Raw genomic sequence first — 72,089 nt, 5'->3', positions numbered from 1 at the left:
TCAGGTCGTCAAAGCAATTTGAGATTCAGAGTGGATGCAAATTTTTATAATTCCATATCTTTTCCAAATATAAAATGTTTTACATACATTATGTGTAGTTAAGAGTATGAAACTTTTATGATTTCTGTTATCATTTATGATTTCATGTTACAAATCTGGCAAGAACGTAATAACACAAACAATTTGTTTTATACGTACTATCTTCTCTACATCACGATAGTTATTACCGTGACAATACCTGTGTGTACGTAAAATAAATGTGATCTTTTGGAACCTGTCACTGTCATGGCTGCACCATTGTTAGAGATTTGCCCAGAATGTCATATATAAGATATACGAATGTCATTGTGTCGACACTACAAAATTGTCTGTTAAGTCAATGTCAGGCTATTAATCCTTCAAAACATTCGCATGAGCATTACTGCACACATAGAAAAGGGAAGGCACTTTTTTTATATTATCTATTTTGTTAGTGTCACATGTATATATGTACACATTGGTTAGCAACAGGTCGTTTTTCCACTACACGTGGTATCATGAATCTCTTTAGTTTCGCTTTCACTCTCTCGCTCTCCTGCACACTCTTTCTTCTAAGAACCTATTGTCGCACTCATTTTATCATTATTGATGTTAGCAGTTATATATATACCTAATATTTACGACACCATATGTGAAAAGCTTTTTCCTCCTGCCTTTTTCTGTGTTTGTAAGTATGCGCATTGAGTACACCATGTCGTATGAGTAACGTGAGTATTCGTGATGAAGCTTTCTTATCAAAATCCATTGAGTGAATGAAATTTTATATAAAATGTCCATTGAAAATGAGCGAGAGCTAACAGCACGTATTGTTACTATGAAGTAAAACAACAACAACAAAGTCACAATGCAAAATAACAACGAAGCTTAATTTAATACAGACTTAATTGTGTGTGTGAAAAAGAGCAGCTGTTCTTTTGGCTCTAAGAGAGCAATACCAAATTAGTATTTGGCTAACATTAAAACTTCTTCCTTTTGATATCTGCGCCACTTCATGTACACGTATATATACAAACACACTTCAGCTTCGGCTCTTTCCTTCACTTCATTCATTCATTGCGTTTACATTCACTGACGCCAACTGAATGAACGGGATGCTCGAATGGATGCGCAGTTTGGCGTCGCTGCGCTGCTCTGTTATGATAACTGCGACATTTGCTCGGCAGCTGCGTTGATGAACTGCTCCTGAGCGCTTTGAGTGCGTTCACAAACATCATTCCGTCGTTGGCCGGACAAAGTATCGCACGCGGTCGCGCGTTTCTTATTTTAGATTAAAAGGATATTCTAATACAAAATATCAGACTAACGGGAATTGTGAGTGATTAAAAGTGCGTGAATATAACTATAGCTGCTCAGTAGCATATGGCCTAAGTGAATTTTACTGGAGAAATGTAAATGTTAAAGGATACAAGCAGTGCTGTGCTTGAGTGCAGATTAATAATAATTCATATTAAAATTTCCGTCTGCGTTTATATGGCGACATTTTGTCCCTTCGTATGTGCGCGCAACTGCAAACTGCGACTAAATTCCCGTCGCTACTTTCACTTCCACGCGTTGAATAAAAAAGTCATTACATTTGAATTTAAAGATCTAAATTACTCGCTACAATTGTTTGCGTCTTATCGCATAAGCCATTACGCAAATTAACACTTGCCGCGCTTGTTAAGACAAATGAAATAAATAATTCGGAATAATTATTTGCATTTTTTGCAACTAAAACGATACTTAAAAAATATGTATTTCATATAAAAATTCCTGTTTACAACGATTTCAGCAAAGCAAAATTATTCGCATTTCTCGCTATCATGAAATAAAAAGTGTACGTTTGCTTGCAATTGTGAAACTAAAATTGCTGCTCGACATCGCAAGCCGTTCAAATTTGTTTTAATGGTAATGTAAAATTAATTTTTAACGTTTTAATGCTTAGCAAGTGGAACATTATTTTTTTCAACTGCAAGAAATCAGAGAAATCTTAAACACATCATAAATATTCAGTAGAAGGTTTAACTTTCATGGAAGAAGTGAAAACTCAACAAATAAAAAGTGTTGTGAATAAAAATTTTAAAATTAACTTATATGATTTACAGCCGGACAAAATTCAAAGTTTGACGGAAAGATATAAAAGTGTCAGTGAAATATATTTTGAAAAATCATTCAAAGTTTTTACTAGTGAAAATCTAAATTTATTTGAATTGCCGTGGTGCAGGACTAACAAAAGGTTAGTAAGAAAGAAAGATATTTTTCTTACTTCTTCAAATATATTTAGTGTTATTAAGCAAATATAAAGACTCGTTTATTGCAAAAGGATTCAAAACAAAATTTCTTTAATATAAATATTAAAAATGTCAAGTTTTCACTGTGATACAAAACCGGATGTCATGAACAAACACGAAAAACCATTACCTTCGGTTGCATCCAAGCTACAATATCCTTCACAGGTGCATTTAATAACAGAAATTACTACCCAAAATCGTTATTTTAATTTGGATCGGTCAGTTTTAATATCAGTTTCATGTTAGTAGTCCAATTTAAATTTTCTCTACGATTGCACCATTTCCTTATATATAATAATCTGTGAAAATTTCGTCTAGATATTTTCTCAAATAAATGAATTTGCCACACAAAGACTGTTTTTGATCGTTTTGCTTGTATGGAAGCTATTTGCTATAATAGTGATCTAAACAATTTACTAAAAGATTATAGCGATGCCTTATATTACAATCTGTGCAAAATTTCCTGAAGATATTTCTTCAACTGAAAAAGTTTTCCATACAAGCAGTTGATTTCGATCGTTCAGTTTGTATGATAGCTATATGATATATAAATTAGTTTAAAGAAGAACAACAAATCAGACCATATGTGTTAGGAGCGAACTAGTTTTCATTATCATTTAATAGCCACCAGCAGCTCTGTTTCGTCAATGTGTTTTCAGTTTTGTCTCTAAACAAATGTATGTGTCGAAACGTTTGTTTTCAGCAGTAAGTATTTTCGAAGTGACTACTTTGTTGTTAGCTCTTCTAAATATGTGATAGAGTATTGAAATTTGTCTTCATTTTAGATGAAACCATTTTTGTCCAAGTAGAGAAAGGATTCGGGTGGTGCAAGTCCGTTTGCAATAGCTAATACAAAATAGTCATCACCTTCGTAAAAAGGAGCTCTTATTAAAGTGTTATTGTCATCATATAGGCAGCAACTTATATGCTATGGTGAATTATATGCTTATGGTGAAATTAATATTCTGTGGCCTATGTAGCGATGTGCATGATCGGAGTATTCTTCTCTCGAATTTTCTGAGTTTTTCCATATATGAAGGATGAGATATTAAACCAAATTGAACATCGATATAAGTGTATTGGTCTCACTAGTGATTGATACATGATAGGTTTTAGTCTGTTATATAGCAGTTTTGATGAAAACATTTTTTTTATACTTATAAAAAGCTCTATTTGTTTTTAGGATTTGTATGTTGACTTGATCATTAAAATATAAAAAATTATCGTGGGAATTACGAAGATATTTGATTCTCTCCTTGCGCTGTATTTGGATATTTGCTACACTGGATTTTATATTAAACTCTTTCAATTTTTTTTTTTAACGTTTGAGCTACATTTATTAACGGAAGAGCGAAAAAGAATACTTTCGCATTTGCCAAAACTTATTTTGAGATAACAGTTTATTGTATAATCCTCAACAGTATTATATTTGAAATTCAGGTAACTATTAATGCTGTCGGAGTGGTAAATGACAATGTCGTCAGCGGAGGCTACAATGTTGTCCATTTTTTGTATTAAGTCGAGGATGAAAAGACTAAACAGAATGGGAACATTTACTGTCCCTTGTTGCAGATGGTTTCCTTCGTGAAATTCGCGACTGCTTTGTGTATTATTTATTTTAACTGAACATTTTTTACAATTAGTTTAGCTGTTTTCCAGTTAGGTGGGAAGCAGGCACTGTTTAACATATTATTGAATAAAGTGCAATATTCTAATATTAGTTCTGGGGAGAAGTTTTTTAGAATAATATTGGGTATTTGGTTAAGCCGAATGGCAGTTTACCTTTTAGTTTATAGAATGTGTCTCTAAGGTCATTTTAACTAGCAAAAAGGTTTTCCGTTTGGTCGATTTGAATAGCGCAGTGATCGCTATCGTAATCAATGCATCTTAAGCAGATAACAGTGTTATTGGCGCTGTGAATATCTATTACGTGATCAGCAATGCAAATATCTAGCTCTATATTAGCTCTTTGTAGTGCTTTTTCCCTTAGGGTTATTTTGTGGGTTACCCCAATCTGCGTGTTTACTGTTGACATCACCAGTTAAAATGTAATAGTGGTTGGGGTTTTGCAGGTTTACGGATTCAAAGATTGTGTTGAGTTCAAGTAGTTCAAATATTATTACCTGACGGGTAATAGGCTGAAATTATATACAAGACGTTATTCGGAGGCATATGTATTTTGATTACACAAGATTCTGAATAGGATAAGGCATCAATGTGTTAGTGGAAGACTTTCGTATATTTTTTTTTTTCACTAATTAGAATTGTGGTTCCTACCCCTCTCGATCTCAACAATCTATCTTTTCTGATTAAATTATGCTCTACAAAATTTATTTTTTGTCTTGTGTTAAGTTTAGTTTCGTTCAACAGAACAATATCGGGATTATTATTCGATAAGAATTTACTTAGCTTTATTCTCCTGCTTATATTAATATAATTTGCTAAATAAAAAAAAGCCGAGAAAATTTATAAGCTCAATGCTTATATACCCACTTATATTTCAGTAAATAATATGTATATAACATACTATTAGAAGCTCTATACACACAATATATGATTTCTACCTTGAATAAGTCACAAACCGGAAAATTTTCGCCACATTTATACTGATTCTGCGCATTCAATAGCTTATCTTCGCTCTAATCACAGATCTCAGAGATAATTCATAACGATAAAACAATACTAATCACACTCTATATTTCGCTTACAGATTGTGATAAATTCGAATTGTCAAATAAGGAAAATAAAAATGAAGCATTTTTGTGACTGTGGTAAACAATATATTTTTCTGCTGATAAGAGCAACAACACCGCACTGATAACACGACAAGTCAATTCTAATAAAAAATCGCACGTATATGTAGGTGGGTAGATAATGACATAAAGGGAGAAAACCCAATATTTATTTTATCACAAATACTTCTAAATCAATATTTGATAAACATATTTAATTGCAACTAGATTATTGCAATTTTGTGGTTTGCTTAGTAAGCACAGGTGCTGGAAGCGGAGATGAGATTACATAGGGTGACTTAGTTGAGTCAGCAAGTGTATTACTAAACGAAAGGTGGGTGGATGGAATACATACTAAAACTAAACTAATTCTGATAGCAACAAACATTAAGAGCGGTATTTTCTCTGAATATAGAACATTGCCAAAGAGAGCTTTAAACTTATTTCATTTCTATATTTAATATTCGCTTTTCGATCGTTAACTAGATTAGAATTGTAAAGGCTGCTTGAATAGTGCTAGATACGAGTCCCTAATTATAAATGAACCCATTTTTAGAAAGCAAACTAATCAAAAATTTATTTACGGAGCCAATGTTTTGTCGACTTCCTCTGCGACAAAATGACAGAGGTCGTGACAGATTGGGATAGTCTGCCTATGAAAACGATGTAGCACTCATGATCAAGGGAAAACTTCTGAGTACCGTGTACGAGTTAATACAAGAGTACCTCAGCATCGTAACTAACTGAACCGCTGGAAGTGGCCTCGCCATTAACCAAATAAATTTAAGATATTTACTAGGATATACAAGATCCTAGAGGCACCACTGCCGCCATTCGGCATAGAGTATACAGTGTACATAGATATACCCGAATGGAGCACCTTGCACGCATTGACTTTATAACGGATCTTTTGGATCATGGAGTCGCCAAACCAAACTATAACGGTATTTTCTCTGCCCACAGATCTCCGAGTGAGTTGTGGATAAGTAGAACTCGTTGGAAGAAAGGGCTTTTACGGATGGATCAAACCTTGTAAGAAAGGTTGATGGAGGGTTATATTGTCATATACTCACTAACAACTTCAGTTTCAGACTTCCTTTGTTTGTATGATAGCTATGAAACTCTGATCTAAAAAAATTATTCGGATATTGTCCGTTGATTTAGGCACTAATCCACGCCAAATTTCGTGTAGATATTTTTACAAATAAAAATATTTTTTATACAAGAACGTAATGAACGATTTATCAGGCTTATTGCCGCTATATACTATAGTCGCCCGGTATTCACGGTTCTGACAAGAGAGCAGCTTTTTGCAGAGCAAAGGACGTGTGCAAAATTACTGATTGACTGAGAGGTTAGTTTGCCTATATATAGACAGTGATATTTCGTCGATCTAGTGAACTTTAACAATATAATAGCAATGGAATAAAGCAGTACAATTTTAGAATGTGTAAATCTATCTTAAACCCATCTATATTAAACCCACGTCTTTCCTAAAATTCCCCCTGAGATCAGCTCATTATCAACATTAAAGCGTAAGTAGCCTTTCCCGGTGTTTTGCATCACACAACTATTCATTCATCTCTTATTTCGATACCTCTATGTAATAGTCTCAGACAAGTAATCTTTCGCAAAACTTTCCGCTTTATAAATTTCCTTAATAGAAACTTTGTATCTCACGCTGGTAACTGGATAGACTGGGATGAGCATGACTACAATCTTGGACCTATTACTATTATATTATATTAATAGTGAAAATTCCGTCTTACCTGAGTTGAAAAAAATTCACTTCTAGTCACTCAATTTATTATTAAATTATCCTATGTTATTATTAAAAACAAAGCTAACAACTCGTGACAAATAAAAATTTTTCAGAGAAACAATTGAATTAAGTTAAAAAGTTATTTACAAATAAATATCGTTTTGCTGCACGCTCAGTGGAAGTGCGTTCAAACTCAAATGTCGAATAACGTCTTCATAATTGCATTTTGCTTTTGCACCAAAGCGCTAACGTATTAGTGAACTTTTTGACAACACTTGAATGCACAATGTCTACCATCTCTACAAGGAAAGCTGAAAATATACACAGAGGCATCACTCATACGCCACGGAGCGCGGAAAATTTCTTTACGCTAATCAATTGCATTACATGCACAATCCGGCTTTGTAACATCCGTGGATGCGAGGTAACCCATGTCATGTTTATAAGCATTGCGACCCATTGTGACAATTTGCTACACAGCGCAGCATCACTTGCAGTATGTGTTTGCTTAATATGCTCTGTGTACCCCACATGGTGACACTTGACAGTCATTCCTTGGCCTTTTTGTTTGTCATTATTGCCTCGTATGATACCTATGGTAAACAACGTTGTTCCTTTTCGCTTTCACTTTTGCAACTGTTACTTGCTGATTGCAACGTTGCTGCGTTGTTGTCGCGGTACCTTATTTTGTCTTACAAACCTTTTGTGGTTTATTTATTTTTGGTACTATTATGTGTGGTTTCAGAAGAATTTCACAATTTTTGTAAAAGAAATGTTTCATAACAATAATTCATCGGCTTTTATAAATAAATATCATACATAGTAATGCTTAACATATCCTTATTTTAACTGTGAAATATATTTCCCCAAGTATCTCCCGCCAGTTATTACTATTCCAACTAACCGCATTCATATGCTGCGGCTGTATTCAGCTAAAGATTGAAAAGCCAATGCAAAAAACCTTAAATATCCAACAATTGTACTAAGTGGACAGAAATCGAACCCGTGCGGAGTTGGCAATTTTCCTTTCTATGCGTTTTATTGACCAATGTTCATTAAGCTGTTTGGCGACAAATTTTATGGCCAATTGAGAATAAGCAAATAAAACATTTAGACGCCCGAATTTATAAGATTTACTTTTCGGGGTGAATTTATTAACCGACAGACCTACACACTTATATTGTTGTGTATACATGCGTAATAGAAATTTGATTTGTACACAAAATTATTATGAATGATTTCATTCCAAAAATGCGCTATACACATTGATGAGTTGGGCACATTTTATTGCGCAATTGTTAGCTAACTGACTAAAATTGTCGCTATTGTGGTAAGTCTAATCTCCACACGAGGAAACGTAATTGCATCCTCAAAAATTTACTGTTAGGTGCGGATTCTGTTATGGCGGCATCATCGGACCTTATTTCATTCGAAATGAGTTAAGAAATGCCATCATTAGCGAGCGTTATAACGCGATTTTGACCAAATTTTTTTTTCCTGGATATGCAAATGGAGCCATGGTGGTCATTTGGCCAACATTTTGTCAAAATAATAAATGGCATAAAATTATCTGCATAGCAAAAAACAGAACCCATTTTGACAAAATTTAAGTGTTTTATTCAGTTTAACATCACGTCATTCTTGTTGGTATACCTTATACACAAAAGTTTTCGGAGTATCATATAGTACTGAGCAAATAACCCTAACCTATTGTCTGCTTTCCCATGCATGGTCTGATTTTGACCCCGTCGTGGTCAAAATAGAAGCACTAATCAGCAGATTTGGAGCACTTGGTATAGTGTAAAGCGGCTCAGTAAAGGTCGTCTCTCGTTTCGTAGAGCCACCGAGATAGTTGAAAAAGATTAATTTGGGATTGGGCAACTTGCAGTCGTCATAAATAAGTGTAGAATATTGAGTAGAATACGCTCTTGCAGCTTTGCCTTTCCAGCTTGCATTTTACCAAAAAATTGTCCCAGAATTTCGATACTAGACTTCACGGATTATCCGATATGTTCGGTGAAAATTAACCTTATTAGCTACGGTTCACATATTTGGGGTTTGGGTCCTTGAAAAGTTATAGTCCGTTTTCAAAAGTTTTAGGGCGTAAAATTAAATAACTTGAGAGAACTACTTGTGTGAAGTTTTATGTTGATAATTTCATTGATGCTTGATTTTTATACTATTAAGTAAAGGAACCTGCTGGAATTTAAAAGTTTGTTACAAATATAAGAAGCAGGCGTGATTGTTAGCGCCCATTTTCACAGTATGTAATAGAAATATTTGGGTACGCAGTTCAGGGATTTTACCTAAAGTTAGGCGATGCCACGCCCATTGTTCAATTTTTACACCAACTCATATATCAACAAGTTCTTCTCTATCTTCTTGGTTGTGAAATTTAATGCTTGTGGTGCATTTATTTAGTAAGTTATCGCACTATTAGTAGTTTTCAACATAAGAGTTACAAGAAAAGTGGGCGTACTTATTATCTAATTTTACCCATATTCTTAGTGTATGAAGAGGTACCAGAAGAACTTTTTCTCAGCAAGATTGGTTGAGTTAGCTTCAGAGGTTTGGAAGATATGCATATTAAGGGTCATTCAAAGGGCGGTGCCAGGCCCCACTGTTGTTTCTTTATACTGCGATCCCTTGTACCAAATTAGAGTTTTATTTCTATATTTAGTGCTTAGTTATGGCACTTTATAAGTGTTCGTTTAATGATGTTTTGTGGATGTGATTATGCCCATCTACAATACCGACCTCCCTTGTGTGCCAGGAAACATTTTTACAAAGTTTCATTAAGATATCGTAATTTTTACTCAAATTATCTCTTTTACGGATTAAAAGACATCCGGATTTCAGATCGTCTCGTCAACCTGATCGTTTATATATATACTTATATATGGTAAGGTATATAACTCCATATCAATCTCGATTAGTTTTAGGTATTATAAACAATCGTTAGGTGAACAAAACTAGTATATTCTGTAGCAACATGGTAATTATAGTAAACTGGAATGGATCAAAGAAGCGAAGAAATTGAGTAGTACTGCGTGACGCCACACAAACTGACAATCCGAATGAGCGACTTACAGCAGCTGCAAGAGACAAAAAGCATGAAGGAGATAGAAGGACTAAAGCAAACTACTGGAAAAAGGTAAAAAAGCTTAGAAATGAAAGTACTGAGTCTAGCGCATACATCAGTAGAAGACAGTGGAACGTACGACCACACACATAGTATGGCAAGGCGCCTTAAAGCATGCTAACTGAAGAATGCGCACAAGTGGGAAATGGCGAAGGAAACAAGCAAGGAATATGGCCCAGTGTGGGCTACGAAAAAAGAAATAAGGCAAAAAAGCACATGAATAAAAATAATGTTAACACTTCCATATTTCATTACCACTAGACACAAACAAACACATAATACATACAACTAGAAAAATCGTTTGTATGATTTAGAGGCGTACTTGGCGTGAACAATTAACCACACTGTCATCTGAGTAAAATATATGTACATGTACATATTCGTGTATGTACTGTAGCCATTTCCATAATTTACTAATTTTCGTCATTCATTGCATTCAGAGACACCGCAAACAAATTGATCAGCATCCAATTCTAGACATCACAGCAGGTTAGGGTGTAAATACCGGCTAGCGCCTTTAAGTGGGCTATATTATGCTGTCATAATCTGCGTTCGATGCGAATCAATCAGCTAGTGAAGTGATGAATTCCCAAAAAAACTGTGACACGCACACAAGAGCAACTGAACTGTATGGAGCGAGAAAGAGGATGAAAATAATAAATAAGAGGGTGCAGTTATGTGAGATAGCTTGTCATTAACTTCCGTCGCCATTTATTTCCGATTTCAAATATCAACAAAGCATACAGCATATATGACAAAATGTCCGAGCCGTCCCAGAACACGCGATAGCTGACAAGCAACAAATATTATAATAATGTGTTTAAGATTTTTCATTGGTCTGCGGCTGTCCGGAAGCTGTACATGCATTTACTTTGTACTGCCGGCCAAAAGACCATGTTTGTTTAAGAAATTCAAGTAGAATGATTATTTTTTATTGAAAAAATATACAAGTGGGCAAGTTTTGTTCAATTTTATCTCTGCTCACATGTACATAAAGATTAAGATTGCAGCTGTGTAGAAAAATATATATATTTCTTCTACTTTTTGATGTAATACAAGGATATTTATACAATCAAATTGAAATGGCTGCCAGCTATATCAAATTTTGAAATAAAAAAATTATTAGGTGAAAAACTATTATATTTTGGTTATTTTTTTTTTATTAAATTTATTTGATACAATATTCCAAATATCTTAATAAACATGCTTAAGAAAGTGACGACCGTCGATAGCAAAAATATTTCATACAGGGTGCTATAATAGCTCTGCTTTTATTATAAATTATTTTCGATTTGATAGATGCTTAAAGAGACAGTTACTTTTATATATAACCGTGAATATTTTGTCAATTCATGTCTCTAAATTTCCAATATACAAGTATGTATATACTGCAATGCCCGATGTTCGCTAAAGTAAGAGCACAATATAGTTAGTAGACAGAGTATCTACAAATCAATTGAGTGTCAAATGTTGTTGATAATAAACTTCATTATCTTTTTTGTGACGCTTGGAGTGAATGCTTAAACTTACTTATTACAACAATTACAATGTACCCACTTAGGTACAAAAAAAGAATATAATTTAACTTCAGCTGCACCAAAGCTATAATATCCTTCATATGAACATTTTTCTATAGCATAGAAGGGCATAACAAACTTCTTATCTTGGTTCTGAACGGTAACCTTGAATGGCAGCTAGGTGCTATAGTTCGATATTAATAATATGTACGGATATTATAGCGGTGCCGTGATGAACAATCTACTCCAAATTTCGTGAAGTTATCTTGTCAAAATAAAAAGTTTTCCATACAAAAACTTGAGTTTGATTGCTCAGTTTGAATGGCAGCTATAAGCAATAGATTACCGATATTGGCAGTCCCGACAAATGAGTAGTATTTTGGGGAAAAATGGACATGTGAAAAATTCCGGTCGATATCTCAAAAACTGACGGGACTAGCTAGCATATACACAGACGGACATGGTTAAATCGACTCAGCAAGTCACGCTGATCATCTATATACTACGTTATGAGGTCTCCGACATTTCCTAATGTGCTGGGTATAATATATTATATCGATTTACTTACTGAAAGTCCTTCAGTGAGAGTGTATTAAAACTGATTGGACTTGAAATTATAAATAAGCAGGCTAAATTTGATTTGTCAGTATGTTCAAGGTATTAAACAAAGCTAAAATGTAAATTAAGTTAAAATGTTCAAATTAACCATAAAAATACCAAATCCTAAGGGTAAAAACCTTAAAAAAGTTTTAAAATGTTGTGTCAACTAAATAATAATAACCTAGAAGAATAATACAAGTAAATCGTTCGTCCACAAATCGCTTATCACTATGATAAAGACATGATATATTGTATAAACCCATGATATATTCTAAGATTTTTATTATTTTGACAATTAAGCTGGTCAATGTGCATATTGAAGAAGAGAATTCATTTGTTTATATGTTCTTGTGTTCATCCAGATCTTGCTAAGCTGCCATCTTCTACCTAATACCACTCGGATAATGATCAGAAAGGTACATTGTGTACTGAAATATACCATATCAAAGTATTTTGTCCTCTAGACTATGGAGACAGATTATGCAGTCAGTTGGGATATATAAACATGATTTTATTCCACAATTCTTGAAAATAATAGCCATATGAAATAACCTTGAACATATTTATCTATTAAAGTTAAGAAGAGAATTTGTGTCTAATTTAACTAAGCTTTATGGAACAAAGTTTCATGTGGGTTTGACACTAACGACGAGACGATGAATATTACAAATGTTAAAATTGTTAATATATATACAGTTACTTATTTCATAATACCATTTGCAATTATTGTTATTAAAAATTCTTATTTAACACTTAGAATTATTTCTCTCCAATAGAAATTACAATTTGCGTATAAATTAATAATATATGAAGCTTGTTTATGAACAGTGCCTGCGTACACACTCTGCATCGCTTTATATATCATATGTAATTATGTGAAAAGTACGAGAGTATATGCGTTGTCTAGCTGTATACAATTAGAATAAATTCCGCCCAAAGTTATAGCATATTTACACCTTAGCGACACAATGGACCTCGCAGACGGTGGATGCGTATGCACAGGTTATTTATGTATGTAAGTGTATATTTGTGACGTCACAACAACCGCGCTGAGTAAGTGTGTGAAAGAGATCCCTAAAGGCCCGACACAAAACCTTTTGAAGAAGAAAATATTTTCACATCGGTTATTTATTACATATTGGTATGTGTATAGGTATATGTTCGATTAGTTTATATGAGTATATTCTTATCATGCGTAGAACACTTTTCCAAAGCTTAATGGACAATTTAATCAATTTGGCGACGTAGGGAGTTGATTTTTTGGTTCAAGGGTTTCAAAGCCTAAAAGTATGCCAACAAATTAACGCTGTGCTCTTTACACTTTGGTTGACTTTTGTGCTTTGATATCTGACATATTGACAACATCACGCATTTAATATATATTAGTACTTAAATTCTTAATATATAGAGTTGTGCTCATGTATGTGTTAGTATATATTTGGTTCTTTAAGTTGTTTTCTCATGTTGTTTGCTTGGCGATTGTCGGCTATGTTGACGTTTAAATTTGTGTTTGTTAAGTGCATGCAAATACATGTGCATGTGTGTATATGTGTGAGTTTGTAAGTTAATATTAGCTACAAGCTGTACACAGGAATTTGGATTATTGCCACACCGGTGACATTGGCATCGTCTCAATTGAAACCTAAGAAAGAACGCTAAGAATATATTGATATAAGCAAATCCAGTCAACCAACAGCATTCCAGAGATTTTTATGTACAGAAATTCGACACTTTAATATAGATATATACAAATCTGTATATTTTTATACGCATAAGCGACTAAAGGATGTGTCGCAAAGGGTAATCAAACTGGCACCGTAGATTTATTATTCGCCAACGTCTCAATTTTTTGGACCGGATGTTCACTTTAAATCGACATGCCAAGGCGCTTTAAAGTATGTGTGGTATGCATATATTCATATGTACATGTCTGCACATTAACAACCCTTTACTAAATAAATATATTTCGATTTTATTTAATTTGCCTGGAAAGTCAATTCAGTCACACTTTAATCGGCTTTGGTGTTTCAATTAAGTTATACACATTACACATATAGAAATTGATAGCTAATATTATAAATGTTTGAAAACATTTTTTTAACTTCCCGCTAAGAAAATGGGAAATTTTCTAAAAATCGGGAAGATATTGGTTTCACCCCATTTTGCAAAAATCGAGTTCTCAACAGATCTCGACGTTCTGAGGGTCGAGGAAGCTTCCCCGAACATTTCTACGATGATGTCCTCATGTCTGTATGTATGTGTGGATGTATGTGTGTGTGTGTGGATGTATGTGACCCTCTTATAACTATTAAACTCCTCAACCGATTTGAATAAACTAAACGGCATTCCAAAGGGTTTCATTGCACTTGAAATTCGTGTAAGTTTGGACCCAATCGGACCAGTAGATTTCGAGAAATCTCAAAAATAAAAATTTTGAAAAATCGTTTTTTTCGAATTTTTTCCAAACGACTTGACCGATCGACACCAAAAACTAATCAGTTCTAAACCTTGAAGAAACACATCGTTTGCCGCAAACCGGGTCGAAATTGGTTGATTTACTTGCTAGATATCGAAAACGAAAAATTTCGAAGAGCTCAAAAGCAGTGAAAAAAGCCAAATTTGAACGTTAGCGTATGAAATTAGAGGGAAGTTGCAGGGATGGCCCTTGAGGCCAACCGTTTTCCACATTTTTTTGTATATATGCTAGGTATTATCGCCAGCCTAGAAAAGCATTTTCCTACAAAATGCTAGAATTTTCCATATTTTTTTTAGAAATTTTACAAGCACACTTTTATATTATTTGTCAAAACTGTTTTATGAAGTCAAAATATTTCTAACACTAACTTTTTAATAAGGACAATTCTATATTAAGGAGTAGATAAAACAATAACCGAATTTTTCGCCAATGTGTTTGATTAAGTAGATATTTATGTATGTGAGCACGATACAATTTATATGCCCAATCTTTTTCTAGTTTGGAAGCCCTCATAAATGAATTTTATTGAAGTTTTTTAGCTTGCAACTTATTTAAACTTTTTGACTTATTACATTTTGGATATATATTTTTTGCCAGTCCAAATAAAAATAGAATACATATGTTATAGAAAAAGGTCTCATCAACTTAAGGAAAAAGTAATCTATAACACACTTTAAACCAAAATGGTAACTTAAAAGGTAAAAAGAAATCTACTATAGCGATTAGTATACGTTTGAGCATATGACGTCTATTTCTATTGTAGGTTGTCAGGTAAACTAATCAACCAGTTGGCAGCTAAGGAAGATCATGATTTCTCTTTGTGTTAATTAGAAAACAATTCTCCATAAAGACTTTCCTGGTATAATTAACGAGCGATTAGGATTTCCAAAGATAATAAATGGGCCGCCAAATAGTTGCATATCCTCTAACCAACCTACCAAAATATGTGATACGAGGCCGTTACGTATCGGAAAGTGGACAAGTCTCGTTCATTCAATGAATTTAAAGTTTGTCTAGGCAGTAAACATCACATAGGAAAAAAAATTGCACAGAAGTCACTTATAAAATGTGTCAATAGTTATGCTGGTAATATTGTATAAAAACTAAGAGATCTTTAAATAAAAAGTTGTACTCGTCGTATATGCAACACTTACGCAATTTCAGGACATGCTCTTCAAGCTCACAAGTGATAAGCAATACTGCGTTGTCATTACCCTCGACATAAAGAACGACTTCAACTCGGCCAAATGGACGCTGATTATAAGGGCCGGAAAGAGCTAAAGGTACCGGATTACCTTTGTCGAATTGTGACAAGCTATTTCGAAAATAAAGTATTGGTTTACGATACCGAATACGGTCCCGAAACATACAAAGTTACTGGCGGTGTCCCACAGGGGTCAGTTCTTGGTCCTGTCTTGTGGAACATAATGTATGACGGAGTTCTAAGAGTAGCGGTGCCGGATACAATAAAAATAGTAGGATACGCGGACGATATTGCGGTCGTAGTCGTAGCGAAAAATCTAAATGAGGCGAGGAACAATTGCAGTGAAGCCATAAGCCATGTTAAAAACTGGCTAGAGTACGCCGGTTTAGGACTAGCAATACACAAAACTGAGGGGTGCTAATGAGTAGTCGAAAGAAAGTTGAAACCATTGAGATCAGCATTGATGGGCACACCATAAAATCGAGCCCTCACCTCAAATATTTGGGAGTGATCCTGGACCACAGACTCTCATTCAAACAGCACCTAATCGCTACCCATAAAAAAGCGGCGCGGTCTGTATCGGCAATCGCTAGGATAATGCCCAATACGCGGGGCCCCAGACAGCAGGTGAGAAAGCTACTGACATTTGTAAGTAACTCAATAATTTTGTATGCGGCACCAATCTGGCTACCAGCAACCAAATATAGTTCTTATATGAGAGGATTGGTCTCAACACACAGACTAGCATCACTAAGAACGTGCTGTGCGTTTAAAACGGTATCAGATGATGGAATAAGTGTTATCTCAGGTAGACTACCCATGGACATTGCAGCTTTGCGTTTTTCATTAGTGCGTGACATTTGACACGCTAAAACATCCAACCAGTATGCTCAAGAACTTGGAAAAATCGACGAGAAGTGCCTGGCTCAATGGCAGAAAAGGTGGAATACGTCAAGTAAGGGAAGGAGGACCCGCTCCTTGATACCCAATATCCAAGAGTGGATTATGCGCGAACACGGCGAGGTGAATTATTACCTCACACAGTTTTTATCTGGCCACGGCTGCTTCAGAGCATATCTATATAAATACAAGCACGTTGAAACACCATACTGCATATACTGCGAAAACTACACTGAAACGGCAGATCACCTCGTGGTAAAATGTGTCCGTTTCCGAAATGAAAGACGAATACTATCTGAGAAACCAGGGAAATCTCTACCAATACGTTCCACTGATGTTGTGCGCCTTATGCTACCCTCCCAAAATGGCTGGGATACAGTAAGCGGCATAATATCGTATATTATGCAAAAGGCCCGCGAAGACGAAGTAGCTGAAAGACCGAGGCCGCAGTACCGAGATACTGCATTACAAAACTAAGACGACCGCATAAGGGAATAGATATAAAGAAGCATTCTTGTGTATAATACCTGCCCTGCGAAGGAAAGCCTAACGGTAGTTCCGCAGGGAAACACCGGTCTGAGAGCAAGGGGGTGATTTAGCACGTATGCGCTGTACACTTTATATTGTACAGCGAATCGGCTAAAAAAATAGAAGGTATATCTGCAAAGAATTATGCATAGCAGATTATTGTGTGATTGGCAAGAGGTCTCTCACACTTATCACTGAAAGGATAAACCTTAAGGAATTTAGCTGTTTTTTTTTCGAGGTCATTCAAATTTAGAGTTAGGAAAATCTGATAACCTTGGTCTTAACGACCAAGTCGCTTATGTTGGAAGTGGTTGAAATTTGAGTTGGGTACTTTATTTGGATATTTTTTGTAGATGATGATTTAAACAATTTCCATCTTAAAAAAGCAAATTACATATTTTGTTGTAAATTTCTCTCTTGATTTATTGTTTGGGACTTATACGGTTGTTGATGCTAGGAATGGCTTGAAAAATCTTTAACCATTCATCAAGTTATGAAATAGAAACAGATTACAAGTACTACGAAGCCGTGAATTTACAAATGATGACCAATTTGAACAAATTAAATGAAGTTTAAATCAGCGATGATCGGAGAGGTGAATTTAGTAAAATAGTGACTTAAGTAGATAGAATTTATTCAATGGATTATGGTCTGTGATTAATAAGACTACCAAGCAAAAACAAGTTTCCTCGCAATTTCTCACACATTGACCGATATATTCGGTATAGAGTCTACAAGAACAACGAAAGTCATTATATATATTATATGGAAAATCTGGTAATTCGTTGAAAGATTGTTCATATATTCGGGATTCTACTGTAATAATTATACGTTCACTTTTTTTTGCTAATATATCTTACATAATAACCGAAAAGTACGGTGCGTATATTAGGTATATGGGAGCCATGAATAATATTGATCCGATTTTACTCATTTTTGGCACCAAAACTTATTACTACCAGAAAAAGATTACCACTGAATTTCAATAAGGTAATTCACATATTGACTGATATGTATGATATAAATTCAACCAGAAATTGTTCTTATATAAAGTATATGTGGGCTATGCTTTAAACCGATTTTAACTTTTTTGGCATCAGGTCATAACTAGATTGAAATTTGGTTGAAATTGGTGATGTTTTGTCACCGGTTCCTAAGAGGCCCTTCTGGATTATAAAGCATATGAATCTTAATCTTTCGGACAAAATCTTATTATATTGATTTGCTATTATAACAAAGCCAAAATAAATTGGCATGCATTGTGATTGATAATATTGAAATATTTCTTTAAGCTTTCTTGTATTCTTAAAGGAAATATCTGTCAGTGAATCAGTGGTAAAGAACCGTATATCCTGCTTCGTGGAAAGGAATTTCAAATAAGTTGGTCTTATAAAACTAATTTTTACTTGCATCGAGAAATATTAACTTAACTAGCTTAAGTAATGATTGTAATATTTATTTTGTTCTTACTTTAGTCGGGTGCACGTGGCCTAAGCAACCCATTTATACTGTAAACGTATTGCGAAAATGTATTGGGTCATTTCATACTTATGCCTTATGGATTGGTTTAGAATCAACCATGAAATACTATGATAATGATGCTCATGGAACAAGACCTCTATTTGAATTTCCTGAAATCAGCTTTATAAACATTTTCATTATTCATCTTTATCAAATTACATAAGTCACTCATGCTCAACTTTATCTTGAATTCTATATGTCAAACGTAATTGAGGCATTCTTGTTTGAGAATACGTTATCTCCGAGTATAATTTGCAAACAAGTCACAATCAAAATTCGTCATAGAAGGCTACACTATTTAAATCAATATTTTAAGTGCATACCAAATATTTACCAGCATCGCAATACAAACGTCAAGTAATTACCAAATCTATCCATTTATTGCTTTACAAGTGGTAGACACTTGCCAACGAGAGCAATTAAATAGATAAGGGTCACAAAGGGAAAACAGCAGTAATTTCACACTGTAGATTGGTCTGCCGATGTAAATCAAGAAAGTCAACAAACAAAACAAAAACAATAATTTGTACTGTGCAACAGCTGAACAACAATTTACACAGTTTGCACGCCACTATTTGGCTCAGGTCAGCTCAGAGGGGCTGTTTGTTCAAGAGAGTATGAGAGAGAGAAGGAAGAGAGAAAATATAACGTGTTTACCAGCTTTAGAAGCAAGCGGTTTGAAAAACTAAAAATTGCAATGTATTTTCTTCTATTTGGAAGACGCGTGTGTTTGCGTAGAAAAATTTTCGTACTTTTCTAGCTGGACTTTCACGCTTTCGCTTCCTCAGAATACAGGGGTCAGTTAGATAGCAACTCTTTATAGTATTATTTTTATACTCACGGAACATTGCACAGAGTCTAATAGTTTTGTTCACCTAACGGGTGTTTGTATCACCCAAAGCTAATCGAGTTAGATATAGGGTTATATAAATATATATAAATGATCAGAATGGCGAGACGTGTTGAAATCCGGGTGACTGTCTGCTCGACCGTCTATCCGTCTGTCCATCTGTTCGTGTAAGCGATCGCCTGAGCAAAGATATCTTCAAAAAACTTGCAATATATGCTCCTTGGCACACAAGAGAGGTTGGTATTGTAGATACAATTGCCTTCGGATCACCAGACACCACTATTAAACGAAAGCTTATAAAGTAAGGTGTGCGTCGCCGTGCCCCTTAAATGGTCTTATGTTCATATCATCCAAACCGCTTGAGCTAACTCAACTAAACATACTTGGGAGAAGTTAGTTTAGCACTACTTCATACGCTGCGAAAAATCAGATAATAACCACGCCCATATGACGGTAATGTTGAAAACTATTAGAAATGCGTTAACTCACTGAATAAATGCGCCACATTAGATTTCTCAACTAAGATGGTGGGAAAGAGTTTTATAGGAGCAAGTGAAAAATTGAACGACGGGCCTGGCACCGGCCGTCTTTTGGTGAAAACCTATATCTAAAGAACTGCTTGACCGATTTCAACCGCGATTTAGCGTGGGTTGAATAACCCCATTCCAGACTAATACTCTTTAGTTTACTTAGCACTAAATGCTAACAGTTATGCACTACGATATTTAAACTTGTTTAAATCTTTGACTGTATCTGTAATCTGTAATCGTAAGTGCTTGTGTTTCTATGTATGAATTCATGTTAGGACATCTGGTGAGCTATGTATGTGCGGTGGCTACAGACAATTGCAGGCACATATATTTTTGTGGTCACTTGTGGACAGATTTACACATAAGATATATACATGTCCTCTTAGGAGACATAAAATTGTTGAACAGCTGTTGACACTTTGCCACTGAGTATCCCCATGAGCTGGACGCCATCACACTATTGTGGTTTCGACCCTCATAATTTGTACTTGTATTGTTTGACCCTTGTTCTTAAGCTTTGTTTTTGGTTCGTACCGAGCTCATTTTGTTATTTATTTCAATGGGTTTTTAGCACTTTAAGGTTCACTTTTACTGCACGCTCTGTTAGTGGATGCTGGGTGTAGGCAAGTTGGCATTCGAATTAAGTTTTAAATGAAATTAAGTTGGTGAGCATTTTAATTTATTTAGTTTCTCCTTTTCACTATACCTTTTAGTTTAATTACAATTTACGATAGATGAAATAGTTAGCTGACCTTTTTGCTATAATTAAAAAGCTTTAAAATAACAACAAAACTATTGTAACTGACTTCAAATTGAAGGTTTTTGCTGCTGCATTTTATTTCAGAGAGAGGAAAAAAAAGTTTGTTAAGGGCATATTTTGCAAACATTAGAACTAAAAGGTTTTTGAAAAAATAGTTATTTAATTAAATATCTTTTTAATTATTTTTAAAGAATGTATCAAAACTGTAGCCTAATTAATAGCGACAGTGAGAAGTGCGACAATAACACAACAACCATTGCATATTCTAGATCGAATTATTATCAAATTCTTTAATTAAATAACATATATTTTTTTAAACACGTGGTTTTCACTAAGATCTATTGGTCTTTTTAACAGCTGTTATATGATTTATAATAAATTTGCTATTTTATAATGCTGTTAAGCAGAGTATCGAAAAAGACAAGCATGATTGGTCTTTATGCATTCAACCGTGAAGTCGGCCGAAATATAACAGTCAATGGGGAACGCTGTAAAGTCATAATTAATGACTTTTTCGAGCCTGAATTGGAGGATGTTGATGTGGACGATCTTTGGTGCACGAAATCGTTTTTAAAACATTTTCCAATATATCTTTCTATAATAATACAATGCTTTAAAATCATGTTTTCTAGTATTTAAAAATATACTTATACTTTAATGATGTGCTTGAATAAATTTGTTATTCAAATCACAGCATGGAAGTTTATGCTTTTAGCTGCATAGTTTTAGGGGCCTTTTTTTGCAGGATGGATAGTTCATGCATGTCTGAAAGAAAGAGTATCCTCAAATATCACTCGTTGTGTAAAGATAAGAAAAATTCTTGACTAATAGCCCAGCAGTTAAAGTTTAGGTATAAGAATCGAGAGATTTACTTCATCAAAAGCTTTGCTAAAGTCTGTGTGTATAACAACCGTATGCTTATGTTCCCTAAAACCCAATAATATATGGTTTACAAATTCAAGCAAGTTTGTTAGAATCGATTTCCCTTTACGAAATCCATGCTGAGATGAGGAAATTAACGGAGAAATCAAAAACGTTATATGGCCAATGATGATAGCTTCAAAAAGTTTAGGTATAACTGATAGTTTTGCGATACCTCTACAGTTTTCAATGTTGGAACTAAATCCACTTTAATGCAAAAGGATTATAAATGACTGTTTCCATATTGCAGGAAATATACCGTGTTTAAGAGAGAAATTAAATATCCTTGTCAAAGCGAAGTAAATATATTTGGCACTATTTTTTAGGGAGCATGAGGATATCATGTCTCGGCCGTAACTAAAATATGGTTTTAACTTATTTAAATTAATAGGACGTTTTTTTCAGAAATAATTGGAGCGTTAATTAAAGTATTCGGACACAGCACGTGCTGATAGGAAAAAGTGTTAAGAGAATTATAACAGTAGTTTGACTTGTAAAAATTCTACAACCATATTGGATATAATATCATTGTCACTTGAAATGATAGATTTGTATTTCATTGCGGACGGAAATTTGGAAATCCTGCGTTTGGAGTTGACGAAATCATAAAACGATTTTGGATTACGTACAATATTCTTGTTTGCCTTATTTAAATAATTATTATAACATTTTTTGTTTTGATTAAGATTACACTCATCTACTGAAATTACTTTGTAATACATTCCACTCATATACCGCCAACTTTGAAATATATCTTCACATTATTACATTATTATATTACAAGTCAAACTTACTATATACCAATAGCATCCGTCCTACATGGCGTATGAGTAACATTGAAAATGAACACATATTTCAAGAAAACAGCAAAGCCAAGTACACATAAAATATTTAAATCCTTATAACTTCATAATCGCCCAATAAATATTTTGCGGTTGATAAAGTTACAATTAGAATGAACGCTTACTGGTGAAGTAAGTAAAACTAGAACAACAACAAAAAAGACTGCTTACACATTTCTCTATGTCTATATTGCAAAATCGATGCTTGCTTTGGTGTGGGTATAAAGTGTGTGTGTGTGTGTGGCTATCGTATAATAACAGCTTCGCTGTAAGTAGCAATGCCTGAAAATATTCACAAGTGACTCGTGAATATCAGCGCTTTTTCACTATTCTAAATTATTTTAACGAGTGTCGAAAATTTAATTTACTTTTCCGCCATTTAGAACCTAAAATAAAATTTTAAAATTTACTTACGAAGAAACACTTTTACTTTTCGAGTTTTTACAGTTACATATTCTTGGCGAACTTTTTCATGGTGGATTTAAAGAGAAGAGAGATTGAGAAAGAAGACAGGCCCAGACTAAGAACATTTTTTTATATGAGTATTTATTAAATGGACAATTAAATTCATTATTACGCCTGCTATGATCCCATTCAATAAACAATTACTATAAATTACATATTATTGAATAAATTATATCGTTGGTTAAACCAATGGGAAATAAAAAACAATGCAAAAGGAATTCGGCAAAAAAAGATTAGTATTTAATATATTTATGTACATATACATTTATATCGTGGGTGTACATAGATACTTGTTATGTAAATGTTATTGGGGAAGAATTATACATATACGAGTATGTATACAATATTTGACGGGTGTTTTTTTTTAGACGTGTGGTTTTCAGGGTCTAAATATTCTCTCGAAGTTTGCCTTTTTGACAACTCTTACTTGATTTATACTCATTTTGGCACTTTCTAATTCCGGTCGCCATGGGTCGAATTCGCACCACGTTTACTATAGTGGATAATGCGGATGGCCACCGATCTCAATTTAGAAAAGAAAGTTCAGACGCCATTGTATCCTCGAAAAGTCACTGTTTGGTGTACTCTATGGGCAGAGCGAATTATTGGTCCCTTTTTTTTTTAAATGAAGCCGGCTATTACGTTACAGTCAATGGGGACTGTTGTAGAGCCGTGGTTATTGATCATGTCTTAAAAAAACACCCTTTAGATGAAGTCAAAATAATCTCAATGACAGACTATTGCAGTGGCGACCGAGCTAATGTCAACGAGATCAAATGTGAAACAGACAAATAAATACACGTTTACAAACACAAGCACACACACACCCTCACAGACATTGGCTCTTGATGAAATTTTTGTCAGAAGAACAAGCCAACGACCGGTAATTGTAAGCGAAATTAACACTGACATACATCCTTTAGTATATACAGTAGCCAGCCTTGCGTATACGGATATTTGCGGTTTCTTCTGAGGATGCTACAATCGTCAGTTGCCAGCTGCCTGTTGACTGTTGAGCGGTGATTGTCGATTTCTGGTTGTCTGTTTACACTGATTTTGTTATTTTCCACACTTGTTATTCCTCTTGTCGCTCATATCCACATTTGTTGTTTTTGTTGCTTAAGCGTGGAATCACTTCCATAACGTAACAGAGAGCAACGAGTCAAATAAATCCATATACTTACAATAAATCTTTCTTCAAGTATATAAATTAGTATGTAAGTGTATATTTGTCGATAAAGAGGCGTGTTTATGTACTTAATAATTTAACTGTCCTTTGAAAACCTTTGAGAGTAAAATGCCACTTTGTCGGCATAAAAGTAACGACGCAGAAGATTCGTGCGTTGGTTATCGTAAGAATTTACAATCAATCTTACATTTTTCATTCAAAAGAGTATTTAAAACTATTTTTCAGGACAGGCTGGGGACTTGTTTAAAAAATTATAATCCAATCAAATTTAAGGAAGTCAATATGTCAAATATATTCTTCAGATGGCTTACCGCCATTAAAAAAAAATTAGTTAAATAACTAGATGAAAAGGTTTTCTTTGTTTTTTTTTTTTCTTAGTAAGTTGTCTTCAACCCAGAAAAAAATGCAACATTTTCAACCCTTTTCAAAACGTAAAGGTGATAGTTGCCCAGTGGATATATATTTATCGCTTTTAATAGTAATAGTTTTAAATCAAGGTTTTCTATTAATTGTAATGAATCGGTCAATTTTGTTAAGTTCAATAATGGAAATTGTGAGTGAGCAAAAATTTAAAATGTTTAGAAGGAGCAATGGAGCATTTTTATAATGTTGCCAGATAATGAGGCGACGTTTTCATTAGGATAAGAAAACGATACTCCGGTGATTCAGCTGTGCCAATAAAGGTTGCAACCGACACATTTAGTTCAAGGCTTATCAAGCCTCAAAAACAGACTTTGTTTATTAATTATATTTTCGTTTAAATTTTATTTATTTATACGAATCGTTTGTGACTCTGTTGAGTAATCAATGAGTTTTCAATGTTGATATTGTTGTGATGACAGCATTTGGTCCGCTTAACGGGTTTAGCTTTATTTTCTATAAAACACAAACATTTTTACTTTGAATGTGGGAGGGAATATACAGCGAAAGGAAAAATGCAAATAAAGAAGAGCAGGTTCGCAGGTCATATATTATCGCTTGTTTAGGGTCAACAAAAAGCGGTATTACTGAAGATAAACTAGTTTATATATGCAGATATAAAGAATAGGTTTTAAAAAGGTTATTGTGGTTATACACAAATTTATCTGCTATGGCAAGAGAGTGCTCGATATGAATACACGACTATATCATTTTAACTACAGTGTTCAGTTGAAGCTGGTATTTTAACATAAAACAAGGCAAATGTATAAAAAGGACTATCTTAATAATGAGTTTGCTGTTAGAGTTTTCTATAAAAATAAAACTTTACTAATGTCTTTAATTTGTTATTCATACTATGTAATGAAAAATAATAAAAATTTTTTTTTGGTTCCGTTCAAATCATTTATGCCGATATTATTTTTACTTTTTTTGTTATTTTAGCAGCGTCTGGGCATATGGGCAACATTTTATAATTCAAATAAATATTTTAAAATTTGTCACAATATTTGTAGACATAAATCTTGATGGAATTTAAATGGATTATACTTTGAATAATATGCCTAAGAAATATTTGTCTCTATATTCATTAAATAATGTATATATATTATATATACAGTTTGATATAAAAAAGCTTGTATTATCACATATATCTACACTTTGAATGCTTCCTTCTTTTAACCTTATTTTCGGGAAGAAAATTTTATTAAATCTGAAAACCAATGTAAGCTCATTAAGTGTTCTTTAAATATGAGAAAACTTTTCATAAAAGTTTGTCACATTCGACCGAATAAACGCAGTTCGGAAATATTATTCGCATTTATTCTACTCAATTCTGGCCACATAATTTATCTTCAACGGTGACCACCAAACTAGAATAACCTTCCACACAACTAGAACGCCACAGATTTGCAACATTAATTTCATTTTAGTTTCCATTTTTTATTTCTCGTCTTTGCTTTCGATTTTAATTCGTCCATCTGCGCTTAAAAATGCGTCAGCCAATTATATCTTGCAGTTGCATTTCGACTATCAGTAAATATTTTAATGGTTTTATAAATTTTGCTGAGAATTAAATATATAACTAACATGTATATGAAAACATAACAAGATGAGCCAATTTTGCGACTAAGGCATTTCTTTACACACTTCAAATGTGCAACAAGTGAAAAACTATGTAACTGGCGGCTAAAAAAGCAAGTATTCGAAATTATTTTTAAATTGGAAGACTAGAACAAGCAGTCGGAGGTAAATGCGAAACTCTAGGATGACAAATTAAAATGATTATACCAAAGAAAACAAAGGAAAAAACGAGACTCAATGACTCTACAAAATGTCTTAGTTAACTGAGTTGTGCTATGAATTAAACTAAGCCTGCATTGCAATCCCCTTATAATTTACATTATTTTTGATAAAGGATACTCGTACATACAATTAAGAATAGCCAAAGTCGCCTAAAGTACAACTGTCATTCGCTGTAAATAGCATTAAGCGATAAGAACGGTGGGTGTTTTTAATTAAAATCAACCACGGAAGTGCAATCGACAACCAAGTACGAAAGGAGTGAAGCGACAAACAGAAATGCTTAAGTGTCAATAAGTGAATATCTTGCAGCAAAAGCATGCACTTATTGGTTACAACCAACTAAAATATCAGAATAATACAAAGTGAGATAATGCACAGAGGCACTTTTAGACAAACTTAATTTAATTTAATTAAAAAGGTGTCGACAAGTGGCAACAAACGCAGCTTAGCCCTTACATTTAAAAATGCACCCTCCATTATATAAAATATATGTGTGCTTGTAAAACCTGTACAATCAAAGTGAGCCTCTGTGGCGTATACGTAATGCGTTTATAATAAGAGCGCACAGCAGCACTAACACCTCACGTTTGTTTTACATTGTTGTTGTTGTGTTTGTATTGTACAACAACTGCCTATCTGTATGCAATATTCTACAGCAACGATATGCTTGGATTACGAGTCACTACGTTGTAACCGCTAAATATGTAGGCAGGCACGCAAATAAATTCTTGCTTGCATACAAATACTAATGCACACGAGTGAACTGCATACAACCCCTACTGATGAATATGCAGCATTATATTGATACATACATATACATATGCACACTGTGATCTTCACAATACAGGTGCACTATGATTTTCTTAATTGTGTTTTAACACATATGTGTTTACAAAAATTCTCGTAGAGATGAAGACACAAATTTTTCAGTTTCTGTAAGTACTTCGTAACTACATTACTTAACATTACTACACATTACTTAATTGTTGCTGGCGTAATTGCACATATAATTTTGAATGCTTTGAATCTCACGATAATTTTTTAGGCGCACTTCTAGACGGTGAAAAGATTCTGACGTTAAATCTGATATGATCATTATCCCTAAAACTATGAAATTTTATTATTTCTCTGTAACGTTGACCAAAAGCCTTAAGCAGCGTAAGAGTGTCTACGCATTTGCAGAAGTCCCTTCCGAAAACAGAGAATTAATTAGACCATAATTCCACAATAATAATGCAGCGGCGAAATAATGCGCTGACTAAAATATTCCTTTAAAAAATTTATTACATTACGTTTTGTTGGAACCAAAGGTGTCCCCATCAACACACCCCAGCTCAGCACGAAAAATTAATTGGCTCAATAGCGTTCCCCATTGACTGTAACATTATGGCCGACTTCGATTTTCAAGAAATATGGACCAAAATATCGACCAAAAACCATTATATTGGTAAAAAATTTACGCGATTTGCAAACGTTCTTTTGGAGTCAGTTGTCATTATGAAATGGCAAACCAGTGCCTCATTGAAACGTCTAAAAACAACACCCGTTACATTAATTCATGTTTCGAATTTATGCAGAATCTTCAGTGCTATAAGTATTTGGAAAGCTTCTAAATTTCAACTTTACATTAAAGAACAGTTTTTTGAAAGTTAGAAATTGTGAAAGAAAATTTTCCTGCTAAGTTTTTTATTAGTTTTAAACAAGTTAATCCAAGCAAATTCCAGTGTTTGGAAAACATTTTAAAGATATAATGTCATGTAAATAAATTTGATTTCTGCAAAAAGAATAAATTCTTAGATATGTAGAAAACTTAAGACACAAAAATACCTTTATAATCAATGTATGAATCTTTTTTAATACTTCTAATACAAGTTATTGTGTTTTCTCAGGTTTTGGTTAACCTTGTGTTGCTTATTTGCGTAGTTTTTGATAATCATGTCGCTTAAGTTATCATGCTTTCGGTCTGTCATGCCTTCTCAAGGCTTGTCATTCACTCTAAAATAGTAAATTTTAATAGAGGGATAAAACCATGACATTGGGCATAATTAGTTTGCTAACAAATTCAATGCACCACAGTTAATTCTTAGTATACATTTATATATTATTATAATCTGTATGTACTAACTGCATATGCTTTAGCTTTTAAGTAAATATGTATGCATATGTAATAACAACGTGTTTTCTTTCAATTTATTTTCAGTGCTTTTAAGGTAATTGACATGCTTCAATGGGGTAATGAATGTTAAATGATCCAATGTATTGGAATATCAGCGCCTAAAAATAGATAACGGAAAATGCGCATATGCAAATAGCCAAAGCAAACAAATAACTCACAAAAGCAAAAAAGTGCTAAACGCTGGTAAACCACACATAGCTTTAAGAGAATGTTGTGTATATAATCGTGTAGTGGTTTTGAAAACAGTTTGAAATAAATAGTGGTATAAGTGTGATGCGTTAGGAGAACTGTGTCAAAATACGATGGTGAAGAATTTGTAAAAAAATTGTGTATAAAAAATAATTCAACATATAATTACGGCTTTACCAGATATTGTGACGTGCGTGTGCAGCAGAAAAATCTCTTATCTACACTATATTTGATATTAGCTGAACCTTCAACTGAGTTTCTATGCTTTTTTGAGTGTACGCTTAAATCCGATTAGTACGATTCGCTGACAGAAGTGTGATGCCGCAGTTTATCCATCCATTTGCCATTTTACGGATTAGTGCAGCATAACAAATTGGACACGGCTTCTATTTCGGCCAAAGCTCACAAAAAAGCAAAAGGAGTAAAAAATAATATACGAGTTCACATAAAAGCTAACTAACTTACAAGCAAATAAAAAGGTGGAACTCCATTGGCAAGTTTCCGAATGCCATGATTCATCATCATGTGGACATATATGATGGCCGCAACCCGTGGAGAACGGGCGAATATGATGATGTCCGCCTCGAGACGTCGCAATGAAAGTGAATCACCAAAATATGGTTACAAGTAAGTCACACTAATGGTAATAATATGTGTATAAAGGGCAGTGAAGTATGCTTACCATATTAACTGTGAACATTTATATTTCCTGCAATGAAGCATACCACAAAGCATCTAATTAAGTAATAAAAAATAATACTCTAACTGAGAGTGTAAATATCCATATTTTTTCTTTCACTTTATGTGTTCATTTTACATCTATTCTCTATCTAAAATGTATATATAATTTGCTGGAAATAAATGCGTTTACTAGTTATATATTATTTAAGTTAGGCAACAAAATTTTTGCGACAAAAAAAACCCCAAAAGAAATTAAGTCACGGGTACACCTATAAACAATTATATAAAAAGGTATACTTTTCGGATACTGGTTGCACGTGCTTATAGTATACCTTAAGACATTTGATATTAAAATTTAAAAATTAAACTACAATACATTACTATTTCAAAAAAATTCTCAATATCATCACATTTTCACACTCTCTTACATTTCATTCCAAAAAAAGCGTCGGCCGCTCAATGCCATATCGTTCGACTGCTCGCCAGCCACTGCACTCATCAGCGAGCTCAACATTACCATCTGGCGCATATACGTCTTATCCACATACAACAACAACAACACCATACTACGAATCACACCATCTCAGCAGTAGCCAGGCCGCTGCCGCTAATTTGCCAAGCGCCAGTACCAGCGCCGCTTCCACAGCCAGTCCGCCGCCATTCCACATACACGCGGCTTCAGCGGCATTGCACAGACTGCCGCCACACAACAGCAGCCAACATCACGTCGCTCATGCGACGGCGACGATCGATGAAGATGGCATCAGTCTCTTTTCGCCACTCTCACCTTGTATGCCGTTCACCGCTGCCGTGGACAAGGACACTCACATATTCGTGTATAAGGGGGCGAAAGCGAAAACTGCTCGTAAACGTCTAATCGCCAATCATGTTGGCGAAATAATAGCGGACGTACCGCGCCGCATTTCAATGGAGATAAGCGATGAGGAGGACGCTATTGGTTTGGTGGATGAGGTGGAACGACGTCGACGTTGCTTACGCGCGGCTAGGAGAAAATCCTGTGCTGAGCCGGAGATCGCTGGCGTTTCGGTTGATGCCGGTGGTGGAAAGGGAAGTGGGAGTGGTCGCAATGACGCAAGTGCGTTCAGTAGTGGCGTGGAGGATGACAGCGGAGAAGAGGATTATCTAGAGTTGGAGAGTGGCAAACGGATGTCACAGGTAAGATTTTTTAATGTCACTTTGCTTTTAAATGCCTAAGAAGAAAACGCGTATTGGTGTAGTAGTTGTCGGGGCAGCTATACATTCAGTTCGAGTAAAGATTTGCCATATATAACATATCTGTTGAAAATTTCAACATCATAGACTCATTTATAAAAGTATGTACATGTGTGTTCATACAGGTTGGTTGATAAGTTGGTTGGCCTCACCAAGAAATAGCACTACTAGCTCAAGTTGGCTCCTCTGTCTTCAGAACACATGCAAAATTGTAAGTCATTCTGTAAATTAATTCTTTGTTTACAAGCCATTTGAAGTTGTCGTGCCAGAGTAATGTTTTAATGTGGAAAAAATTTAATATCGCACAGCGATTAGATTCTTTGTTTTGAAAGATTTAAAAGCAAAGAAAATTCATGAACAAAAGTTAAAAATATCGTTAGTGAAGATCCAAGTGTGACTAAGCGTGAAATTGCTGTTGCCATGGACATCTCAGACAAAGGAGTACTTCATATTTTGCAAAATTACATATGAAAAATCTGTTTGGAACTTTAGTGCCGCACACGTTAACAATACAACAAAAACTTAATGGAGCGTTTTAAGTAGAATAAAACCGACTGGACTGAAACTGTTTGTTCAGCTCCAAAGCAGCAATCAGCAAAGAAAGTTATGGCATCAGTTTTTTGGGATGCAAAAAGAACTTTGTTGATTGATTATCTTCAGAAAGGTAAAACAATGAACTCTGAATATTATTCCAGCCTTTTGGATAAGCCGGATGAAAAAGTTTGTGAGAAAAGAGCTCTTTAAAAACCTGAAACAATTTTTTCGTCGAAAATGTTTTTCACCGAATGAAGAAGCTATTACCACAGTTATTTGCGGAAAGTCATTACAGGGATGGCATAAAATTATTGGAGGACATTTAGTACCAAAAACAATATTTTTTCATTTCGAGCGTAGAAACTTTTCAACCAACCTGTATATAAAGTTTTGCCATTTTTCTTTAAAAAGTAATAAGTAGCAATGCTTCAATAACATATATATTATATATTTTATATATGCTATTGAAGCATTGCTATTCATTCACAAAGAAAAAGTGGCACATCCGGCCGCATTTTTTTAGTTTTTGATTTGCCAAGATCCTTAAAGCTTATAATAGCTTTTAAAACATTATTATATGTGTGCGTATAACATACTGTGGCATTATTGCAGAATCCCGACAATGACTGACGTTGCCTTATTGGAAAGTAATTGTGAGAAAAGAAGTATTTTAAATTTGATTGTTTCTTTTGTGTATTTTTTGGGTAGTCTCTTTATGTTGTTATTATCTGGTTCCGGAGTAAATATTTCATCACCTCTGTTCTGGAATACTGTATCCTTTGACCATAACCCTTTAACATTTATATTTGAAAGGCCACTATATGCCATATGTAAGCGACTGAAATTTTGAACATGACTTTGGTTTTGCCTTCGGTGATGTCAAACTGACTGATCAAATTCAAATCCTTATATAGAAAACTCTTCTATTTAACAAGATATCCTCACGAAATTTGGCATGGAATATTTTTCAAATTAATAGTACAATCTCAAAACAAATTGTTTAGATCGAACTATTATAGATTATCGTTGCTAACCAAACTGACCCATTAAAATCAAATTTTTGTATGGACATTTTTATTTATGAGGGATATTATAGCTTCGGTACAAGTGAGGTTAACGTTATTTTTTTGCTTTGAACATTTTTTGAATGGGGTTTCAAAGAGAGGCACAGGTAATTTTTCCTTCCGATATAAAAGAGGTAATAACATTTAAAATAGTACAAACAACAATAAAAAAGTAATTATTGTATCGCAAACCCACAATCCAACTAAAATACAAACAAAAATCTAATGAATTCAATCAGTTAAGTTTGGTCAATAGTGACTACCACTTTTCAACATGACTACGAATAAAAATAATAATAAAACTAAAAGTCACTGCTGCACCAACAACTCGTGGTTCTGGAAATGAGTCGTAATTTTAAATTAACTAAGAAAAAACTGCAAATGCTACAATTAATGAAAAAATGAATGAACTGAAAAGACATTTACTAACTTAGACCTTTTTCAATTTAAGAAGTATATATGTACGTCTGTATTTTGACTTTCCATACACATTGCCACGTTGAATTCTCATATTTCTGTAAATTTTCCACGAACTGCCGCCGTAAATGTATGGATTGGAAGAAAGAACTGAATTGTTAAGAAAGAAAGTATATGGTGAATATATATATGAAAAAATTTAAATATATAATTACGAAGTTATTTCAAATATATACAAGTATATTCCTAATTTTGCAAACATGTGGTGACACTAGAAACTTGAGTATATGAGACATGCTTGCGTGCAAGTAGGTGCTACTTAGCTAACCAAAGCCTTCAGGCAAAAGTTGCCAAGGAAAATAAATTGCTGTTGTTGATAAACTCAAAAGTTTAGTTTGCCTATATTCTGAAAAGATGTAGAGAATATAGAATTCGTTTATCAAACATTAAACAAAAAAGAGATAAATTTCTTCTTAAACAGCACAAGGTAAAGTCAAGCGGCTGGGTGCCAAAATAGTGTTTCTAGCCTTGACTGCGTCCAAAAACTTGACTCTGCACAACACTCAAAGATATTTAAAGTTTAATTTGGTAGGCTTACGCTCCTACACAATACACATTGACACAACTTTTATTATTGTCATCCACCAAAAATTAAATTTCAATCAACCAAGTGGCTGCAACCGTATAAAAACCACCAGCGGCCAACTATTATAATATCACCAAAGCAATTGGCTGGAAATTTCATTCAGAATATTGCACAATACTCATAGATTCAGCAAAAGTAGCAGAAGCACGATATGGGCGCACCATTCTAAGGCAGCTAAATACCTAAAACGCAAGAGAAAACATAAGCTGCAAGTGCAGCCGTCCATTTTCTCAAAAACAGTGATCTTTTTCAAACGGAATTTGATATTTAATATACCGCTTTGTTGTTTTTAGCACTGTTTGCAATTTCTTTCTAGTCTTCTATTCTACCACAGAGGCTCTTTTCACTCATCTTCAAAATCATAAAGCTTAGTGAGTGGAAGATTCCCCCACTTGCCCCTCTTAATATGCAAGTTTTTCTTAAGTGCTCCTTTAATGCAATTGCTACAAGTTTTCATTTCCTTTTTGATGTAATTATTTTCAGCACTCGAATTCTTTGTTCAGTTTTGGGCGATAAGTAGTAAATACAATTGTGGTTTTTTTGCCACGAAAGATGTAGATATTAACAGTGGTATTTATTTAATTGGAAATAAATAGCAAGATAATCAACAATTCAGATTTACAAACTTCGAATTGATAAAATATAATATATGGCACCAGACCACACGTAAACAAGTAATTGATCATTAATCCAACAGACCCTCGAGAAAATGTTTTTAAGCGCAGTATAAATTTAAAACCCTAACTAAGCTTATGATTGCTTTTTATTTAATTTTCTTTGAGATAAATATTTATCCATACGAAAATCACTTCGATATAAAAACGATAACGAGAACAGAACAGACAACCATCAAAAACAAAATAATAATAATTGTGTTGCAAGTCAATATCGTAAAAATCGTAAAACTCAATATATATTCATTATCACGTGATTTTCAAAATAAAAACTATAATGATAACGGTCTTTGAAATTTAGTCAACGTAGCTAGTTTTTCTATACAAAACTGCGTCTAATCAACTAAAAACTAACAGAATTTTATTTCTATTTTATTATGAAGGTTTTCTTTAAGACGTGTGGCAATTACGGCTTCAAATAACGCATTTCATAGCACATGGTCTAAATTATTATTTTTTTTCTTCTAACTGTTCTAATGTTAGTGAGAAGTGTCTTAAGTTTTAAGTTTACTTGACTGCGACAACAGTTTGGTTTTTGGTGTTATCGCTTTTATTAGCTTCATCTGTATTTTGTATTTTTGCAACTTTTTCTTGTGCAGGCGATAACTTGAGTACAAATTGAGATATCTTGATGAAATTGCTACATATATTCATTGGCACCCAAGAGAAGTCGGTATTGCAGATGGGTATAATCGGATCCTTGTGTTTTTTAGTTTTCAGGAATGTTGCAAATTCTTCAAATACTTAGATTTAATGTTGATTACTTTGAAGTGCCATTTCTCATGCTCGAAAATTTTTATAGACCATTCTTTGGTGTTCTTTCCTACTCTATCTCTACCACCTTTGCTGCTTCCAGAGCTGTCAGCTTTAATATCTCGTTCAGCCATATTCTTCTGTCAGTATACATACTAATACTCGTATAGTTATTTGTCTGGAAATCTACTCCAGGATCACTGTTGTATTTTGAAAGAATATGTATATTCCCTTCAAATAATTTTAATTTTAATTACTAGTTTAAGTTCATTAAATGTTATAATATTTTTTTACTTCAATTACACTATGTTTTTGCGACCTTAAGAATGATTTCTGATTTATTAAATTTTATAAATTCATATGACTATGGACTGTGTGTGTCCTAATGGACTTTATTCAACTCGTTTATACAGATATAGAGGGCAACAAAAAAGGTAATAAAATACATACTTCATCAATGCTAAGTTAAAGGATGTCAAATTGGGAGTGATTATATTATATTTATCACTGAAATATCAACTTAAATTAAAAAGGAGAGATAGGCATTTTAGTTTATTTAAGTTCATATTTTGATTTCCTGCTTCTGAATATTTGACCTGATAATGATAATGATGATTTGCAATACTAGATTTTTTTAGAGATAACTTTCAATTTGATTTATACATACTGTATATTCATATACCTAAAAACGCAAGTATGTCCAATGGAAAACCACAAAATGCACTTGCATAAAAAAGTATTCAATTGCAATTCGCTACGAATGTCGTTGTAGATCATTTTATCTCCAGGCGCACGTTGCTGTGCCAATTTATTACCACTTTTCCTGATTTACTTTTATTCGCTTAGTGGCAGTGTTTTATTTCATCATAATCAAATGCTTTTGTAGTGGAAAGTTATGTTGCAGAGGCACTTGATGTTTCGTTAGGAAAAGTCCTCACAAGAGGTTGGAAAGGAAACAAAATTTATGTGAGATTTGAGTCCTTGGCCATATTCGTAAAGCACGAAATTTAAAAATACTGAAATATAAGGTTCATTACACAAGACATTTTTCCAGTTTAACAGAAGTATATAAAATAACTTTTCCTTAAAGCTTTGTGCTTACGGTTTCGAAAATTGAATTTTATATTTTGCAAAAGCAATTTCCATCGTTCCATATATATTTATATTTGAGCGCACAGGATATGAGAAAGAACATATATATTTGTGTTCATATATGTCCATATATTTATTTAAAAATCACAAGTTCAAGACCTTAGCATCATATGACATTCACAAATAAGCGAAAGCACTGTGTAATAGAAATGGAAAAATTAATCTAACAATTTTAATTTATTTAAGTTTTTAATTAAATTCAAAAACATTTGAAGTAAATATCAACTACAGTAAAGTTCATATAAAATACATATAGTTGTCATCTTTAACGGCAATAATGGAAACAGAAATAGAGCGAGAAAGGACACCAAAGTGTTGTCTTCGAAATATTCTGCAGAATGAAAAGCGCATTGAATTACAAAAGGGCTTCGATGCAACCCACAGTTATTTCAAGTATTTCAGGCATTTGCACACCATTGCGGACAGAGTTGAAAAACGAAAACGAACAGAAAAATTATTCTAAGCGACATACATAAACAAATACATAAAGACAAGCAGTTTGCAATTTGAGGTCAAATAGTGAGAATGCTGCCAAAGCAAAGAAAAAATAAAGAATTTCAGTGGGCAGCCGCTGGAGCAGTCAGACGACAACTGCAAGCGCCAGCAACTCAGACTATGTGACGCTATTAAATACTTGGTTTAAAACCATAATTGTCGCAACGTATAACTGCTGGTCCTCATCAATGTTTGTGTGCTGTTTACATTGCACCACTCAAATTTTACTTAGCAAATTCTTAGGAGCACACGCTTCCAGACTTCCTTACAAACACTCATGGCTGCCTTTTTCGCAACAGTATTTCTCTGCGATTTTAGCATTTTAATAGACGTCGCTACTCCACAGGTCGCCTCTATCCTACTGAGTTAACTTTCGACACAGTTTCAACAGCTCAATTGCACATCGTTTGCACACACATACGAATATGATTATATTTATGCGTCACGATTTTTACTCAAATACAATTTTCTCATTTTAAGCTTCTGAAAAATATTTGTTCTTGGGTGGCAGCCCTTTTATAGAGTTAAACTTCGCAACCTGAAGATCTAGTAGTAAAACAATCTTCCCAATTAGCAGATTGGACCGAAATCCAAGGACTTGCTGCTCCTCGTGGTACAGCCTTAAGTGTCTGGTAAGACCTTGTAGCCGGAGCCAATGTCAGTTGGGCACCCATCAAACTCAATGACTGGTGACCATTATTACCAAAATAATTGTTCGGTTACGCCCAATAGTCGGTCGATATAATCGCCTAGCAGAGTCGGTAACTGGCGCAACCATGGATCGGTTTCGTACCACGTTTACTCTAATAGATAATGTGCATCCTCAAAGATGTGGTACAGTGCAAGCCGGAGGCACTAATGCTGCTATGAAGTAGAGTATTGAAAAACACCCCAATAAGACCATCCAACATCACTCGCAATAATTGAAACTTTGCCCATTAATTTTATGGAAAATTTAGCGGAACTGTCGCATTTGGATTGATGATAATACAAAACCCATTGTTGACATGCCCTAACATCCGCAAAATTTTACTGTTTGATGTGCTCTATGCATCATTAGTCCATATTTCCCCAATAATGAAGCCTGCCATAATGTTACAGTCGGTAAGGAACGCTATAGAGTCATGAATAAATAATTTTTCGCAAATGAATTGGAGGATGTTGATGTGGACAACTTTGGTTCCAACAAGGCGAAGCTACATGCCACACAGCCAACGACACAATAAACTTATTGAAGGAAACTTTTGATAATCTCATTATCTCGCATTGTGCCCCTGTGGTATGGCCACCAAGATCGCATGATTTAACACTGCTGGACTACTTTTTGTGGATTTATGTATCGCTTGTCTACGTAGATAAAACCACGACGATCGACGCCATGGAAGAGAATATTTCACGCGTTTTTGCTGACATACGGCAGTCACTTTCCCGAAATCATTTTTAAAACTAATAACTAACATAATGACAAACCGTTATCTTTCAAGAACAAAAAAAATATTTTTATGTATGTCTCTCTGGATCCAATACACTTCGTGTCACTCTTAACATACTCTGTTCAGGATATAAAAGTCACTACTAGTGGGCAATTATCATCTTAGACCAGACGGGTTTATTAAGCAGAGTAAAGACCATGAAAAAGAAGAATAGTGAAATAAAATATCATTAATAAAGAAGAGAAAAAAAAGAATTGTGACTGACTAAAACGAGGTTCAGTCTAAAAAAATATGCGTATTAATATAATAAGTTCAAAATTCCTGTCAATCATGATCAATCGCCCAATTAACATCTTAAAGTGCATATATTAATAAATAAACTAATTAAATGGTTTACCATCTATGCCAATCATTCCTCTTCCCAATGCTATGCGACAACTTAAACCAAGTTAGTTAAATTGTTATTAACCACACGCGTGTCCGTTAGTTACAATGTTGGAATTTTCGATAGCACATATTCAACGTAACAACAAAAGTACGTGTCTCTTGCCAAATTTGTTCGCCATAGCAACAGTAGCCTGAAGACATAAGCCCGAAACACTCTTCGCGTTAATTAATATTGCTCAGAAGCATTTAATTTTCATTTAGAAGCTGTCATTTGTTATTTCTTGTCATTGATCTACGGTGTTCGACTAACAATTAAATTTATTGTCAACACTTATAGCCAGACAAGCCAAATATTATTCCATGATAGCTATAAATAAGTAGAGAAGTTATAAATTATCATTCATGTTATGAATAGAAGAGAGGGAGTGTCAATTGTATTGGCCATTACCAGCTGACACTTGATTGCGCTTAATACACACACACCTATTTATATCCGTATTGAGCGCAGCAGTGGCAAACTATTGTCCGGAGGTCAATTACACCGCTAATCGTATTTCAATTAAACGAAGCACATAAGAGTAAATATTAACAAGGCCAATAGCCAATGGATGAAAACATTAATAAATGCGAGTTTGCTCATATATCTACGTGTAATCGAGACATTGTGTTGTGAGTTTTGTTGTATACGCAGCAAGAACGAAGAAGGAAAGTAGAGATTTAGAGACTAACCTACTACCAGTAATTAGCACTGGCTTTAAGCGAGGGCGAAGGCGAAGGCTTTATTCTATGCATTCTCGAATAAGTCGCAGCACTGCACCAGAACAGATGACGGTAGCACTGAAGCTATGGAAATCTTTCATTTGTTTAATATACACTGATGAGTTTTGCACGACTTTAGTGGCGTTGAATACAATAGACTTCACGCCAAAACTTGTGCGTAAATCAAAGTAAATTGTTAACACAATACCTGAGTCTTCAGCGCGGCTTCGGAGAACCACAATGTTTGGATCTTACTCCTATAGAACATCTGGGTTTGTTTGGAAATAAATATTAGAAACCATATAATCAAGAGCAAGGAAATATTAAAGTGTGTAATAAATGACGTAAGGATATTATTACGACAGCGCAAGCCGAAAACTAGTTAATATCATTCCTAATAGGCTAACAGAAGTGCTTAAGCATGGTGGATGTCTTACACATGCTTCATTGCTATAACAAAAAGTTAAATCAGTACTTTTTTTATAGCAATGAAGCATTTACTGAACAATACTTTTTAGCGCACCTTATGAGCGTAGACTTCAGAAGGAATAATTTTGGATGGAATCGAATATACTTCTTATTCTTCTTCTAAATAACATATTCTTCATGCATCTTCTATTTTTGACTGGCCTCAGAAAATGTATTTCAAACATCCTACTGTAGATGTATTACTTTCCTTTTGGTACGATCTCTCTCCAGAGTTAGTAACTCTGTTGGGTCACCATTATAAAGCTGAAACGTATATAGTGAAATTAAAGGAACCATGAAAAAACATCTTCCGAAATCAACTTCCAACTATGTGTCCCTACTAACCAGATGATGAACTTAATTGCAAATGCCATTACTGTAATATAGGGAGAGCGTGCAAGCAATTACGTTGCAGAAAATAGTATTTCATTTATTATATTAAACGAAAGTAATTAAAACTAGCTATAAGACATTGAATGAAGATTGTATAGAATTCAATGAGATACACTTCATTATTCACGGTCGAATTAGATGGCTAAAGACACGCATGCAAATGTCATTATACTGTTTGCGGTGACATTGAAAACAGAAGACATTAAAATTAAAAATAACAAGACTTACCTACTTTCCTTAGTGTCCTTGCGCCTCCTTAACGAACATTATAAGCGTAACTTCTTCGAAATTGCTTCAAATACGCATGGCAGACATTTTACATGCAAACAAGTATGAGAAAAATAAAATTAAAAAAACAGGTAATGAAGGGCTAAGTTCGGGTGTAACTGAACATTCTATACTCTCGCAAGGTAAAGTGATATGCGGGATTTTCTTATGTATTTTAATTAAATGTAGGAAGTATTGCACTAATTATTTACAACCACAGGCAAGAAGATACACTTTTATTAGAAAGTGATTCTTTATGAAATTCAGGAAAGTATTGACCCGGTTTTACCCATTTTTGGCACAAGGACACGCTGTCATCACACAAATACTCTCATCGTATTCCAATACTAGTTTTTGCTTTATGAATTAGTTAAGGATGGCTTCTTTTTAAAATTTGCTCTGTTGAACATCTTTCGAAAATGATAATAAATAATTCCTGAAGACTAGAAGCTAGTGTACCACATGCTATTATAAAGTCACATGCACATGCAGGAGATAATTGCTAAAATTACCGTCAAATGTAGAGGGTATATAAAGTTTACCACGTGTAACACCCATAAGGAAATGCATATACTGTCTGTCTGTTTCTCGCCCAGAACCTGCTTATGGTCGAAACCAAAATTTGGCATGGGTTGTTGCCTATGGCATTGAATCGGAATCAAGTGCTTGTATGGAAATTACTTGGATTTGACGACATATTTTCACGAAATTTGGTGCAGGTTGTTGTTTAAGGCAACCGAGGTTAATATTTTTCTTGTTTCTTGAACCTAGGCTCAGGTATACAGAAATTATATCAATCTGCAAGCCCTACAACTCCTACAACTTTTTTAAATAATACTAACGATATTGCTAGCTTATAGATACTCGAAAGTACTTTTTGTGTAACTTTCTACTCATTTTGTTTATTCTATTACTTTGCATTCCGTCTTCTGCAATTGTGGTCGACCACATGGTAATTATCAGCAACCACCCACACACACACACCCATAAACAAATACGCACAAAATAATGGCACACGACCGCAGTTGGTTTAACGGTGCCTAGGTTCTCCACCCAATTTTACGTAAATGTTCTGCTTTAAGGCTTTGAGTCTACTAATTCGGTAGTTGGCTTGAAAATTATGGTCCGGTTTTGAAAATGTTTAGACGCGAGACGCCTTTTTTTAAACCACTATTTGTGAAAATTTTTATTTCGTAAACTATTTATGTCCCACGGTTTATATTTTGAAAAGTGAAAGAATCAGACTTATATATGATGGGTATATGACCCATAAGTTTCCCACCCAGAAGGAAACATCGGAGGCCCTCTAAAATATATATAAATGATCAGCATGACGAGCTGAGTCGATTTAGCTAGGTCCATCTGCTTGTCTGTGTAGCTGTATATATGCGAACTAGTCTATCAATCTGAAATTTGGCACAAGTTCATTTCTTACCAAGAAGCTCCTCAATTGTCGAAACCAATGATATCGGACAACTATAGAATATATCTGCCCTGCGAACTGATCGATCAAACTCAAGTCCTTGTATGGAAAACTTTTTATTTGACGCGATATCTTCACCAAATTTAGCATGTATTATTATCTAAGGCACTGGTTCAATTTTCGAAAAAAGTTTTTAGATCGGACCACTATAGCATATAGCTGTCTTACAAAGTGAAGGAGTGGAAGCAAGTGCTTGTATGGAAAACTTTATTATTTGACGTGATTATAAACTTCCAAGAACGAGAAAAATATTAGAAATCATTGACCACAAACTCGATAACATAAAGCAACCATTAACATAATAATACTCTTGACCGTTGAAGCCACTTTTACGGCCACAACAGCCTCTGCGCATCCAGAAGATGCGTTGCGAGTCGCCAGCAATGCATTCGCACAACAAAAAGGTGGTTATGAACCAACAACAATGTGGCAAAATATTTTACTTAATATACCTTATAAAATATATTTTTATGAGCGTATGTATGTATGTTTCGATAATATAAATTTCGGTTAAGAATTTATCACTCTGATCTCTTGAGGGATTTTCTGAAGTGGTGTGAATGAATGAAAGCCTACAAGCGGACATCGTTGACCTTACTTTTATTACAGCCGTCTGCAGTCGTTGCAATATTCCTACTTTATAGCCACTTTTTTATTTGCCTATATCTTCATTCGTCGATTCAATTATCTTTCGTTCTTCATCGCTTTTTGTGCTTTTGAATATTTTTTTGGCTTCCATTTGGTTTGTTCACTGTTGTTTGAAAGTATCTGCGCTATTTGTAAAGTTAATAATCCTATTATGGAGACTTGACACTTGGGGGTTTATATGAGCACAAATGTGTTTCTGTATTAGTATTGAACTGCTTTTTAAATTTATTTACTTGTGGATGTTAATACGAGGGATTATGGAGGACTTTAAACACTCGAAAATTAATACATTTATCGGGATTTGGATATGATTGCAAGTGGTCTTGATCATAACATCTGAAATTGGTTTCCGGCACTATTAAAAAATGCAAAAACATAACACGTATCGGTTCTGAAAAATTTAAAGGATTAGAGAATACGTGGAAATTATTCTTGTTTCACCTTTTTTTTACTGATGGGCAGAAGCAGAATCTCAAATTGTATGAACTAACTTAGGCAGCTTTAGTTTCAGGGACTATCCACTTGCATATAAGTAATAATGCTTTTTTTTTAGTTTTTTAAAAAACCACTTTATTTACTATCTTATTGAAAATACTCTGCATTTACAGAATTTAATAATCGGTGATTCATTTAGAAAAAATAATGGATTCTCTTACTCTCGTAGGCGATCTCTACAAGGACCGAGAAGAATAGAAGCAATGATCACAGAACTAGTCGAAACTTTACTTAACTTTTGACCAAATGGCGGTTTTCCAAAAAATAGTAAAATATTGTAAAAAAATTTACTCTTCAGAACGGCTTAAAATACTGAAATTTTAAATTATTATCAAAAATCGTATTCCTTTAATCATTATGTGTATACAATACATCTTAAAAGGTCGTGTGAAAATTTCAAATCGTTCGGATCGAATTATTCCAAATTGGACACTGTTTATCGAGAGATTAAAAGTGGTTTGAAATAAAAACACAAATAGCCGAAAGATTATCGCAAAATCGACTTTACTCGCGAGATTTGCTTTTAACTTAAGAAGTATCAGTGGTGCTTACTGCGATACTGTGAAATATAAAAAATATTTTTTATTTGAAATGTGTAAATGGGTCGTCAATAAATATTTACAACTGTAGACAACCGGCCGGGTCACAGGTTGCGGATAATGAAAAGCCTTTCGATATAGGAGTTGGCTACGACGGGAGAAATTCAGAGAGGTTTTGGGTTGCACTGACTTCTTCATTAATCCAGTGTGCCTCTGCGTTCTCTAGTGAGATGGCAGGAATTTTGGCGCCATTCAATAAGCACTAGGCTCGGAAGCGGAGGTGCTTTCAGTGATCCAGAGTTTGAGGAAGTCTACTTTTACAGGTTGTTTAGTCATCAAAGATTAATATTATCGCCGAAATCTACCACCTCGAATAAGAGCTGATATCAATTCTCAAAATGTCACAATAGGAAAGCCGCCAAGGAGCAACCGTGTATATAGAAATCCCACCGCTCTGGCAGCCTGTACAATGAATTTGGAAGTACAAAATTCATGTTGGAATAACGCGAAATTTAAGTGAGGAACCACAATAACAAATCACAATAATCATAGAAATACACAAAAAATGCATTCACCTTTAACATACCCACAACGATGACGCCCTATGCTCCAGTGGGAGCCGGGGATAACCTTCAGGTGTTAGCAAACCTTTATTTTGAAAACGTCGCGAAAGGATTCAACATTAATTTTTCGTTGAAATCGTGAATGGATTGCAAAAAATGTTTATCTTATTAACGTATATTATAGCTCATAGATTAAATTACTTTCATACCTATATTATACTATCAAATACGATAGGAGCAAAGGTATAAAGTCACCCGGAAATTCGAAAATCTTTTTATTTGGGGTATGGTGACTAAAGGAATTGTTGATTTGATTCAAACCATTTTTGGCATACAGCCATACTATTATCATAAAAGAATTCGCTCCGAATTTTAGCAATATATCTCATAGATTGTGCGATATTTTCACTACAAAGTTCACAATATAAACTGTGGTCCATAACCTTCACAAATACAATGTAGGGTATTGGTACGCTATCGCAATGAGCAGCTTCTTATGGAGGAGATGACGTGTGTAAAATTTCAGATCAATATCAAACGACAAAAAGACAAACGGACATGTCTAAATCGACTCATCACATCACGCTGATCATTTACAATCATTTAGTAATACTGTATTATAATAGCACGAAAGTAGGCCTTTGCGTGTGTGTGCGTTACTTCAATGTGTTAGAAAAAAATCTGAGTGCGTGTGTTTGCAAAACGCTATTGGCAGCAAAAAGAAAAGTGTACAAAAAATTGCTGCTATTCAATGGAGTTTTATAGATTTCTTCTTTTTTATTTGCCCTCAAAAAGTTTATGAAATTTGGAAGGCAGTTAAGCAAATTCCATTTTGATAACGATATATAACAGCAACAAAAATAATTCTCCAAACAATTTCAAATAAATTTAAGAGATTTTAAAACTGCGGCTTTTAGTCGCACGAGGTGTTGACAATTTCAAAAGCAAAAACAAAAACCATAATATATGTATATATGCATTGTGGCAAAACTATGGTGATACACAAATTTACATACGTTTATTCATGCAGATAATGTTTCCAATAACCAACAAGGCTGCTGGTCGTCTGGAATTTCCGCTACTTCGACTACCTGCGGCCGACAGGCAGTTAACAATGCTACCAGTTAGTCATAACCACTATCACGCCACTGCCGCCACATTTCAAATTTAATGGCCCGTGCGTTATTCTCCCAATGTCTGTATTGACGCTATTTACAGCTCTTCTTGTTGTTGGTGCTATTGCGGTTATTATTGTAATTTGGTGGCATGTTACCGTACCTGCACAGTCGGCAATTTATGTATGTTATACATAGTATATTGCTCTGTCAGGCGATCACTAAAGTTTGAGATAGGCTAATCCATATGCAGGTGTTTACAATTTTGTATGTGTCTTGATATATGTATACGAGTACGTGTTTGCGCAAAGATTACAACAGTATGTTGATGCTTTACACAGCTTCTAATACAACAACGCACTGAAATTTTAGTCTATTTGAGATTATTAATTTTAACGAACAGCAACATCCTACTGGATGTCTACTACCTTCATCCACATTTGAACAATCCCTAAATTCGTACATCAAACATAACTCGGTTATTCTTAGGTGAAATATTTTAATGGCGGTTGGTTACAGTCAATATTATATGTATATACATATGTATATTTGTATATAAATTATGTGTCAAATTTTTTCTCGGCTAAACTACTAACCGATTTCAGTATAATTTAGCACACTGTGTCCAGTTTGATTCAACTTAAAAGATAGGATCGTGAATATGTAAAAAGTAAAATAAATTATATATAAATAAAAATATATTTCTAAAGATAAGCATGTGTTCAAAATTCAAAGAAATAAAAAAGTAATAATAATAATTCAATAAAATACCAAAACCTATAATATTTTCAATTTACAAATTACAAAATTTTTATACTTTTTAATGTTTACCATAGCCCCAACAACGCATGGCCGGATATATTTTAATATAAGTTGTACCGCTACCGAGTTTTTTTTATCAAAGGCGACTAATCTCATACTATATACTGCCGTATCCGTTGTCGGGAAATATAACCTTATATGGTACTACATAAATTAAGTTTCTAAATGAAGGAAACGGGTTTACAAACCTTATCGCAACCATTCGTGTAGATATATAGGTCACAACAAACTGCAATAACTTTATTTGCATTAAACCTGAACTAAAATATGTAATAAGTAATGTATGTCATCTAAAGTACGAAGTTAAGCTTTGGCAGTCAAAAAAGCTGCATTTGACAATTCCCATGCAGATATTTTACACTATTATTACGCTCTCATACCCACATAAGTGAATTGCGTGATAGCTGAAATACAGCTTAACATAACTAAAAGTAGTCTGCTCCTAAGCATTAAAGTATGAAAGTGACATTTCATTGTATAATATATATGATTTATATATATATATATATATATGGTAAATACCTAGTAAAAGTGCAAACGTTATACATAATACATAAATATAATAATAAATGTTATACCCACCTTAAGCTTAAGAAGAATGGAAGACTATGCTGCCATTGTCACATATCAAAAGCAGTAACAAAGAATATTACCAACATACATCCTAAACAATCTATGCTAAGCAAAAATATTTCTCCACAGACATTTTTCGTGGCAGCTGACCTGATTCCCTTCCTTTTTTCGTCACCCTAGTCGACACCACATTGCGAATATGCGTAATTAGCGAAAACTTAAAATCTCAAAAACACCGTACTTTGATTGTTGTTGTTATTTTTAAAGCTTATATTGTTATTGTTAGTATAAAAGCTCCTGCCGTCCTTTACAGATGGTATTAAGTTCGAGTAACTATTTTGTTGGCCGTAGTTGCGTTTACATTCAGGTTGACGTTGCGTATGAGTGACTATCGTCTATATTTATATTGTACGTATATGCAGGCCTGCAATTAGGCTGATACTGTGCAACTCACTAATTAACCCTAACACCATGAAGACAAAGCATCGAAGCAGCAACGCCTATTCAGACCGCAAGATGAAATCTAACCTTTTTACAAATTTTTTCAAAGTCCCAGGGAGCTTATACGTACTTATAACATTGTGGGACAAAACTAAAGGCAGCTATTACATAAGCCGACAGGCGTTAGTTTCAACCATCACATGAAGCGCACTTAACAAGAAGAGCAATAACAAGAAATGAAATTGTGAAAGTGAGTTCCAACATAAGCAAATGCTTATGATATATACGACTGGACAAGCAGAAAAAAATCAGATATGAAATATCGTTAACACCAACAGCAAATAATAAAAAACAAGCCGGCAAGTCATGACGGGACATCAAGGATTACACATAAAAATTGAAACTATATAAAATATTTAAGCAAAATTCAGCCAAATATGAAATATATATTTTTGCTGACATTCATACTGACGAGTGGCTTACGAGCTTTGAGGTGTGAAGTCAATGAGCGACGGCGTAGAAAAAATATTAAAATATGAAAGTTTCTGTAATTCAAATAAATCGCTGATATAGAGTGATTTAAAACCTTAGTTACTTTCTATATATGTACGTATGTAAGCGAATATATTTTATATTTTGACTGGCTTTTGCTTCTAGTTGTAAACCATAATTGAGTAAATGTTATAAAAACATTTTTCTGCCAGAAAGCACTATTTTCAGTCTTAGTGCGTCCTTTCTTCATTTATACAGAATTTCATACAAGTATAACTGAAATGCCTATTGATATTATATACAAACAAACATACAGACACATGAGTTTTGTTATCTGAAAACTGAAATTATTTTTTCATTTGTTGAGAATTTTGTTAAAGTTGGGGATTTTACACCATGAAAAAAGTAGACTGAGTTTGCCATGAAGTTTGCAAACAGAAAGAAACGTCGAAAAATCTATTGAATTATTATGTTATATGATCAGAGTGACCAGCTGAGCCAAAATACTCATGTCCGTCTGTTTGTAGGCACACAAAAAAGTTTTTCAGCATTTGGGGAAGCAAACCCAAATGTAGTACACTTCTTTTCTCTCCAAGAAGCTGCTTATTTACCGTATCGCCACCGACAAATTAAACGATCAATATCAAGTGCTTTTATGGAAAACCTTTCTTATTTACATAATATCTTCACGAAATTTGGAACTTTTTTCTTTTGTTTTTATGGCTCTTTTCAAATCGATTTTGATAACGAAATTCCAGTGAGTACGATAATCCGTGTCAATTAGTCGAGCAATGTATTGTCATGCAACTATGAGAAGCAAAACCAAAAAAAAAAATAGTTGCATGTACTCCTAAATACTACATTAGGGTGTTTGTGCTTTCCCAAGTTTATCTATATTTTTTACAAACGCAACCCGAAGTTTCAGTTTTTGCTCTGGAAAAACACATCCATGCATAAATCATTTCACTTTTCTTATGTGGAATTTTTTACCTTTTGCAATAAATGCTTTACCTTCAAAAGAAATAAACCTACAATTTAGAAAAAATGATATTCGAATACAAGGTTTTCTGCTCTACAAAGAATATCCTATGATTGTTAATTTTTTATAAAAAATTTCTATAAAAGTTATGTGCAATTAAATTACGCCTCGAATGTATTGAGCATTCATACAAGTGCCTTGTAAATCTTAGGAAATGGAATGCTTAGTTACTATATTACTAAGCCTCAGTGCATTTGCTGTATAACTTTAACTACGTTTAACTTTTAAGGAAATATTTTAATGTCTGTGGCCATTGCCAGTGCCATTGCTTCTTCGTAAGCACTGCTCTGAATTGCTCTTCTTCTTCTCTATTATTATTCTCGTTATAGCTGTAGTTTGGTAATTTGTAGGATTTCCGCGTCTACACAGTCGGGAATTATGTAAATGAATTGCTCAGGGAAATGATCACGTAATATTGGTTCATAAGAGCTAATCGCCATGCGTGAGTTTGAATCATGGGCAAACGTGCCTGACTGTGTACATGTATTTGTGAAACGGCACATAATTACAAATTTTAAATTACAATATTAAACATAATTACGTTTATGTGCAAGAAAATTTGTGATAATATTTGTAATGAGTTTTAATATTTGGCAGTAAACCTTAAATTAATAAATTAATTACCCGTTAACTGATCAATAATAGCATGTTAACTAGAGCTCTTACAACATTTTACTAATAATTCACCAAGATTAAATGTTTTTGCTTAAGTTTAAGTTAGATAAAAATCATTAATAACCAAAACTCTTTTTTGAGTGCTAAGTATGATTAAAGTACATTTGACCTACATCATATGACCAAACAAGGTTATAGAAGTTACATTAAAGCAAGAGATTTAAAACTTTGAGAACTCGTTACTGCTTCGGCTAAAATACATGGCCCTTACATCAGCTTGCTGAATCTTCCTGCGATTTTACAACTGCTAAGTGAAGATTGAACTTGATATAGTTCAATTTCCATCTAGCTCCTTGAACATGCCCTGTAACATGGGATTGATATTTTGTTTAACAAGTACTTAGCAGCAATATAATCCCAAATAAAATAGAAGAACGTAAATTAGAAATAACTAGGCGCATTTTACTTTCATTATGTGGATTCAGGCTATGACTTCTACAATGAAAGATATATTAATTTTTTTATATATACAACAGACATTCCAACTAGTAATAACGCATTGACATCGACTTTTGCGGACGACATAGCCTATTAAAATGAATAATATCTTAGTACCACAAGCAAATGATGTTACTTATTACGGCATTTAATTGGACAGAAGGCTCATATAAAGAAAACATATATCAAATAGACTAGCATAAAAATAAGAGCTAATGAAAATATTTACAAAGATCTTGGGATTCCTATGGCAAAGCAAGAAGTAGAGAACATCAGAAATAAGTACGAACTTAAACTTCGTAATCTTCCAAATCCCTTAGTTACTAAAATTCTGTGGTAAACTAACTCTGCTTGTAAGGATTTAAGTATAATAATTATCTATATCAGTCAAATTCCAGCTCATTCCCAGGTAAATACATGTATTTCATATATATAGTTCCATTATATGTACCAAAAAGTGCAAAGTGCAAAAATTCATAAATATAATCTATATATAGTATTATATACACAAGCCTTCCAGAAGATTGCAACAGAGAGTATAATAGTGTAGTTCACTTAACGATTGTTTGTAATAATTAAAACTTATTGAGATATAACTATATTCTCGTATATATAAAAAATCATGATGATAAGACGAGTAGAAATCCGGGTGACTGTCTGTCCTGTCCGTCTCTCCGTACAAGCGACAAACGTATTGTACAAGTAGTTTTTGGCATAATTCAGAGATTCGTATTGTAGAACATGACTGGTTTCGCCATGCGCACAAAATGTTAATTAAGATATAAATCCATTGAATAGATCAGATAGGACAAAGGCATTAAATTTAACAACCAACTTGGTTCATTGTGGCCAAAATTGTAGTGGTATGAAAATTGGACGATGGTGAAATCCAATATCTCAGAAACTACTCAACCAATTTGGTGCATATCATCATAACGAAATACAACCACGACTACTTTCCTTATAACAAAATTTTAAATTACACCACGTCAAAATATGTTCGAAATCAGATAATAACTTATCAAGTCCCCATATAAATTGATCGGAATTAATACTACCAAATGAAAGAATTTTAGACTACGTGTTAGATTTTTAGCGTATATATCAGTCAATGGTAAGATATTTTAGTAAAATTGAGTTTAATAATCGATATACTGTAGTTTAAGGTCAAAAACTTATGAAATCGGTTGACGTAGTAAGTTCAAAATTTTTTTGTTTAATTCTTACGCAACATGTTTCAATACAAATCTTGTCAAATTCTAAATATATATCACAAATTGCAAGAGTATAAAATGTTGGGTTATATCTAAATTTAGCTGTCCTTACTTGTTGGTTGTTGTTGTAATTTATCGAGCTGTTACCATTACTGAACCTGCGACCACTTCTTTAGAAGTCACCATAAAAGTTGAATAAGAATTCAATCGGCGGTAGATGCATATACATATGGGGTGATGGTGCGTATGAGTGACTTAAGCAGATAAGTTGTATGCATATAGAAAAGATCTGCGTTTGCTTATACGTATGAAGGTTTTTGTGTTTGCATAATAAAGGAAACCATGTAATGACTTTGTAATTTAGAATAGTAGTAAAAAGAATAAAAACAAGAATGGAGGCGTAAACGCAGTAATTGTACCGAATGCGCACGCGTGGTTGCCATGACAGGTAAAGGTGAATTTCAATGACAACTGTGTGGTTAAAATTATTTTAATTTGAGTGACGAGTATGTTCTGCCAAATAGAAAAAAGCAATTTAAAAAAAGAAGAATTTCTTTAAACTTTAACACATGTGGTATAAATGTTTAGTAGATTTGTCACTTGGTGTGTTTTCGACTTATATTTTATAATAAATACGATGCAGTATATACTTGTATCTTAGTAGAAATAAGTATGGATATGTACATTTATGTAAATATACATTGTAGTTATTTAATTTAATTTATCCCTTTCTTATGTAATTTTCATTACCACTTCATTATCTCCGTAGGACCAAATAGTGCCTTCTATAATGCCATTCATACTGGTACCCGATTAGTATCGCAAGGTGTCGTGCATAAAGTTGCCAAAATTGCAATTCAAAAAACAGCTGAAACAGATCTCTTTATTCAAAAAGACGGCTACAGTCTATGTGTAATCGGTTTTGATGAATTCGACACAGATATCCAAATACAGGGTGAGTATAAGTATTATTTTAGAAATTTAAATAATGTAAGCAAAACAATGTCAATTTTTCCTACACTTGATAATTTTAGCTGTTTTCTGAGTATAGCAGTTTTTAAAAAATATAACAACTTTATTATCAGCAGTTCCTTCTCAGTATATTCATCTCTTTAGCATATCTATAATTTTTCTCTCGCCTTCTAATTGAAAGTAATTGGTTTTAGAGAGAACATCGTTTAGTTTTTCGGTCTTTTAATTTATCACAGTGAATTTTTATACTATAGGAATATGCGGCACAGAATATAATAGTTTTGTATAACAGTTGTATATAAAGAAACACATAAAACTGTGATTTGATGACAAGACGAAGTGAATACTCGATCCGTGCAAACGATAACATCAGTATAAATTCAGTTATCTTGAGACTGTAAGAAAATGTAAAGTACTATATTTCAGTATTCAGCTGATCTAAAAAATGCAAATATGTCATATTACTAGATCTAACTTCTTTTTATTTCTTTTATCTATTTACCATTTTTTAGCGAATTGGAAGAGGAAAATAACTCTTACTACCCAACGTCATATGAGTTTAACAAACAATTTGAAGTGACTGTTACTGGGGTGAAGCGAACCAAATAAAAGGTGCATCCGAAATATAACGAGGAACGTGCGGCCTCACACATTCCAAGTTTACTGCAGCGTTAATATGTGGCCGATATGGAAAGGCTAACCAGAGAATGCAATAAACAAACGTACTTATTACTATATAAATTAATATTTTATACTTAAATACAAAACACGAAAATAAAATTTTTCACGAAATTTAATCATAAATAGGATATTCCTTCGAATATTGCAGTTTGTTTTCACTTATATATAGAATTATGTATTTTAAAAGAACTTTCGGAAGTGACATGTAAGTAAAATATTTTATTTTGTTTCAAGAACCTCTGCCGATTTACAACCGTTTCTTATATACCCTAACTATTTCTAGAGAAAATATTTCAACCCTTTCTCACAAAACCTACCATCTCCTCGGCGCAATATTCAATAACTCTATTGTTGTCCAGCTGTTTGGTGTTGAAAAATTGCCACTTTAAACAAACCAAACTACTCGGGTTACTTTTAATAAGTAGAAATTATAAACTACATCAATATTATTAAATTGCAAAGCAAAGAGAAGCATCCAACGCTACTGGCAAGAATACAAGTATAAGACACTTGGCTGAATAATCATGCCGGGTTAGTTTAGTTGGCGCTGGATCGGAAAGGTTTTAAGGTAGTTCTTTGTGTTTTCTCAATATCGTTTAAAACAAGAGACCAGAGTGCTTACTATTAAAAGTAAAGCGAATTTCTGTCACAAGAATGACCACTGCAGAAACTTGTTCGAAATATAACCGACTTCAAGGATTACTTAAAATTAATTCATAAATTATACAGACAATTTACGGCTTAATCTGCTTTTTCTCTCAATAGATATCCTAAGAGTCTAAACCAGACATTGTATACATTAAGTCGAATTATCCCCGAATTATTAGATATTAGAGCAACTTTCACACAATTTTATTCTGGAAGGTTTGTGTAAAACTTCACTAGACATCTCATCAATTTGCATTTCCCTTACACGTTTAACAGCCTTTTATTAGGATTGCGTCCTGCTCAAACTTCTTTCCTGGTCCTTCTGCTGATCTCGATTACATCGTCTGGTTTCCTATTATTGCAACAATATAATTTAAATAAGCAGCAGCCTTGAAAATATGATTAACCGATGTCAACTATGATATTTGAAAATATTTTTCATTTTTAACTAATTATAAGTTCAATCATGTTTTGTAGATATTTAGGAATATATAAGTGTACGTTTGTACTGTACTCCCATATTAGTAGTTGGTAACAGATTTAGAACGACTCACACACAGACAGGTAAGCCAGAATTGTCGCCTATGTCATATTATTTATGAGAACGTCAAAGTGTGAATGTAAATGTGTATAATCTTTGAGTGGAAGGTGGTGTCTTTTCAACAAAATTAGATATTGGAATCGCATTCCGACTGGTAGACCACTGCCGTATCTTACAAGAGGAGATCATAGCAATTAAAGAAAGCCTTCTTACTCTAACAAAGAGCGTGCTAACCACAAGATATATACTTGTATTTATATATATAGATAGTCAAGCGACTTTGAAACCACTAAAGTCTTTTAGGATTTCTTAGTGAAACCAACATCCTATCTGACGATTAATTGGCAACAGTAATACTCCTGGCAACTCTGAAAAAGATGAACTAGCAAGAGTAAGCACTACCCTGCAATCAGACACCGAAAAAGAGAGAATTTATATGCCTTTGGCTGCTTGTAGATATAGCATACATAGATAACCAAATGTGGCATTAATGGAATATGGGCCGTATATGCCGACTGTTAAAGTTCAAAAGGAATAATAGAAGAACTCTATTAGTAGAAGCGCTAACATGTTACTGTCATATTGGCAGACCCGCTACCAAACTAGGGATACCATACAACAACTATTGTAGAAGCTAGTGAGAGGTAGAAGAAGAAGATACTGTATGGTAGAAAATTTTCTATGCGAATGCAAGGCTTTGTAAAGGAAAATATCTGCAATTAAAACTTTTTGTACTGATGAAGGGATTATAGTCCCGATGGTAATAAAGCTCTAGCTGTATAGTCAGACATCCACCCTACCTACATAACTACCTACTTACGGCGTATGCATTTCGGGAGAAATCAAGTTCTAGATTTTCACCACGGAGTTATTTCAATAATATTACCAGCCGACGCGGCTAGTAACCAATGTTAACGTTTTCTCAAAAGCCATCTAAATTGATATACAAACTCTAGATTCGACTATATATTCACATCAAGACATCAGAGGTATAATACTGTATATATTAGCATGTGAGAAAGTTTATTAACTTTCCGGCGATATTCACGATTGTCCAATATTTTCGTTTACATAACAAAATAAGAAAAAAGTAGTCAATTAAAATCTAGCAAGTAGGGTGTCAAAGGTGATGCCCCGCATTGTCAAGCAAATCTAAATGCAGCTATTAGAGGGTCGATTCGGAAGGACCACCAGCTCTTCAAACCGCCTCTACTCTCTATACAGTTTGTAAAATTCTCCAAAATTAGCCAAATAAGATAACTTTTTTTACTTACCCACTTCAAGTACACTGCAAAATTTCTATTAATATATAGTTTTTGTTATTGTGGAGAACACTTATCATGTTGAGATAACTTACGCATGCGTGCACATGCGTTTGTCAATATATAAGCATATATGTTTAATAGAATAAACCGAGACTTAAAAACATACGATATATATAAAATATGACAGGATGTGTTTACGAGGATATGCAATTTACGCCTTGACGTTTAAAACTTTGACAACTTTGAGTCAACAACTTTGTGATGTTATGACATGCGCATTTTATGCATAAGCCAGGGTCATCAATGCTGCCACGTACAGCGAATATGGTTATAATATTGAACTTATTTACAGATATTTATACATATACTTTATGAATGCAGTGGTATGTGTTACCTTCCTCACTGATATAAGGGTATATATTCTACATACATATAAACACATGTGTTACATATTAACTTTTAATTGTGTGTTTTTACACTCCCTCTTCTGTACAAAAATACATTAATCGTCCCACAGCTGTCTCCACTTCAATGTCATTTGCCACGCTTAGCTCTGTGATAAAAAGTTGTATTCGTAATGTGATATCTGTTGAAATTTAAGTTAAAAGCTTATAAAATACAGACATTATGGTAAACAGACATATATGCCATAAAGCATTTATTGGCTATCGAGTTGAAATAAATACTTTTCTTTACTTAGAAATTAAAGTGTTTATTTGCATCAGCAAAATATTTTTAAAAACTGCAGTGGCCTCGTGGATGTATATATCTCTTTTTACTTATTTGAAAAAAAGAGTTTAATGCTATTTTTTCGAGTGACAAAGCCGAATATATTTTACACGCTCGTGTCATATCTGTATGCACATAAATGAAATCAATAAGCTCAAGTCTTTTTTCGATAGATAAAATTTCAAAGACTAAGAGTGCAAATTAAAATGTTAAAATTGATAGAATAATAAACACTACGGCCTTTCTGTTCAAGAGGTTTTTCAAATATTAACCAAGCTATTGTGTTCCGTATATTCTCAATAAAGGGCTTCCCACCTTGTGTCCTCCATAATTAGGAGTTTTTTATTTCTTGTGATAAGCTTTTATATCACCTCTTCCAATTTGATGATAACACGAAATGGTCCAGTCGAAAGTGATGATGTCGGACCACTAAAAAATACAGAATCTAGTCTCTGTATGGAAAACTTTTTTATTTGACAAGATATCTACACAAAATTTGGCTGTTATACAAACTAATCGATCAAAATTAAGTTCTTGATTAGATTTTTTTTATTTATGCGAACGGTATTATAGCTTCGGTGTAGCCGAAGTTAACTTTTTCTTTTGTTTTTGACTAAATTTTGAGTTTGGTACGGAGTCATGGCAAAAAGTGAAGTGGTTTTAACTCTTTCAAAGGAAATATATTTTTATAAGTGCATATTTGCTTGCTGTGTAGAGTAATATTTATCGTAGAGTAATATTAATCGTCTCTAACTCGTCCGGCCAAACCAGCTAACTGAAGCGCACGCCATTAAGGCATCGAACTACTATTGACATAGAAATTCAATACAATTCGTTAAATTAAAGGGAAAACCCTCAAAGCTTAAAATTTGTACATGTGAATGTATGTATAAATATGCGCGCATGTGTCTCTCATTACTTAATTCTAAATAAATTATGTAATACATAAATCAATTTGGCAAATATACATATATGTGTTCATTTTTATGACAATCCTGTGAAAGTGCCACAAACTGATAAAATTTCTTGACAATTATCTAAGTTTTTTTGCTTTCTCATTATCAGATAATGGATCGCTAACAGTATGCTTTATAATCACATCCTATATTTGGTACACAGATTCGTCCCAATAACATCGTTAATTAAATTATGTATATTCTATTTAGGGCAACAAAACCACTGTAGATCAGGGATTTCTTTTAACTACGGATTCACTCTTTAATGAAACGAAAAGTCATTTCATTCAAGTCAATGTCACGATGCCTAACAAACTGAAGAATACCAAACAAAACTCGGAAACATGGAAATTGGACAATGCGAGTACCTTTTTTGTCTTATTTATAGTCTCATTATTTTTCATTTGTATTACTTTTATGATTTGTGTAGTGCAATTACAGAAATGGATGTGTGCAAAATATACAACTACAAGGAAACTTTGGGGTTTACTATTAAAAATTTAAGACGTGATGCTGGAGACTGAACTACTCTAAAAAATTATTTTGTGTACTTGTGTGCTTGTGTGTAATTAATTGTTTGCATTTCGAATATAAGCTTTAAATAATAAAATACTACTTTAAATATACTCACTTTAATTTCTTAAGATATACTCATACACATATGATAAACTCAATCCCGCAAACGTTTTAAACACAACCTTAAATTTAATATATTTTCAATTGGTTTAACAAAAAATCATAATGAAAAATTGTTTCAAAACTTCAACTGTGGAAAGGTTTCTATTGCAAACAGACTTAAACAATATGATTGCATGGTGTGATAGAAATGATTTGCCATTGAATCTGAAAAAATGTAAAACGATGTGCTTTTCCCGTAGATCTGTGCACCCCTCTTCTTATGTAATAAAACACCATATTCTAGAGCAAGTTTTTAACTATGTTGATTTGGGAGTTAATATGGGCCCTAAGCTTAATTTTCGTCTTCATATTGACCCCAAGGTCTTGAAAGCAAAAGCTGTCCTCAGTTTTGTTAAACGTTGGTCTAAAGAATTTAGAGATCCGTATATTACTAAAACACTTTATAAAACTTTGGTTAGACCTTTATTGGAATATGGCTCTGTGGTATGGAACCCTAGCTACCAAATCCATTCTTACAAATTAGAGTCGGTTCAAAGACAATTTTAACTTTTCGTCTAGCGCATTTCCGATGGGATGCTAGGATAAGTCTACCTCTATACACTAGTCGTTTAAAACGAAAATGAAAATTTCCAAAATTCTGTTTGTAATATTCTAAGTCGACATGTGCTTAACTGGCACAAATTTAATTATATAATAATGTCGTCATATTTGTATTTTGTTCTTTTTCACGAGAGTTTACGGATTAGTGAACTCTATGACAAGACTTATGCTCACATATTCTAGTATTTCTACGAACGAAAATGAAAACATACTTATATACATTATCCATACGCCACGGTGTGCGACAATTTTCGTTGCGCTTGTTAATTGTATTACGTGCACAATCCGTCTTTGTAGAATTTGTGGGAGTGCAGCAAGCCACGTCATATCGAGCGCATGCATTAATTAATTATCTCGGTGGTGCCGCTTACGACAATTTGTGATACAGCTGCAATATCCATTCAAAGCTCAGCATAACTGCCTATATTAGTATATGTGTGCATGCGAACGTACTTAATATACCCTACCGCCCGCCACTGTTATACTGGGTAGTTATTCTATGTGCTTTTTGTTTGGCATTATTTCCTCATACATAGATTATGTTGTAGCTTATTTGTGCGCAATGCTGTTTCATGCTTTATTGTTTTCACTTCTACAATTGTTTCCTGCTGAGTGCAGTGTTGCAGAGATATATTGAATTTATTTTGTATCACCTTCACCTAATCGTGAAGTCTTTTTATCTGTCATCTTTTCAAACTTTCCATACTGATGAATTTTGCGTCCTTTTCTTGCAATGGACTTATGCACCCTCCTTACTTCACGCTACAATAATTCTCTGTGTATCAGTTGCTTTCAGTTAGCACATTTTTTTGTTCACTCTTCTGTCAAATCGAGGCATTAATTCTAACCTAACCCTATTTAACATAAGCTGTATTTGCCTTCTCGACATGATATTAACTGGCTAATGCAAAATACAGACTGCTGAGAATTTTGCGAATTAAGTCTTTTCTTAGACAAGTTCTTAAAATTATTTGATAATACCTGATTGAAGGCTAATATCAACTTTATTGTAATATTTCTTTGAGACAAAATGATCTCTACAACCAAACACTGTACAATATTATTCTCTTTTTGGCTCGTATCGAGTACTTGTGTGATATTCTTTTGGTTGGTAGGTAAAGAACTTCTGTCCTAAATAAAATAAAAACAAATACATGAAATAACCCAAATTTTAGATTATTAGCATACAAATTTTACGAAATTTAGTCATCACGATTTCATCTTATACGAGTAAGTACCAATTCGATCAATTTTGCACCACTTTATCCATCATAAACAGACTGATATCGACAATAAAGTGCAGAGTCTTGTTTTTAACTGGTAAGTCGAAGCTAGTTCATCGATATATATACGATTTACGCGAACCAACCTCACGAAGTGCAGTCTAATAAAGTCTTATCCCTGACCAAGGAGACGGATTAATATGCTCATTTCTTCACATGATCGTTTACCACAGGCTTGTTCTAACAAGGTGTTGGTTTTCGTAAGAACTGCCCCTTATGGTGGATCTATACAAACCTGTTAATAACGAATAACTGTTTTAAAGTTACAAAGCAAGTTCCCTGTCGTGTTTTTCAAAATTTGAATTTCCCATTCATCAGTAATTCAATGTCGACAATGAAACAACTAATTAAGCGGTAGCTTGGAGCGGTTTCTATATACCTTATTCGTATATATACCCACAACTCCTAGAATTCACATATATTTGTTATTGTAAAGGTACGAGTGCAACTAGAATTTTATTTCACAAATACTTCATTTGCTTTTGAGTTGCCACCGAGAGAGATTTCAAAGCGATTTAATTGGGATTGTGATACCTCACTTGCATACGTAATGAATTAGTGTATATGTATGCATTGGCATTGAGACAAACTTGTGCTAACGCATGATGCAATAAGGTTAATGGCTAGTTACTAAAAAGCTGGTTTTGGAACGATGGCATGAAAGGCCCAATATGATTTAAAAATTTTGCTAGAAGTGTAATTTTGAATAGTCTTATAGTATATATACAAAGATGATTCCAGAAATTATATTCTTTACTATTCTGTAAACACTTTTGCTTACTGCAGCATGTCACAGATACATGTGTCACATCTCTCTATTCAAGATTCCTTTTTAGTGCAGAATCTTTCCACAAGAACGTAGGCATATAGGTATATATGACCTCGACATTACACCCAACAAAGGTAGAACTTAAAAAAAATTTAACTTTATTAAAAAATTAAAAGTCCAACTGAAAATCTGTGCAGAAGGTGAGCCACGCCGTATATACAAGTATGTACCAGCTTGTCAACATTTTGATCATTTTACATTCCTTAATTACAGCAAATTCTTTTAGCCCTGTACAAATATTATCATGTATATGCATCATAAACTAGCCTCAGCAGTCACAAATGCAGAGTGAAGGAGAAAAGGAGTTAATATAAATTGAAAACATGACTGAAATCCACCTGACGCATACTAATGTAAAAAACATGGCATCACACACATGTGCGCATGCAAACACAAATGAACATATGTAGGTATTTTTGTCACGAGTGAGTACTTGTGGATCGAAACGCGTTTGTAGCCGCTTCGTGTATGTTTGTTCGTCAAGGCGTATGACTAAGATTTTTTAAATACAAATTATATTCACGCTTATTATGTATTTAGTATATATACGAGAAGATTTACATATGTATATACGGTCATAAAACAGAAACATGCGCTATATATAATATTATTCTTTGCTACTTATATCTAAGCAGATTGTTTAATTTTATGCGCTATATAGACGCTATTAAATATAGTACAGTTCTAAAAGGATTAAATAGAATTAAATTAAATTTATACTGAAAAATTGAATTATGTGCCAAAAGATTACACGAAAAAAAGTAAACTTAAAACGATTTCATGTCACTAAAATATTGTCGAAAAATATTAGTTAGATTAAGAAGTAAGCTAGTAACGAAGTGTAATTGAAGCAAAATTTTAATGATTCATATAATTTGACAATAACACTTTGACAATTAAATTGTCGACTAAGATAACATAAAATGTACTAAATTAAAAGTAATTAGTGGAATTTATCTCCGCATTAAAAGTAAAATGTTGAGTTGATAAGTCAACCACATTTCACTCTCATCACAATAGATTACCAAGCACAGAGATAAGTAAACATATCAGAAGAGGGTACAGCAAGGCAGAGAGTAAGCAAAAGTTCAAATTATAATTCACTAATGCCACTCGCGGTCTATGTTCCACAGTCATGATTTTTATGATGCTAGTGGTCCTAAAGTTTCTTTTGCAGCCTTCGCTTACAATAGCTTTATAATTATAGCTAATATTTTCATTCGCTGTCTGTTAGTTGCTGCAGTCATTAAAGTCGAAGTCTCCAAATGTCAGCAATTGACTAAACAAAAGTGAGCAGAAAAATATGTAAAAATAATAAAATACAGTGTGTGAAAATAATTGGATTTTAAATTTTAAGTTTAAATAGTTTCATTTGTTTACCATTTTAGTAGGATACTGAGATAGAATTATATTGATAAGCTCTAAAAAAACTATAATTATTATCCTTCATATACTTTTCACCTTCTGCCGTAGAAATACAAGCCTGTATGTCCATAGATATATATAAGAAAGTAAGTATGTATGTAAGTATATGTGTAATAGTAATATCCGCATTTTCTGCAAGTTTTTCATTCAATTTCTCCAGAGAAACCGCAAAAACGAATTCGTCAGAACACATTCCTATACAGCACAGCGGCTTGGTGAGCATATACCGGTTGGCGCCTTTCAATAGGCGATATTTCACCATAATATTCTGCGCACGATGCAAATCAAACAGTTCTTGAAGTGTTGAATGTTCCCGCAGGTGTGTTGGGTATACAAAAATAACTGCCACCTATTGTGTATAACTACAAAAAATTTTACACCCGTTTTGAATCATTCGTTTTCAAATATCTTTGGTATTAATATTCTGCGCACGATGCAAATCAAACAGTTCTTGAAGTGTTGAATGTTCCCGCAGGTGTGTTGGGTATACAAAAATAACTGCCACCTATTGTGTATAACTACAAAAAATTTTACACCCGTTTTGAATCATTCGTTTTCAAATATCTTTGGTTTGTAGTGTTTCTTTTACTGTTAACTTTTTAATTACAGTTTTGAAACAGCAGGCGATTCTTTAATGTTTTCTATATAGAACCGAGCATATGGAATAAATAATTCAAAGGATTTAATAAAAAAAAAAAAATTCAACAAATGTTAAAACTTTGGTCGCTTGTTTCCATATCTCAATTAATGAAAAGTCTTTTTCAGAATCAAGAAAAAATCCCTGTTTAATTAACCATTTTGTATGTTCAAACCTTTGGGTGATTCAACTTCAAACTGCTCTTCTCCCTTTAACAAACTGCTTGTTGTTAAGTTAAAAGTTTTTTTTTAATGTGCTTAATTAAATTAGAAATTGGTAATTATTGATCATGATCAAAACTCTACAAATAATATCATACCAAAACCAACTTTATTTAGACAAATTTTTAAGCGAATCAAAAGCAATATCATACTTACTTTCACCACTCTAAAACAACAAGCGTGAACTGTTTAAACCCAGATATGTATATACATTTATCACCAACTCATCTCTCATTATCAACCAGGTTGAAATTTCGCCTGTTGATACTTAAGAATTCTCAGTCAGCTGGAAATGTTCACCAAACTTTTGACAACCCCAAACTCGCTTTTGATAGTATCAATGAGGCAAGCCACCGTTAATCTAAACAAATGTCACAAATGGTGAGAAAAAATAATATATTAGTAACAATAAAAGCAAGCATACTGTAAAGGTTGCCTCACAGTTTGTGAAGTAGGTGCCGTAAAAGTTGCGTGTAATAGATATACTCGTACTATATTTGGTGGAAATCTTGGCAACTGTAACGTGTAAGAACTTATGTGATTATTTATTATATTCTCACATATGTGTGTGCTATAAAAATTGTTTTCTAAGAAAGAAAAATCGATTTCGTATAGGAACAGATAGAAATAGAAATATGTATAAAGAGGGAGGTCGATGCAAAAAAAGCAAAAAACTAGCGGCTTTTCAAACTACTTTAACTACCATTAAAGCCGCAAAATTTCAGTTGAGTGTATTTTTTTAGAATTAATTAAAATTATTTCTAGTTTGAGCGCACCAAAATTAATTGTAATCACTGTGAGCGCAGTGGTCGTTGGACTGGTTTAAACCGACAACAATATTTCAAGTCAACTAAATTCATGCGTATTCGGCAAAGGTTAAAATACACCGTACTCGGATAGGAACTATAGTCAGCTTTTTAAAGCATATATATGGCTAATACTATAGATAATATAATTTCAACAAATAAAGATGTTGTACTTAAAAATATTGATATTAAAAATGTTTACCCACTACTGAAAATTATATGCCACCTGTTCAAAAATTAGGGATAAAAAAAATTTAAAATTTCCAAAGTATTATTATCTCTTTTACATAGTTGACGTTTCATATCAATTATAAGAGGTCAATTTACACATTTCTTCCCCATAAAACCGGTTGAAATACCACAAATAAGTATCAAAAAAGAAAGAGAATTTTATTCTCAACTGTGGGTTAAGATTTCTTTGCATGAAAAATATAGGGAGTTATAGGAAATTAAAATGAATTACCAGACAAATGTGAGAATATCGTTTCTGTGTAGATATGCAATAAAATCTCTTAAATACTTTTTGAAGAAAATGCCAAAACCAAATTTTGATCCAAAATTTCGGAGTACTAGAATGTATAAACACCCGTTTTTGAAAAATTTTAAAAGTTCGAGGAGACTATGTAGTTGAGTAGTGCTGACATACGAGTATACCTGAAAAAATCTACATATATTTTATATATGCGAACACGTGTGCACACTTTAAGTGCTAATGTTGATAATTTCAACTTTTATTTCCGTTGACAGCTGCCACAGAGGGCGAGAGAAGAGGCACTAAAAAGTAGAGACGGCGAGAAAACTTTACAATATAATTCCTCACCTAGTGCATATAACAGTTAAAAAAAAGCAAGTGAAATGCGCATGACTAAACGCTCACCGCAAGGCGTCACGCCCTAAGACATACCAGCGGAATAAAGCACATGTGTGGCAATTGCCAGAGAAAATAAGATATGGTAGATATGTAGCCGAGTTTTGTCTACAAATTTAAGAAATAAAACTGGAAATGTGAAAACAGCTAACCAGCGTCTGCTTTAATATGAATACACATACATACATACATACATGCTTACACATATAAATATCTAGAAAAGAGCATTCATTTGCAAGACTTACATGAATACTTGACGTGAACAGTTAACCACTTATATAAGTACATATGTATGCCTTATAGCCATTTTCGTTACTTGCTGAAGTTGGTATTCAATGTCTTCGGGGAGACTGCAAAAATATATTGGTCAACAAGTACCGCTAGCAAACACAGCAAGTTGATGATTAAATACCGGCTGGCGCCTTTGAGTAGTCAAAATTTCTCCATAATAATCTGCGTACGATGCGAATTAATCAGTATACCCGATGTAATTATGTTCACATACAAGAACAACTGAGTGATATAAAGAGAGATACAGAGGAGGAAAAGACTCAACGAAAAAGGCAGTTATGGAAAAAAGCGTTTCGATTACTTTCGTCGCGATTTGGCTCCAGTTTTGTATATCAACAAAACAAACAAACAGATATTAAAGTTAAGAGAGCCTTACCAGCGCTGGCGATGGTCGTTTAGCAAAAAATTCTAAATTTTATGATATTTTCGATTTTTAATAAATTAAGAAGGAGGGCACTTGTTTATTGGATAGAGTAATTTTTTTTATTAAATGCCCACACAATTGTTAAGTTTATATATATTTTTATTTCACAGAGTCGGTGAGTATCAAAAAAAGTTACAGACTTTCTTTCCCAACTGTGGATCAAAACATAAAAAATATAAGAACTTATGAGAGATTAAAATGAATTACTCACATACATTCTCACTACAATATTTACTCACATTGTGCTCACTATAGTATGTGCAATGACAGTGTTTTTGGAATACGCCAAGGGCTTGACTAGGTTGAGAGTGTTGGCTTCATTGAGCACGTGCATTCATTTGCTTGTTTATTTTTGTATTTATCTTAATTGTTTAAGTGTACTACTTGTGGTCCTGTATATCAGAAAATGTATAAGCGCATACATAAATAAGACTGAAGTTGTGTGTGGAAGTATTTTACGGAAAAGAATTTGTAAGTGAAACTTTTGAAAACAAAATTCCATCACGATACCAGCATACCTAGAGCCGTCCGCATAAGAAGAGCTGAATCGAACGGTATATAGGATTTTGCATTCTTTGGTATAATATACGAATATTTCAAATAAGCACATTAGATTACTATTAAAATTCCAAACAAAATTATTAGGTTAAAAAATACTATTTTACTTTGGGTATCAAAATTATTATGGCTGCTTGCAGTTAAAAATATTTTGTGAAAGAGCTGTCACCTGCTTAAGACTTTTCAATCAATGTAGTTGATATAATATTAAAAGCAACAGAAAACGTTAGCTTCGGTAGCACCGAAACATTAACGCCCTTCACGACTTTGATCGGTTAGTATGTATGACAGATACATGGTGTAGTGACTCGATTTATTGGATCCTCCAATATTGTAAAGTTGCCTTAAACAATAATTCGTGATTCGTGGTGAAGATATATCACCAAATGAGAAAGTTACCCACACAAACACTTGATTCCGTTCCAACAAATGAGCACATTTTTGGTGAGAAAAAGACGGGTGTCGAATTTCAGATCGATATCTCAAAAACTGAGGAATTAGTTTGCGACTGACGGACATGGCTAAATTGACTCAGCTCTTCAAACTGATCATTTATATATATACTTTATAGGGTCTCTATCGTTTTCTATAGGTGTTGATTTCATATAATCAGAATACATCTCGAACTCCATTGTACTATTGGATGTAGTCAGGCATCGTAAATGGTAACAAAAACGTGATATAGTACATATGGATATAAGTTAAGAGAGATTAGGAATTTTGACTTAAGTTTCTGTAGATACCCTACAAATTATTAAATAACTTCATGATTTATTGTTCAAAAATAATCAAATTGTCTTTCTAATAACCACATTTCATTATTTCTACGGACTCAGTTACAGCAAAACGTTTAAGGCGAACGTTTGAATGAGAGAATTTGGGGAGCCTAGATCCAGGCAAAAAGCAATGTTCTCTATGTGCAGACATTTTGCTAATTGACCGAACCAAGTATTTGCATGGAAACCTTTATCAGTTGACGAGATATTTTCAATAAATTTGGCATGCGCCACTCCGAAGAAATTGTTCAGAACTGACCTATCAAAATGAAGTTGTTGTAAGGAATCGTTTGTATTTGTGAAGGATATTAAATGTAGTTTCGGTGCAACCCAAGTTAACGTTTCTTCTTGTTTTTATTTAATATTAAGAAATCGGTTCTAGTGAGCTTATTTCAGTGCAAATTACGACACTCCATTCCAGATTAACTTTCATTAGTATTCCCGGCACTAAAAGTTAACCAACAGTTATTTATACGGTATTTATACTCGTTCTAATCTTTGACTTTTGTGCAATCGAAAGAAATTCTGTTCGTAAGTACAAATGCATACATACATGGACATTTGGAGAGCTGTGTGCGGTAACTAGAGACAACTGCAGGCAAATATATTTTAACGGTCGCTCGACTATCATGTGCGCATTCACATACATACAATGAACAGTAAGGGGAGTATGGTAACTGTGCTCTTTGGTTACTCATTTTTCGAGGGTTTTTAGTATCCTTTGACATTCGTTTTGGTTCGGCTAGTGAATGCCGAAAATAGGCAAGTTAGCATTGGAATTAAGTTTTTCTGCATTTTATTTAATTTAATTTTTTTCGCTCAAACTGCTATACCTTTTAGTTAAATAATCTTGCATTTCTATAAAAAAAAAACATATGCAAAACACTTTGGAGCAATCCTTAGCTTGATATAATATCACCGATCTATCTGCAAGCTAAACCCTAGTAGGAGAATATTTATAGCTAAAGTTATACAGAATATATTATAAAATAATTAAAGGCGTTACAGACAGCGATAACTTAAGCCTTTTAATTCAGATTAAACGATTTTTTCAATTTGGTAGAGTTATTTACGCAGTATGGCAACCTTGTATAAGAAGGAATCTACGCAATTTGAGCTAGAATCATAATTGAACAATTAAGACACCTTCAGTACTCTTAGGTTTGAACATTATTGTAGAAAAGACAACAAAGACATAAAAACTTTGAAGGGTTATGCGAGTATGTGTATGTGGTTGCAGATTAACCAACCTTGAAACCAAATCAAAAATACTGAAACCGAAAATCACAGACTTTCTTTACTCCTGTGTCAACGACAAATCGAAAAACTTTTCATATTCAACTTGCAAAAGAAGTTGAGCGCCTTTACACACCAATACGCATACTGCCTATACGTACCTACACACATGCACGTTGAAATATAACAGTGCTAGAAATTACATATAGTTGATATTCCAAAATATCGTAAATACAGGATATGAAATATTTTTGCCAACTTTTCTGCATATGAGAATGGCTTCGAATTTTCCTCTAGATAGGTAGAATCTCCACATTCAGTTCCCTAATATGTTAGTATCAAAGATAAATACATTTTTAATTAGAACAAATTTCTTTTCAGTATCCACACTGTATTGCTTAGTATAGACCATATTCAGCGCTTACTTCACATATCTCCTTCTGATGTACATTCAAAGCAATACCATCTACTACATATGAATCGTCTAACATTTTCTGTTACTGGAAACTGACAACAAAGCCAAGAAATACCATATAGCTTACAAAAAAAAGATTGAGCTTTTCTAATATTGTATTAAATGATAAATTTTCAGCCAAGAAACCTACAAACTTTTAAAAATATATTCGCCTGTCAGCCACAAACACTGTACGATCATAAAGCATTTCTCTCTTAGCCAATTAGTGTTGTTAGCAACGCCTTTGCATAAAAATCCCGCTTGTCGTCAACAGCAACCACCGTGGTGTTTAAGTAGCATAGAAATCCTCACACTGTAAATAAAAACAAAAACATGTTTAATAAAACCAGCAAAGACATGTATATGTTTGAAGACTTATGTATCATTTATAACATTTCAGTTCTTGTAACTTCACTGCCGCAACATACCATACAATATTTTTTTAGCAATCGTAAATAGTTACAGTGAGAAAATAACAAGTAACACTGCCTCTCAAGTCATACATGTGTGTGTTTGTTTTTCTGCGAAATATTTGTGTAATGGCATAATTTTGCGCAATATAAAATTTATATGATTAATTTTTTTACTCATTTTGGGAAATCGCTTATTTTGCGATATATAATATAATGCGTTGAGTGGCTGAGTTCTTAGTCATGCTGTGGCAGCAGCAACACCCGCGACTGCTTACGTGTTATTTTACAACACATTGTGAAACCACTGCTTGCGTTGGTGTGCGTGTAAAAGTACTTTAGCCTTCGTGTTGTTAAGAGCTTTGCGGTGAGTGACGATGATTGAAAACAGACAGAAGTGACCTGGTGACTGGCAGCAGCTTTTCAATTTTTTACTTTAGATGATGAAAGTAACTCAGTGAGTCTCAACTGGAGATCATTTAAAAATTTACTGTATAAGAGAAAATGCCCGCACGTGTTTAACCTTTGAAGCTATGTAGCTGTACTTTGTATTGACCTACTCCACGTTTTTAAATCAAATTTACATATTATATACCGAATAGCCAAGTTTTATGCCAAAATTATTCAAAGAATATTACAGCGGGAAACTGTAAGATTTGTGTTATACCTACAATATCGGTTTTAAATCCGTAAAAGCTATATTTTAGCATAATAAGAATAGAATACCATGATCTTGCTTACCTGCCTGCTTTAGATGCCAGTACAGTAGTTATTTCGATACACTAATTGCAGCTAGTTCGTTTACGTTATACTAGTGGTAATATTTTGATATTAGTTTGTTTATTTACGTCATTACTTTCACTTATTAAAAAATTTTTCAGTATTAAAAAGTAATATTAATAATTAAGTTAATTAAATTATGTTATCCCCTTTAATACAATATACTATATAATAAAAAGCACATGTTTACATAAATTATAATGTTTTAAAACCAATGTACACTCTATTCCATACATTACGTACATCCATGGCGTATAAGCAACATTCTGTTAAGCGAACACGACTCAGCTGCATATAAAAGAAATTCAGCAAAAAAATTTTTTGAGAAGATGTGTACGCACACGTGTCCACAATTCACACATACGTAAATACGTTTTTGTTCAAACATACATTATGAGTGTACATGTCATAATATTGGGCTGCTTTTTTTATTAAATTAATTTTATAATATATTCTAAAAAACGCTGTTAATATGTAAAGTGAACATTTTCATTAACATTTCACTGCAAGCCTACCAGTAGTCTACATTTAGAGCACATAATAAAACTACTAAATGAAATGATAGTAAAACTAGGTTTTTTCCCTGTATTCACAAACGTAATCCAACTTTATTTCTAACTCTTTGCTCTAAGCTTACATTTTCAAGTGAACCACACCTCGGAGTTATGAACTTCAGCTCTTTAGTGGTTTCTTAAGGGAACTACTATTCTTCAGAATCATTTAAAATTTAATATCCATTCTTTGTGTAATTTCATTTTAGGCGCAAATGTACATTTTATCTACACCAGAACAGATTTTTTGTTTATATAATGTGCGTTAAAGCTGAGATGGATTCATTCGCGTACAAGTATAGAAGAAAGTCAAAAGAAAATCTCATTGACAGGTTGTTACAACTGTAACCAAGACATATCCATAATCAACTGCGATACAGACAAATAAATACACGTATACAAACACATGCACACACACGCTCTCACAGACATTGGCTCTTGACACTTTTGCCAGAACCATAAACAACGACCGACCATTGTAAGCGAAGTGAATACTGGTGTACTTACTATATACAGTTACATTTTTTGTTTTATTTGCCATCAGCAATAATAAAATCAATACAATAACGCATCAGAAAGCAACGAGGCAAATTAACGTATAGAATATTCTTTATAATACATTCATATACACTGATAACAGCAGATACTTATATGAAAAATTTCTTCGTATTTTATGTAGTTTTAGTATCGCTGGCTATAAATCCCAAAAATTTATAATTCGTTTATACATACACTTAATCTGGAGAAGATCTCATGAAATCTCAAATTTTAATTATTTACATTTAAAACTATAGGTTATCTCTCGAAGTATTGCAGTATTGTGGTGTATTTAGCTGTCTTACAAAAGTGATCCTATTTTTAATTTTTGATGGATTGTTGTGATTGAAGTCTGAAAAAAATATACCTACATTTATAATACATCAGCGGAGCGCACAGTGAGGCAAAAGATGATGTGAATGGAAATAATTAAATAATATTTCGTAACTAAATGCATTGTTGTTAACTCTATTGATACAAGACAATACAGTCTAATTTGATCATGTGAAATTGCTTCCAAAGAAATGCAAATGTTTTTTCAATCCCATTTTAACTTAATTTATTTAGCAGTTCAAAAACTCCCTACAAACATAAAATGGAATCCAGTTTTTTGAGGAACATTTAAAATTTTCATTACAAATTTTCTGTTTTTGATTTTCATTCATAAATTTATTAAATTATTTCGACTCACAACCATTACTCAGCAGTTTTGCTTAAAAAGTTTAAAAACAATTTTAATTTCGATAACAGAAGCTTCGATTTATTCTTGTAGAGCATGCGTAATACGAGGAGAGTTTGCAACACTTGCAATAAGGCAGCAAAAGCGATAACAGCTGACCCGCTAGTAAGAATTAAGTCTCACTTGAGCTGTAGGCTCTCCTATGTCAATATTTACCTCTAGCTAACGATGGATCACCGTACAAACACACATACATTCATCAGCAAACCAATAATACAACCTCAATGCTATTTTATTGTTTTATGACAGCTTCTTGCATACCTCTGCAGCACTACGTGACCTCTAGACTTCCAATCGTTTGATGCAATCACTGTTTGGATAAGTCGTACATAGTAGAGCCGTGCTTGCGGATATTGCTTCATGAAACGTGACGTTTAAAATGTTCGCTGACTGTAAAATCATCGCGAATATTGGTGTAATAAGTGATCCGAGTGTTCGTCTGCAGTGTTGCCAGATGAATGCTTTTATGTATTTGTGTGGAGTAAGACTAATGTGTGAAGGATTGTGAAATTTATTTGAGTTAGGAAAATAGTAGCTTAATATTATATCATATGTTTATAGGATAAGTAAGCCAAAATTCCAAAAATTCAACATCGAAGTTTAATGAGACAAAAGATTATTGCGACTATCTTTAGCTAGTGCTGGGTTCAAACATGTTTCGAGAAAAATTTTATACTTTTAAAGCGTAGTTTTCTAGGTCCTCTACACAATATCAAAATACGAACAATATTGAAAGTGTCAATCGCGTTCAAAAACAAATTGGAAGACCCTAACTGTGAGTTAGAAATGAAACTATATTGCGGGTGTCAGATATAAGTTTTTAAGGAGAACATAATTGCAAAGAACAAATACTAATAATTATATTAAGGAAATTGTAATAAAAATTTTCAACAAGTGGCAATTTCCTTCAATGATATTACAAAATTATTACATATTTTGTAGTGAGACTTAATCTTTCCAAATAGGTAGAAACCCTTTTAAAAAAAAAAAACGCCTAAAACTTGTTTTTCCTTTTTCTATTTTGTTAACACCACTACTTACTTGACACTTTCAGTACTGAGATTAAATAAGTATCAGGAATGAAAGTTTTTTTTTTCTTAAAAAAGTTCACAAAATGTATTATTTTTTTTCTAATTCTACAAAAGTAATTCGAAATCACTCTCCGGTCGCATACCAGAAGAGAGGTAGTAAAAAACAATATATATTGTATATATAAAATATAAATCGATTAAAAGACGAGGTTACTCGCGCGCCAAAAGAATGCCCGCAGTTGTTGGTTGTTCTAAAGTCGATGTGAGAAGGGGCTGTCCGCTTCGAGGACAGCTGTTTTGTTTGGTGAGTAGAGATCCTACTGTGTGTGTGTATACGGCTGCTTCCAATAGTGTAGTGCATTGGTGTGTGGGTGTTCTGCTGTTTCCAGGTGTGGTGTGTGTGCCAGTGTTGTCTTGTGAGGGGTGTGTTGTGCGGTGTATCTGAGTTCTTCAGGGCGGGAATCTTAACTCAC

The 72,089-nt window shown here is 33.5% G+C and overlaps 1 protein-coding gene across 1 annotated transcript; it reads left to right on the top strand.

Annotated features, from left to right (window-relative positions):
* The first annotated feature begins 29,359 nt into the window (after positions 1-29,359).
* LOC138857065 (uncharacterized) lies at positions 29,360-52,522 on the top strand. The gene is made up of 4 exons (XM_070108479.1): positions 29,360-29,463; positions 29,964-30,693; positions 51,499-51,684; positions 52,214-52,522. Exons 1-3 carry the CDS (start codon positions 29,360-29,362, stop codon positions 51,544-51,546), a joined length of 882 nt encoding a protein of 293 aa, XP_069964580.1. The 3' UTR covers positions 51,547-51,684; positions 52,214-52,522.
* Positions 52,523-72,089: the final 19,567 nt, after the last annotated feature.

This window comes from Bactrocera oleae, chromosome 4 (genome assembly GCF_042242935.1).
Source record: "Bactrocera oleae isolate idBacOlea1 chromosome 4, idBacOlea1, whole genome shotgun sequence".
NCBI lineage: Eukaryota > Metazoa > Arthropoda > Insecta > Diptera > Tephritidae > Bactrocera > Bactrocera oleae.
Note: the sequence above shows the minus strand (reverse complement) of the source record. Positions and strands in the feature narration are given on the sequence as shown.

Bases quoted from the DNA above. Each gene is read 5' to 3' on its own strand.
- LOC138857065 (XM_070108479.1), top strand. From the start codon at position 29,360: ATGTGGACATATATGATGGCCGCAACCCGTGGAGAACGGGCGAATATG. The intron at 29,464-29,963 runs GTAAGTCACACT...TTCCAAAAAAAG, and splicing joins TCACCAAAATATGGTTACAA to CGTCGGCCGCTCAATGCCAT. The intron at 30,694-51,498 runs GTAAGATTTTTT...TTATCTCCGTAG, and splicing joins GTGGCAAACGGATGTCACAG to GACCAAATAGTGCCTTCTAT.